At 40.8% G+C, this 60948-nt stretch overlaps 1 protein-coding gene across 3 annotated transcripts; it reads right to left on the reverse strand.

Moving 5' to 3' along the window:
• Positions 1–9840: 9840 nt before the first annotated feature.
• OCRL (OCRL inositol polyphosphate-5-phosphatase) lies at positions 9841–57475 on the reverse strand. 3 transcript variants are annotated; one of them, XM_014792804.2, is made up of 24 exons: positions 57277–57474; positions 56943–57022; positions 51811–51890; positions 49132–49170; positions 41242–41352; positions 40731–40820; positions 39910–40030; positions 39660–39821; positions 38354–38455; positions 37718–37832; positions 36467–36583; positions 36175–36362; positions 34056–34167; positions 32268–32377; positions 30613–30748; positions 26414–26524; positions 25601–25766; positions 25102–25337; positions 18029–18052; positions 15162–15278; positions 14165–14249; positions 13414–13541; positions 12517–12628; positions 9841–12311 (listed from the first exon to the last, which is right to left on the reverse strand). In XM_014792804.2, exons 1-24 carry the CDS (start codon positions 57313–57315, stop codon positions 12187–12189), a joined length of 2706 nt encoding a protein of 901 aa, XP_014648290.2. In that variant the 5' UTR covers positions 57316–57474; the 3' UTR covers positions 9841–12186. The 3 variants fall into 3 exon arrangements, with proteins under 3 accessions (XP_014648290.2, XP_087282873.1, XP_087282874.1); XM_087426747.1 differs by lacking the exon at positions 18029–18052; XM_087426748.1 differs by lacking the exons at positions 9841–12311; positions 12517–12628; positions 13414–13541; positions 14165–14249 and adding an exon at positions 14259–15049 and having other exon boundaries at positions 57277–57475.
• Between the last annotated feature and the right edge of the window lie 3473 nt (positions 57476–60948).

Here is a 60948-nt window from a genome sequence, read left to right on the forward strand (position 1 = left end):
TCGTGATCGTGTGGCTGACTGGGAGCTGCGGCTCACTGCCACTGCCCAGCATCACGAGACAGTATCTACTGCATATTACTAGCCTGGGAAAACATCAAAATTCAAAATTTGAAGTGTGGTTTCTACTGAATGCGTATTGCTTTTGCACCATCGTAATGTTGAAAAATCATAAGTCAAACCATTCTAATAAGTCGAGGACCGTCTGTACCACACACTGGATGGCTTAAACAACAAAAATTTATTCTCTCACATTCCGGAGGCAAGAAGTTCAAGATCAAGATTGGCAGGGCTGGTTTCCTCTGAGGACTGTGAGGGGTCTCTGTTCCAGGCTTCTCCCCTAGCTTCTGGTGGTTTGCTGGCAATCTTAGGCATTCCTTGACTTACAGATGCATCACCCCAATCTCTACCTTCACCTTCACATGGCGATCTCCTGGCGTGTGTGTCTCTGTGTCCAAATTTCCCCTTTTTAAAGGACACCAGGCATATGGGATTAAGGCCCACCCTATTCCAATATGACCTCATCTTACTTAACTAATTACATCTGCAATGACTCTATTTCCAAATAATGTCACATTCACAGGTACTGAGAGTCAAGACTCTAATGTATGAATTTGGCGGGGTATACAATTCAACCCATAACAAACCTTTTGGTTTCCTTTCTTTCTACTTCCTCTCCAATCGTCTGGCCAAAAATCACTCTGTTCCTTCCCATTCACATCTGTGCCTCCCCCTCCTCCAGCTGCCTCATCGCCTCCATCCCTCCTTCTCAGCTGATCCCTCTCCAAAGAATATCTCTCATCAACTTTTAGTGGCAAAATTACCTCCTTACCCTCACTGAAACTTTCTAAATAACTTGAAACATTGAGGGACGGTGAAGGAAGCAAGAGAAGAAAATATTATTTAATTCTGCCTGGTTTTCAGCAAAAGATAGGACTGAAACCTCCACGGCCTTGAGATAATTTCGATCTAGTCCTGAAAAAAATGTTTCTGTTTTTGTTGACTTTTCAGGCCATACGTAACAGATTGTAAGGAGAATAGTTAATCAAATTCCTGAAAATAGAAAGAAATAATCGCAAAACCAGAAAGGTAACTGCAGCTTTAAATCCGAGTTTCACAACTGGGAAGACTTCTCCTCTGCCAGCTACTGGCTACAGCTACAATCAGCAAATGATCCTTGCTCTTAGGAGCCAGGGCTACCGTTACAGGTAGAGGAGTGGCCCATGATTGCCAAATGGCTCCTGCAAGTGTGCTGTGTGAGTAGACGTGGCTTAGAGCGCCATGTCCTGCAGAGCCCCGAGGCCCACAGTCAAGACGGGACCTTGGCCGGCTGAGGAGCCCTGAGTCTGCCTGGTGGTGTGCGGGTCTGGCATGCCAGAAGCTAGAGGAGAGAAGCCTGCAGATGCGAGGGACAGAGCAGGCCTGGGATGGAGTGGGCCTGGCTCCCTGCCTGCGAGGCCCTCTCCAGCCACCTACGTCCCTCAGCAGGACACCGTGTCCGTTCATTCCAACACACAGATGTTCCTTTCTTTTATGAAATGATGTTTTCTTTAATCTGTTTCTGATACAAAAAGTAATGCATACTCATTGTAAAATATTTAGAGAACCAAATATAAAGGTAAAAAAAAAATCATTTGAGTTGGCACCAGAGGGTTGCTTGGGGGGCTTTACCATAATCTCCATCAGCACCCCCAAAGTCACTCCAAATACACATGCAATTTAAGGAAAAACTCTACCCGCCCTGCAAAAGCAGCTTACAGTTTCAAGACAAAGTCCCTGGCCTCCCTTTGAATGGCTTCTAAACCTTCCCTTATAGACATTCCGGAGCCACCACTGCCCACAACACCACCACTGCCCACAACACCACCACCTAGGGGTGACTGCTATTTACAGAATGGAGTATCAACTTCCACGATTTGTATGCCTATGTATTATCTCTCTCTCTCTTTTTTTTTTTGGTGAGGAAGATTGGCCCTGAGCTAACATCTGTTGCCAATCCTCCTCTCCTTGCTTGAGAAAGATGGTCCCTGAGCTAACATCTGCGCCAATCTTCTTCCACCTTGTATGTGGGACACTGCCACAGCATGGCTTCATGAATGGCGTGTAGGTCCGCACCAGGGATCCGAACCCGCAAACCCCGGGTTGCTGAAGCAGACTGTGTGAACTTAACCACTACGACAGCGGGCTGGCCCCATTATCTCTTTTTTTAAATTTATTTTTTGATATATAATTGACATATAACATTATATTAGTTTTAGGTGTACAACATGATTTGATATTTGTATATATTGCAAAATGATCACCACAATAAGTCTAGTTAACATTCATCACCATACATAGTTACATATTTTTTTCTTGTGATGAGAAGTTTTAAGATCTACTCTCTTAGCAACTTCCAAATATACAGTACAGTATTATTAACTAGTTACTGCAGTCACCATGCTGTACATTACATGTCTTATCTTTATGTATTATCTATATATCGGATTTTTTAAATCTGGGAACATTCCGTACATACCTACTTACATCCTACTCTTCCACTCAATGTTACATCTTAGCATTTTCCCACGTCACCATTCCTCAGCAACATTATCTGTACAGGTTGCATAATATTTTATCCATAAAAATCTACAGTGTGTTTACCACCTTCTGGCTCTGAAGGCTATGTGGATTGTTTCCAGTTTTTTGCTCTAATGAATAATTCTGGGATGAACCTCCATCAACTTATGCCTTGTGCTCCTCTAGGAGTATTTCCTAGATGTGGAATTACTACTATGAATGTTTCCAGGCTCTTGATACATATTGCCATATTGCTTCTAGAAAGGTGACACTCATTTACCTTTGACAAGCAGCAGACACGCATGTTTTCCCTCGTCTTTGCCAACATTAGCTACAGATGACACAGATTACAGGGCGCCAGGCCTTAGGCTAGGTGCTGGGGACATCATAGTAAGGAAATTAAAAAAAGAACGTGGTCTCTGCCTGCGCAGAGTTCCTGACCTGGTGGGAGAGAGTGACCTTGATCAGATAATGGATGCATCATTACAAACTGTGATGAGCGCTCTGGAGGAGAGGAAAGCATGTGAGCAGAGCAGAGCAAGGGAGGAGCTGGCTCTGCGGGAAGAGGGAGCAGAGAGCAGTCAAGGACAGCAGTCCCGCGTGGCTGAAGCCAAGAGAATGGGGGTGGCAGGATGTGGGAGGAGGCTGGAGTCAGTGACACTGAGACCTGCTGGGCCCTGTGGGTCCCGGTAAGAATTCCGGGAAGCCACCGAATGCTTTTAAACAGAGGGGTGATGTGATTAGATTTGCCTTTTGAGAATCACTTTTTAAAAAAAAAATTGAAAAATTTTAAATCGTGGTAAAAAACATATAACAAAATTTACCATTGTAACCATTTTTAAGTGCATGGTCCAGTAGTGTGAAGTATATTCACATTGTTGTGCAACACATCCCCCAAATGTTTTCATCTTACAAAACTGAAACTCTACACCCATTGAACAACAACTCCCCATTTCCTCCTTCCCGAAGCCCCTCTCAACCACCCTTCTACTTTCTGTGTCCACGAGTTTGACTATTCTGGGTACCTCATATAAGTGGGATCATACAGTATTTGTCTTTTTGTGACTGGCTTACTTCACTTAGCATAATGTCCTCAAGGTACATTCACATTGCAGCATATGTTAGAATTTTCTTCATTTTTAAGGCTGAATAATATTCCATCATATGGATATACTACATTTTGTTTCTCCATTCATCTATCGATGGATACTTGGGTTGCTTCCACATTTTAGCTATTGTGAATCATGCTGCTATGAACATGGGTGTGCAAACATGTGTTCGAGTCCATGTTTTCAATTTTTTTGGATCTATACTCTGAAGTGGGATTGCTGGATTATGTGGTAGTTTTATTTTTAATGTTTTTAGGAACCTGGAGAATCACTTTTAAAAAGCAAAATCAGCAAGGCTGATTTTGTTGCCTACAAAACAATAGAAAATATTAAACATATACACATTTCAGGGACACCTATTGTATACAGACTTGTGTCTTGAAGTGCTTTGAGGGACAATCTTCATTTATTAACCAAATATCATTGAGCACTTGCTCTCTGCAAGGCATCATGGGGAAACCCAAAATATGCCATGCTTGGTTCCCACTCTCAGGAAGCTTCTAGTCCCAGAGGGGCAACAACACCCTTTGGTGTGTGGTATGTTTAAATAGTGGTACAAAGGGAGATTCTGAGAGTTCAGGGGAGGCAGGAGTCATGGGGAAAGGCTTCCTGGAGGAGGTGACATTTGGGTTTCATAGGGTTTGGACAGGTGGAGGGGTAGGGGCTAGAGGACTCCAGGTAGCAGGCAGAGATTGAGCCAAAGCGGAGAGTGTGCGTGAGTTTACGGAAGAGGAGGGCATGAGAAGGTCAAGAGTGGGAGATTCGGCTGGAGAGGCGGGCGGCAGAGACTAAGGAGAGCTTTAATGCCAGTGTGAAGAATTAGAACTTCTGTGGTAAGTGCAGGTGAGGGGCCCAGAAGGGTTTTGATTAGGGGAGTGACATCAAAGCAGTGCACTGGGAAGATTAGTCTGGCAAGGATGCATGCAGGACTGAAAGGGAGAGCTAAGAATTCCGAGAAGCCACCGGAAATTAGTTAGAAAGGGATTAAAAAGGATACCCCAGGGGCTGGCCCAGTGGCGCAAGTGGTTAAGCGCGTGTGTTCCCCTGCAGCGGCTCGGGATCTGCTGGTTCAGATCCCGGGCGTGCACCGACGCACTGCTTGTCAGGCCATGCTGTGGTGGCGTCCCATATAAAGTGGAGGAAGTTGGGCACAGATGTTAGCCCAGGGCCAGTCTTCCTCAGCAAAAAAGAGGAGGATTGGCAGATGTTAGCTCAGGGCTGATCTCCTCACGAAAAAAAAAAAAAAAGATACCCCAGGCCTGAGGTAATGAGGTTTGAAATCAGCAGCGGGCCGTGGGAAGTGGAAAGGAGGCCGCAGATGGAGGACACTATGAACGACCTGACCTTGGCCCATTTTCCATGGATATCCTATCACACCTTTTCTCCCCTCCTTTCCCCTCCCCTCCCCTCCCCTCCTTCCTTTGTCTCTCCCTCTGTTTCTCTCTCCCTTTCCTTCCTTCCTCCTTCTTTAAAAAAATATCATATGTCTTATCTTATGATGACCAGTCTCACTCATTTTGTTTTCCTTCAGAATCTGGCATAATGGCCTACACTTAGCAGATACCTGATAAATATGTGTTGAATTGCATTTAGTGACTCATCTGAAGTGTGGCAGGGGCCAAAAATAACCAAGGGTTCAAGCCTGGGTGATGGGAGAGAAGAGGATGCCAGGAGAAGCTGATCAGGGTCGAAATCAGGTTGAATTTGAGCTGCTGGCAGGTTATCTAGCTGACTTGAAATCTTGGATGTAGCTAGAGAGAGAGGGGTTTTAAGATGCATCCCCACCTTCACCCCCACTCCAGCTGGGGAGACAGTGGCTGTATTTAAGGGCATAAATTTTGGTCTGGGGTCATATTCTGGTCTGCCACTAGCCAAGTACCAAGTTAGGTAGTCTTCCTGAGCCTCAGCTTCTTTCACCTGTGAAAGTGGGATAAAGTAGTACTTATAAGGTGGTTGTCAAGGCTAAAGGTGAGGCTAAATGCGTTAGTACAGCACCTGGGATAAAAGATAGCGACAGTTATTAGTTATTATTACTATTAGTAAGGTTAGGAGAAGGAGCATGCATCACATCAGTCCCGAGTAAACCCATCCATGGCTTCCTGCTGCATGTCGAATAAAAGGCAGAGTCCTTCCCTTGGCACTGCAGGCCTACTTGATGAGGTCCCTCCCACTTCTCATCCAGCACCCCCACTGTGCGTGGCTGTCCCGAGAACTCAGCAAGCTGCTTTGCTGCCTTAGGGCCTTTGCATTTGCTCTTTCCTTTGCTTGGAATGTTCTTTGCCAGATCTCGCATGGCTGGCTGTTCTTTTTTTTTTTTTTTTGTATATACTGTGTAACCATCATTCAAATCAAGATAAGGGATCTTTTGGCTTCGTGAGATTTAGGTCTCAGCTCAGAAATCACCTCCTCAAAGTAACCTTCCCTGACCAAGTCCCCTTTCGATGCCTGCTGGTATATAACCCCGCTTTATTCTCTCCAGAGCACTTGTCATGATCTCTAGCTGCCTTGTGCACTGTTTATTTCCACATCTACTTACCCCATCCCACCCCACCTTCCTAGTGACAGCACCGTGAGGGCAGTCACTTAATCACGTTGGCATCTATATCCTCAGCACCTTGAACAGAGCCCGGCACACAGCAGGCGCACAATAGATACTTGTTGAATGAATGGCTGATATTGAAGATGCAAGGAGAGGGGTGATAGTTGATGGAAACAAGTCCAGTGAGGGCTGGAGAAGCGCTGAAAGTGCAGTGGAAGAGCTGGCTTTAGCAAGGAGGAGGGCCTCTTATTTGTGAGACAGGTGGGAAAGGGGAGGCAGGAGGTGAAGCTGGAGCATTTTGATAGGCAGGGCAGGGCTTTGAGAGGGCTGCTTCGGCTGACCACTGTGACATTTTCACAAAGTAAAGGTACGGTCACCTGCTGAAAGCTGAAAGGCAACGGAACAGGGGTCTGGGCCGTGAAGCCAGTGCAGGCTTTTGGAATAAATATACTAGCTGCCATTTACTTAGCACTTATGCCCCAAGCACTGTTCGAAGCCCTTTAAACGTATGAGCTGATTTCATTTCACGACTATTATTACTTACATTTTAAAATGTGGAAATTGAGTCCCAAAGAGGTCAGTTAACTTTTGCCCAAGGTCAGACATCTAGGAAGTAGGAGAGCTGGATTTGAACCCAGGCAGTCTGGCCGTTGGAGCCTATGTGAAGAACCACTACAATTTCCTGCCTCCCTGGTCCCCGAGGCGCAGATCTATGAAGGGTCAGCAAGAGATGAAGAAGAGAATCATGGAATGAATGGTATATGGCAGGCCCAGGGGCAGTCAGCCAGTCAGCATGCTGTGCCAGAAAGTCCAGGTATGGGAGCAGAGAAAGTGAATAGGATGTGGTTGAGAGTGACTTAGGATTAGGCACAGCAAAGATGGAGGCTGAGGCATTCTGAAGTGTATGAGAGAGGGTTTCTGGGTAGCGAAAACAGCATGTGCAAAGGCCCTGAGGTGGGAAAGAGCTTAGCTCATTGGGAGGAGTGAAAGGACAGTGTCAGAATACAGTGGCAGGAGGGGGAGAGTTACTGGTAGGCATTCAGTCTAAGGTGGGGCCTAGGCACTGGTATTTTTTAAGTAGCCCAGGTTACTCGGCCAGGGTTGAGAACCCCTGATTTAGACCAGTTTCCAGGTGATGCTGGTTTGGTGACCACCCTTTGAGAAACATGCCCTCGATAATTCTGATGAGTAGCCTGGGTTTAGAACCACTCGTCTAAATTGAAGATGGTGAAAGGGAACAGCACGGAACCACGGCCTCAAAGTGTGATTGAGGGACAGACAAACCCCTCTTCTCCTCCCAGGGAGCCAGGGGATGGGAGCAGCTTCCACAGGACAGAGGCGATGGAGAAGCTAAGAATTCAGGTGAGGAGCAGCAAAAAGTGAAAACGGGGAATTTTTCCACGAAGCAGAGAAAGAAGGGCCAGGAGCAGGCACTCAGGGCAGGGCAGAGCAGCGTAGGGAATGGCAAAGGGAGGCCGCCAGGGGAATGGGCAGAGCGGTGGGTGTGGTTCCTGAGGCTCAACAGCAGCCAGGTGTCACATGCTGGTGATGGAGCTCATTATTCATCCTTTAATTTACACCTCACCCCCACTCCCAAAAAGATTTGCGGCCAAACGCTGAAATACAGAAGTATGGAAGGTGGCACGATGGTGTGTCTGTGCTAGGGGAAGGAGGGCAGTAGAGGAGGCTGAGCACGGGGTCTGATCTTATCTAGCTGATGAGGTTGTTAACATCAAATGAGAGCCAGAGAGTCTTCGCAGTGTGGTAGAGTCAGCGTAACATAGTGGAGAGCTGGGGGGAGCAGGGGATAGGTTAACACCTACACAGCATCCACTACGTGCCAGGTAGGATGCTTGCCACTTCGTTTCTTTCTTATTTAATAATGCAAAGCCTGGTGGGCCATGAGGAAGTTTGGATTTTCTTCTAAATGCACTGGGAAATCAGTGAAGGGTTTTTAAGAGGGAAGTGATGAGACTGATGTAATTAAGTCATATAAGATCAGTACTATGCCCATTCCATTTTATAAGCCAGGAAACTAGAGGTTAGCTAGTCCAGGGTCACACATAACGAGGAAGGGGAAGAACCTAGATTGAAAACCAGAGCTCTCCGAGATAAAAGCAATTATGGCAAAATGTTAACAGTTGGTGAGTACAGGTTAAGGGTATAGGATGTTCATTGTGTCCTTCTTTTCGACTTTTCTGTATGCTTGAAATATTTTGTAATAAAAAGTTGGAAAAAAGGGGCTGGCCCCATGGCGTAGCAGTTTAGTGCACGCACTCCGCTGCTGGCGGCCTGGGTTCGGATCCTGGGCGCGCACCGATGCACTGCTTGTCAGGTCACATTGTGGCGGCGTTCCATATAAAGTGGAGGAAGATGGGCATGGATGTTAGTCCAGGGCCAGTCTTTCTCAGCAAAAGAAGGGGAGGATTGGCATAGATGTTGGCTCAGGGCTGATCTTCCTCACAAAAAAAAAGAAAAAAAGTTGGAAAAAAGAACTAGGTCTAACTCCAAAGCTTAAGCTCTTTTTCTCCCCACTATGCCTAAGTGACCTTAAGTCCCTCATCGTCCCCTCTGAGCCCGACTTTGCCCATCAGAATAATGAGATTGGATCAGTCCATCACTAAGGTTCTCTTCCTAATTTTGTGACGTCACTGCAGCGGTGTGTGGCTTCAGATTATTAGGCTACACCAAGAGCCAGGACTTCAACTTGCCCTTCAGTTAGGAAGGCCCTAACAGTTCTCCTGTGGATGCTGTTGCTAACCTCTGGAAAGGTGGTCACAGGCTGCTCCACCACATTGCCTGCTGCTGTGTCAAAACTGCTGGGTGTCAGTCTCCATCTGCTGGGGGGAATCACTCAGAAGGAAACACTTTCTTCTGCCAAGGCTTCGGGTGGGGCTAGAAAAACTGTTCACGACAACACTGAATCAGCACATTCATGAGGGTCAAGCTCACAGTCAGAGGGAACTGGAAGAAGGCCCTGGCTGAGAAGAAACCTCCAGCTGAGGCCTCTTCAGTCTCAAAGGGCATGGAATCAGAACACGCAAATTCATAATAGAGATCAGCAAGAGAATAAAGGCAGCATGCTCAAATTAGGGGTTTCCTCTTAAAGTGTTAGAGTTTGGATTAGAGCCAAAAAAACCCACTAAATTTATGGAGTCTGTCTCCCCAAAACGTAATATAAGTTTAAAACTGGTTTTCAAAAGTTGCAGGATGAATTATGTGACAACAGTCTCCTTGCAGGGCATGTCTAAACTATTGAGGCTATCTTGGCAAGGACAGCTGGGTTCTCCCAAAATGTGTATGCCGGAGTTGGTCAGATTTCTGTGGCTGGAGCGATCATGGATCTGACCCAATGTGACATTTACGCACATTAAGAATCAGCATCCTTTCTCCTAACAGTGCTATTTTGTTGTCCGAATCCCTAGGGTTAAAATAAGGATCCTTGGCTGGCCTGTGAAAGCACTGTAACTTCTTTATTAGCCTCTGAAAATACGTGGCTGCTTGTCCTCTCCAAAGGCAGATACACTGAGAATTCTTATGCTATTTCCCCGTAAGACAGGAAATGACAGGACAGGCGTAGCTGTGAAGACTGCAGCAGTCAAGTGAGACCCAGTGACATAAGCCTCCCTTCTCACTTCTTCCTCATCAAGATCACACTTTGATTTTTCACACAACATATATTTATTCAGAAAAAAATTTGCAATAAATTATAATAAAAAAGACACGAAATACAGAATCCCACTAGCAGCTTTGCTTAGTGACCAATACATTTTTGGGAAATACAACAAACAATTACAGAATAAGAATCAGAAAACAGTGAGAGGGAGACTAATGCAACGTCACCACATGGGTTTGAACCATTTCTTCCCAAAAACAACAGATGCAAAGTCCTTCCATACCAGTTGGATCTGAACTCCTTACTTCAGAGGAGCTATGAGATAGTACATTAGAGGTACTTAGGAATTCAAGGTTGGGGTGCTGGAGTAGGCACAGTAGGGAAGCAGCTTGCTATGTCTGCTCTATTGTCTCCCCTACCTAGAGATTGTCTGAAACCCTCAACCCTGCGTACATCCCAGGACCAGAGCTACAAAAAATGTTGAGGCAGTAAACCAACTTAGCACATTTGCCTTATGAAGAAAGAGCTAGGATGTACCCAGCTGCATCTTTGATCACCCAGAGGTCCCAGGTTGGCAATATACCAGAAAATGTGCCCAGGACAGGCATTTCCCTCTCTTTGCGTTACAACCTTGCCCCAGCTTCTATAATCTGCCTCTCCGGTGATCACTCGCTAGCCTAGTGGAGATGACAAAAGTGTTCTGCTTGCAGTCTTCCGTTAACTAAGTTCAACACCCAGCCCCCAACCTATCACATATGCAGCTATTTGGCACCAGTAACTTGACTCCTAGTTCTGTAACTCCCAATCAGGAAAGGGTTTAACCAGTATATCACAGGATACGTACCTTTTCTTCCCCCAAAGAACTCAACTTAGGAGATGGGGGAATTGGAGAACCTTCAGTGGTGGTGTTTCCCCTGGCTCTCTCCTTTGATGTGTTAGAAGAGTCAGGAGTCAACGCCAAAGACTGGACACAGAGCCTGTATGTTAGGCTCCTTGGATTTAATGTTAACAGGCAGGAATGAGTCAACTCAGGGTGGTTTTAATGAAAGAAAACCAGGAGGAAGTCAATTGCATCCAGCAGTTCTATAGTCAGTGGCTGGTGGCTGGTTTGCCAACCAACATAGATTAATTAAAAAAAAAAAGGCTGCCCCACAGAGCTTGAGTAAATGAAAAGCTCAAGGGTTGTCTAGGGTGGGAGAGAAAGTTGCTTGGTTGGTCCCACTGTACAGTCTCTTTTACACAGCACTAGATAAGGTGACTGAGAGCCAGGGGAGCTGGATGTAGAGCCCAGAGTCAGCACTGATGAGGGAGGGGGCAACATCTTCCCCCTGGTACTTTTGGAGACTGGAGAAGGGGGTCCTAAAGGTAATCTTCAATACCCTTGCTGGGGAAAGGAGCAGTATCTCTAGAGAGGCTCAATTGAGGTGCAGACTCCCTTTTTGACTGTGGTGCAAGTGTTGATCCAGAGGTGGATTTCACAGTGGGGGACGGGTCCCATAGACACCCAGGATTAGATCTCATGTAAAATTTAAATAGGAACAGAAAGGGATGGTAGGAAGCAGGACTTGTCAAACATGAATATTCTCACTCTTGAAATACTCAAAGTGCTTCCACTCTGATTGTGATTCTCTCACATCAATGGGAGGTCATCTCTAGTAGTCCCTAAAGTTCTGCTACTAAATATGGTCTGAGGCAAGAGAATATGGTTCCACCCAGTGCAGATCCATGAAAAGGCCAATGTTACAGAGACATACAGGTGCATTGTAGTAGAAATGCACAAATGCATGTAACAACCACATGTATATGGTTAACTCACTACTGGGGACACCCAAGGAGTCACTAGCCTCACCCAGACTTCCTTTGACATGATAGTACTAGTGGAGTGGAGTGCAAAGGGGTGATATGGGGAGGGGGTGGGGCAAAAGTGCTTTAGACAAAGGACTACGGACAAGTGTGAGCTACAGCAAGTAGTGCTTGTAGGCCTAGAACGGGAACAACTCAGAATGTAGGCCTAGGATTCTAAGGACAATAATGACAGCTGGGCAGGAGGGCAACAAACACATCCCCAGGTAAAGGAGTATAAATACAGATCTCTTTGCCTTATAAAGAGAACACAAAAACACCAAAATATGGTAACTTTGGCTTGGCAATATAAGTCTAAAAGTATTCTGCAGTGTAGGATATTGTAGGGGAGGGATTAGGAAACTCTTTTCCTTTTGCACTAGAAACAACTTTTTCATGCCAACAGCCTAGAAAGTCTGCAATAGACCCTTTCTGTGGCATGACTTCCAAATCATTCTGAAATACTTGGTGCCCGAGATCTTCTGTCTCTAGAATCTCGGAGAGTAGTAAAAGGAAAAGTCTTATTAGTCTTCATCACTTCCAAGCAGAAAACCCAGAAGGAACTGGATAGCACGCTGGCGGTCACTTTGAGTCTGTCTTGCCATAAGGTTGGGTGGAGGCCTTAGGAGAAGACTAGTGAAGAGAGTAGCTAGAGGGCGAGAGAAAGAAAAGGGGAAAACCCTTTGTCAGACATAACCTAAGCAAAGCCTCAGGGATGGGGGCTGGGGACCAGGAAACGAGAGCAGTGGGAGGGGAGTGACTGGCAGATGCCTGGGCATGAAGGAAGGAATACACTGTACACAGACTGTCCCGGCCAACACCCCTGTGCAGCCATTCTTATGAAGTAGTCTTACCGATCATGTTGGTGCTGACGTTGTTGTAGTCAGAGAATTTTAAGAGTTCTCGAAGGAATGCCATCAAGTAACGGAAAACATTTCTATGGCATCTTGGAAGCTGGGAAATCACCTGTTTTAAGAAAAGGGGGCGGACAGTGAGAAGAGGTGGAAGAAGGGAGTAAGAAGAGCTTACAGCTGCCAAAAAGGAGTTTATAATCCAAGGACAGGTCTTGTAAGGACAGGACACCATTCATCTATCACAACCTTCCTTTATTTACTCATGACCAACACATTACCTGTCAAAAGATAACTTCCAAGTCAGAATGGTCATGCTGTTTGGCCCCTGTCCACTCAATAACCAGGCCACGTGGTTATCAAACATTCACATGCACACTCTGCCTCACAAGCAGGTCTTTTCCCATCTCCCCACACAGGTAGCCATGGCATCTGCCAAGCTGAATGGTTTTCTCTGCAATGTTATTTAGCAGGGAGGGGAGCTCCTCCCAATATTCACTAGTCTGATTCAGAGGTATTCTCAGCTATTGCACATCAAAATCATTTCAAGATTAAAAAAAAACATCAAGAAGACAAAAAGAAGAAAGGCTCACAAGTGTCACCCACCCTTCCAGGTCATGCCAGCTAGAATCCCGTGTATGATCAGCTTCACCAATCTTACCCCAGAGTAGAGCTATCCACTCTACTCAATAGGCCAACTGGAAAGGGGTGGCAAATACAATAGGAAATAACACAACCTAAAATTTAAGGGTCCCAACTCTCAATGCTGGTGTCCTGCCATGAATAATAGATCCAGACCCATCCTACCACATAGCTGTCTTCCCATCTGGCTTTGTAAAACTGGTGATTTCTCTATGGGGGAAGCTGCCCCAAACACATCTTCAGAGCAATAAAACTCACCTGCCGGCAGATCTGGGGATCCTGAGCCGAGTCAAGGCATCGCTGATAAAGCTCATAACAGATGACGGGCTCTGGCAGGGCTTCCAGGAAAATGAGCAGGGCTTCAGCCACAGAGTGATTACTGCCAGCTGGATTGACTTAAGTCAAGGGAAAGGGGCTCCAGAAAAAAGACTACACCGAGACCCAGTTGCTCCCTTCCTCAAGCTCCCTCAGGGACAATTTCCTTCTTCTTATTCAGGGCACACTGATCCTAATTGGGGTTTGACATTTTATTGGTCCAGGTACGCTGCAGGTGAGTTTTTATAGAACTGATCAAAGACTCTTGGGAGGTTTGGCCCAACTTGAGAGTCAGGGGAATATAGCCTGCAGAATGACAGTTCACGCTGGATCAGTTCTTGAAACTAGTCATCAATGTTTCCCATCCTCCTCCCTGTTCCAGTGACAGTACACGTGGTGGCTGGAGTGATTAAAGGCCTGAAGCAGAACACTCCAGTGCTGTGGGTCCTATGTTCCGTGCCTATTAAAAGTTGCTGTTACCTACTCCTTGATTCCTTTTAGTAAGAGTCTGATGCAGAGAGAGGTCAAAAGTTCCTGAAAGGAATTGAGAAACAACTGTATCGTCAATGATTACCTTATAATAAAACACAGTTGTGAAGAAAATAAAGATGAAAACACAAAATTCAAATGTAGGTAGGAAGAAGAGTTTGGCAAGTACTCATCCAGCTTCCTAAGCTTTTGTTGAAAAGGATACGGATTGTCTCGGGAATGCTGGTATCCAGACAATCAATGATCTGCTGTAACTCCTCCTGCATTCCAGGGGTTTGGAACAGATCCTCCTACCAAAGAGGTCACAATGAATGGAACAAGGCAAGATAATCAGCCCTAAGGTTCTGAAGACCACCCAAGAATGAGGAGAGCAGCAGGAAGCAAAGGGAAGGGTGGTATGCATATGTATTCATGATTAGGAATGGAGGTGTGACAATGGCACCTTTTCCCTTTATCATCTCTATAATCCATGTGAAATTTTATTTCAAACCAGAAAATTACCTTCAAAGGTTTTAGCCTATACCTGATATGGCAGGGGACCGGATGGCTAGATCGGGATACCAGGTGTTCCCACTTCTAGACTCTTGACAAGAAGAAGGCAGAGTGCAAACAGTAGAACTGCATTCAAATACTGATTCTATGGAATGCTACGGCAGGAGTAAATGATATGTCCATACCAAACCCTGCTTTCAAGTTCTATTATTCTTCAGTAGATAAGACAGCATTATCCTTCAATTTAGTCCCAAGAAATTTCTCTTTTTGGGGGGAATCAGTGGGGGGTGGCTAGTATTTTAGATAGGATTTAAAAGAAAAATGAGGACCAAATTAAAGAAATGGGCTTGAAGTTTGCTTTGGACTTTAAAATCTGCAATGCCTAGGTGACAGCTAAAGCAGGCATTATAGACTCAGGTCCACAGCAGTCCAGGGGAAAGCGTGTGTAGCCAGGAGACAGGCGTGCTCAGTTCAGGCCCCAGCTCCGCCACTATGCTTATGCCGTCGTCTTAGGTAAATCACTTAGCTGGCATGCTTCAGCTCTCACGTCTGTAAATAGGGATACCTCCATCTGCCCAGGCGATCTGACAGTGCTGCTCTGTGGAGGGAGCTTGGGAGAGTTAAAAGCACTATACTGACACGAGGTATTATCATTTCCCACTGGACTCACATACCTTTCAAAGCTGCAGGGCAGGCCCACTCTCACCTACCTGGTGACAGGCGTATTTGAATAAGTGATCCACCAGAAGCCAGATCTCCTTGGGGACCTTAAGGGGTCTCTCACTGGCACCTTCATCCAAGGGAACCATCTGCAGAAGGGATTTCTCCTAATAGATGAAAAGGGATGAGAATCAAAGGCATCTCAATAAAAACTTCTGTGTGTAATTTAATCTTCAAATCTTGCTTATGTGGGTATAATTTGATCTTCATTTCATGATTTTTCCTTCTTTTCTCACTGGGGACAGCCCTGGTCAGAGGGCACTCAATACTGATTCCCACAGTTAAAGGATCTCCTTTTCTAGATGCTTCACTTAACCGTTAAGCATTTCACTTGGGTTTATTATGTTTATCACATGGATGCATCGGATGTTGTAAATCCTTTCAAGGGTGACACTGAGAACCAGTGCTCCAGCAATACAGTCACGGTAGAGTCCACACACCACCGGAAACTTGTGGACCATTAAATTACAATTGTTAATACAGTACTTTGAGAGAGCAGCATCTACTTCGGTTTTTGTTGACTTGAACTTATTCTTCCTTCAGGTCTCACCACAAACACTATACTTTTCATTGTTGATTTAAATGAGGTTCTCTGGTCCTCAGGAATTAGACAATTCTCCACATTAGACATACATACGTGAATATTTCAAGCTTGATAGAAGATCTAATCTTAAGGCACTAAAACTCATAAGCCTTAAGATCCCAAAATAATAAACTGAATACAGCATACCAAGAACTGGAAATACTATGAAACTGTCCAGGGTCTGAGTCCAGAAATTATTCTTTGTATTAACAGCTCAGCAAAGATTTCTCAGGGCTTTGATGCCTTTCACCTATCTTTCTACTTTCTGTTAGATTCTCCTGAAAGAATCTAAGAGAAAAACCCAGAAGTGACATAAATTAGATCAACAATTAATCTGAATTTGAAAATGGCTGGGGAATAAACTCAATTATCTTATGTTTATATAGTCAACTATAAATTAAATTATGTCAAAAAGATGTCTGAAATAGGTTAAAAGGCATCTGAAGGCAGCCTTCAGAAAAATCGTAGTGGAGAAAACGGTGACTAATTTTTTGCATCTTTCCCCCTCCTCCACCTCCAGCTAAAGGTCATATATTATGTACGTTCAACTTTAGGAAATTCTGTAAATTCCATCCACAACCCCCAGCCATGTCATGCTAAGGGAAAGAAAAGAAGCATTTCACTACTACTTTCAGAGACTGTGTACACTAGAGCAGAGCTGATGGCTCTTCTTAACATGTTCTTCAATAAGCATCGGTGACCTTTAAAGCCGCTGTGCCTTTCTAAGGGAATGAGGAAGAGAGGGGAGCATGACAGTTAGTTACCATTTAAAATCTATTTTCTTCACATTAATTTTGCTTCCTTCCTTTCTTTCCCTGGGCTTCTATCACTTGATATTCATGTTCCCTATAGCTGGCAGAACTTCTGTCAATGGCTCCACCACTAACTTCTTTCCGGTTGCAAGTATTAAATCCAGGCATCCACATGATATCTGAGGCAAAACAACGTCCACAATGCACTCTGCTCACTTTCTGCACCAAATGCAACACATGGACAGCTTCTTTAGCAGATGCCTCCAAACTTACATGTATAAATTATTCAGCACTGATTCATGGACTTTTTAAAAAATCTGACATCCAGTTGGCACTTTTCCTGTACTAAGGCATTAAGGCAACACAAGGCACTGTCCAAGATGAAAAGGCAGAACACAGCCTGCTATTACCAGGGAAGGGCAGGGAAGCAGAGTTGTCACAATCCTTAGTGGTTTAAAAAGGTTAATAAAATGTCAGTAGGTTATACACATCATCCACTATCCACTTTCAAATTCATGTGTGATAATATGAAATGTCATACTTACGCCTGTGAAGTCTAGAGAAAGATCATGCACAAGAAACAATACTTTTTAAAAAGTCTACAAATTATCCTGAACTCTAATTTTCAAAGAGAAACCAGGCTCACTTTGTCTAAAAACTAAAGCACAAAAACAGTATGTCATCCCCACCATCAAAACACATTAAACTCCATCAAATGAGGAGGGCACGTTAGATACCGTGTGGAAGTGCTTTAAGAATGCTTTTCAAGCCCATGTTTCTCTACTTGATAGCCCTGTGTGGAGCCAGGCACTCGCCAGCTTGAAGATGGAGAGGCAGCAAAGCACTGTAGGAGTGCTTCACTAGGTTCCTTCAATAGGCATTCAGACACCTGGGTGCTAGTCCCCTCCGCCTCACACCCTTAATGTCAGGAGCACTATGACTTTAGCGAGTGTTGCAACCTTCCTGGGCCTTGGCTGTGTCGTTGATTAGAATGGAGAAAACACCTTACACTGTCTGAAGGCAGAGAGCTGGACAGATGATCCCTTGTGATCTTGTTCAGCTCTATGATTCCATTCTATGCTCTATTTCTTGACCATATCTGTGTATTCTTTCAGTAATTAATCATTATTATCACTAAACCCAAATCACTCTTACTGCAACAGAAATCCACTTCTGGTTTTTACTATCATTGGAAATGGAAGACAGTTAAGTGGTACCCTCCTCTACCTCATGAGCTTTCAGATACATCAAGACAGCTCTTTAGTTACTTCTCATTTCAAAAGTATAAGTCTGGAACCTTGAGTACTATTGCTTTTATCTACTGGGTCTCAATGACTTGACCAGTGCAGTAAATATCTTTCCTGTACTTCAGACACACTTAAGACAGCTGGTGGGAATTTGGGGGATTCTCATGGAGTTAAAGGTCTCTGATATGGGAAAGCCCAAGGGACAAATTCCAGGGACCACAGTTAAGTGTTAATCAAGCACAGGGAAACGCACAACCACCAGTGGATTGCATTACCTTTTCTAGGAAGCTGTCTTCTTCCTGAGAGCAGAGCAGGAAAAGAAGGTCATTGACAGACAGAAAATGATTAGAATTAATTTACAGAATTAGAAACAGATCAGTATTATTAGAACTCACTAGCTTACTACATACATATGCTTTAAACAGCTTTAAATTCTTCAGATAAATCATGATTATTGAAAAAGGAACACATTCTCATATGCAAAGTTCTCTATTATGCATACCAAATTTTTGCACAGTTTATTGAGACTATCACTTAAGAAATACACATGTGCAGTCTTAAACTTTTGTTTTCTTTGGCAGCTGCCAGCTGACCCGGCCACACGCCCACTGATGTCTTCTTTTCACGTGCTGCTTGGAGGCAGGCCCTGCTGCTGCACTGTGCGGCTTCTCACCTCACCCTAACTGCACATCGGTGGAAGGATTTGGTTGTGAGCCAATGGCCATTCGGAAGGAGATGGTAAGCTTGCCTCCCCTCCACTGCCATTCCTCTCACTCTAGCTAGCCTCCTAAGCATTACCCCACACTCCTCTCCATCTCCACACACCCACTCCCCTTCTCAAAGGTCCCCAGAGTCCCCAATTTGGAGGTCCTTCTGAAATGTAAATTAATGTCATTTCAGACCTTTGTGGACCAGAATATCCATCATTCTCCCCTACTGTGTTTTCCTATAGGGTCTAAGAGAAATAAGAGAAGCAGGGAAGAAAGTACTTTTTTTTTTTTAAGTTTTTCCCCCAGTTTTATTGAGAAATAACTGACATACATCACTGTATAAGTTTAAGGTGTAGAGCATGATGGTTTAATTTACATATGTGGTGAAATGATAAGAAGGTACATTTTTAATCATCTCTGTCTTTTGTGCTATTATTACAATCCAATAACAACAACAATAACTACAGCACCACTAAGAGAGCACCTGCCATGAGTGGGAACTGTGCAAAGTGCTCATATACGATGTCAGTTGGTCTGGACACATGTGCAAAGTAGATATTATTCCTATTTTAAAGATGAGGAAACTGAGGCTCTGAGAGGTTAAATTATTTGCCCAACATCATGCTATTAGGTAGTAAGGGGCAGAATCAGGATTAGAACTCATGTCTGACTCCACAGTCATTACCACTATGCTTCCTTAGACAACTCAAAAAGGCCAATCTGACTGCTTCCCGGACAGAGAGGCAGGGAAAAGCTGTGAGAACGTACCACTCAATAGCAAGCTAAAGACAGTGAGAAACTCCAGTTATAAGGCACCATGGTTAGTGGAAAGAGCACAGGCGCTGGTGTTACACAGTTCTGGGTACAAATCTTCGTTCTGCCTGATATTAATTTTGTACAGGCCTCGGGCAAGTTGCTAAACTTTGTAAAGCCTCAGTTTCTTCATCTCTAAAACAGGGATAATAATATTTACCTCATAGGGACAGGGAAGCAGCCTAAAACCCGAGGTGGTGGGGCAGTGGTGGTGCAGTATGCCAGCAGAAGGCCTGGGTCTCTCAAAGCTCCTCACACCTCCCCAAAAATTCCCAACTGGAATCCTCCCAATCCCGCCATGGGCCACCAAGAACCTGAGTACAAATCACACATCTCAGGTCTGAGAGAAAAAGGCAAAATCTCCATCTTCCTGTCAGAGACGTGCTGGGGGCTGAGGGAGTGAGGGAGTACGTGTTTCCTGACACTCCAAGTGGTAACACTGAATGCATTTCCCCCGAACAACTGTTATATATGCTGGGTAGGTTTTTTAGTATTATTAGATACATTATGAATTAAATATGCTTTTGTGGGTTTACCTAAACTTTTACATACCACATATAAAATGAAATAAAAATAACCAGAGTAATAGTGCCTCATAAAGTATACAGTATTTACAGTATTGTAATTACCATGCTTTTTAATGTGAAAGTTAATTCAGAGTGCCAAACATGTAATTTAACACCATTTTGGAGCACAAGTTTTTCTAAAATTTAGGACTATTTATTAACAAATAGAGAATCCGCCTGTCTGAGAGACTTCTCTGTTTTCCCTCCCATGAATACATGCCACATGATACGATGAGCAAAACTAGGCAGAGTTTTTACATACTAAACCTGTCAAACCAGGCCCTCAAAGAAGTTTTCTTTGAGCAGTGACCATCTACCAGTGCAAGGCATGGTACAAAATGCCTTTGCGGGGGCGGGGATGAGAAATGAGACTACATAGAGGAGAAAGACAGGGTCCCTGGCTTGAGTTTGCAACTGAGTTGGGGTAAGGAGTCCCAGAATTTATGGCCTGACATTGTTATAACTCACAAATATGAGTTCTCAATAAATTGTTAAAACAACAATCAAACAAACAAAACAGGGGTTCAAAGGAAGGAAAGATGACCTTCAGCTGGGGCTCTCAGAGGACTTTTCACAAAGATGATGAGACCTAACTAGCTCTTAAAAGATTCACAGCATTTTAAAGGGTAGAAATGGAGAGGGGACATTATAGGTGGAAGGGGCAGAAATAAACAAAGGTGCAGGAAGGTAAATCACAAGGTAAGATTAGGGAAAAGTTAGTCATCTGATTTGTGGGGAGCATGGAGGGATGTTGACAAAAGAGCGGGAAATAAATCTGAAAAGCTATGTTGAAGTCAGACTTTGAAGGACCTTGAATGATAGGTAAAGCAATCTGGATTGCATTCAGCAGGCATGAGGGAACCACTGACTACCTTTAAGCAAGGAAGTGATAGGCCCCAAAGCTATATTACAGAAAGATCAGTCTCACAGCCCTGAAGAAGAAAAATGGAAGAGTAGGGAGATAGAGGCAAAGGGAATCGTTAAAAGGCTATCAAGGTAGGTCGAGAGAGTAAACACCTTAACTAATAATGGGAAAATAATATTTTTAAAAAATGAATCGATACAAGAGAAAACTGTGAAAGAAGATTCAAAAGGACTTTGATTAGAGGCCAGTGGAGGGGCAGCAGATTTACATTGAGAGTTTACTTCTCTGGCTAGGGCATAAAGTAGATCTAAATTGCATTTATTTCAACATTAGGCTCAACTCTGAGAATAGAGACACCACTTAGCTCTCATTAATAAACAGCATACTCCTAAGGTAGTCCTAAGTTTGCTGCTAGTCACTTAGTGCAACTGACCTGCCCACTCTCTGCAAAAGGCTACACATCGATCACATTAAAAAAGGGCACCTAGTTCAGGATTCCCCAAGTGGGGCAACACTGGCACACTACAAATGCATTGCAAATCACTCTTCACCCCAATATTCACCCTTAGGGGAATTTTCCCAGTGGTAAACGCAGCTAAAATAACGTAAAAGAGTCATTTAGAAGCAGATTCAAATTTAAAAATAAAAAGCGGAAAGCTGACCGGCTACTGAAGTTCCAGAAAAAATTAGTTCATGTGAAATATAAAGAGAAGAAACACAAATACCATACATCTAACAGGATAAGAAATGGGTGGTTAGATCAGTAAGACAAAGTAAGTACCCAGCAGAGAGAGCACTGAGGATGAATTAGTCACCAAGTTGTTATTCTTGTTATTTCAGATTTTTGATAATGCTTCTAATAGACATGTCCCCAAGCAAACAGTTTGCCCACTCATCCCTCAACTTTTTTCATCTCTGTATTTACAAGCCAAACCAGATCTGGCGAGTTCAAGCCTGGTCTCCTCTCCATTAGTCCAGTCTACAAGTAACACCAGAATGTTCCTCCAAATGTGTCACTTTACAACGACATACTACTCATCAAAGCCTTCTGATGGTTCTAGATGCCCTCCAGCATAAACCCATCCATTGAGTTTGAGACTCGCTATCCCCTGCCCTCACCCTACCTAAGCAGCTTTACACACTCTTATCCTTAATCTTCACTCTTCCAAGGGAAATCTTATAATTTTTCATACACAGTCTTTTCACTTTCACCTTCTAACCTTTATTCATAATGTCCCTTACGCCTGGAAGAGATTGCTCACCCAATATATTAATACATGTTTCTTAAATACTTGGACTTGATTCAAAATACTTCTATGGTGAAACCCAAGTCACTTTTCTAGTCCACTTTATTCTTATGTGGTGAACTTATTTCTAGTCATGTTAATGTTACATGTATCAAATATTCATTAAGGCCAAAATAGGCTGATTCTGAGACTTATTTTTCCGGAGATAAGCTGGTCAATCAATAAGCTTTTATGGCATATAAGGGCTTGAGTAAACAGAACAGGACTCTATTGTTAATACACATTACAAGCTCCATAACTCTTATGAATTTTCTAAACGACCTTCCAAAATATTGACTTACCAAACACACTTGACATTAGCCAGTAAAGGCAGTTAATGTTTAGATTATCTCTAACCAAACTCCCTATTAACCTTGGTTTAGAATTTAGCTATATGGGCAGGAAGAATGAAAAGGACTTATGCGGTTACTTCATTCGGCATTTGGTGGGAAGAGGGTGTGGCACAAGAATCTTTCTGAAACAGGACATGGAGAGTCAATGCAGGCACTGAACTCATTTCTGTTTTCATCAAAATTTTAGAGTAAATAATACAATAGAAGACAACAAGTACCATTATTAATAGCATCGTCTCATGGGATTTGAAATATCATCTTGGGTCTTGGAACAAACATGAACAAACCTAAGAAAGCATTTCAGAAGGTCAAAATCAAGTCAAAACAGAGTGGGAAGGTATTACGAATGGGGTACAAGCTAATCTTCGATTTCTCCTTTGCTGCCCCACACTAATATGGATAATTTCCTCAACAATGAGACACAGGAATTAAATAACACTGAAATGCAAAAGGCTGTGAAAAGAATCAGAATCCTAAAACCTACAAAATAAAAGCTTTAAAAGAATAAATGATGACCACACACATACAATTTAATAAGAACTCAGCAATTTTTTAATGTAAAAATGATTAGGGTTCTGTTTTTTTAAACGTTGAATCATTTGTACACAAAAAGAAGGAAAACGGCTTCCTACAGAGCCATTAACTCCATTAAATATTTTGGCTACTTCATATTTATGGTCAAACGTGGTTGAATTATCTGACAATATTTTAAATAAAATAAAAATTTTTTATGCTGGTTGAGCTTCCTTTCAGTCACTTGAACACAGGACAATTAGGGTAAAAGGTATTATCATACCTCTACCAACTCTGGCCAAAAATAAAGCTAGGTTCCAGGTTATAGGAAATAAGGTGGGAAGAGGGAGTATGAAAGGATCAGTTTAAAAAATTACTGAGAGAAAACAATCAGACAAATTTAGGAAATGGACAGCTGTCTTGGACTCTTAAAAAGTCACCATCATTAAAGGAAAAAAAGGGAGAACTGTTTTACTCTAAAAGAGACTGCAGAGACCTCACCAAATGTACTGCATGAATCCAGATCAGATTTTGGCTTTAAAAAAGCTATAAAAGAAATTCTTAGGACAACTGGAGAAATCTGAATATGGACTGGCTAGTTTTCTTAGGTGTAAGAATGATACTGTATTTATATATAGAAGTTGTCCTTTTTCTTAAGAGAAGCAGGCTGAAGTGTTCACTGGTGAAGTGACATCACCATTTAATTTCAAATGGTACAGCAAAAAAATGTATAGTCTATATATGTATGTAAGGTATGTGTGTATTCATTGTACTGTTCTTTCAATTTTTCTGCACATTTGCCATTTTAATAATAAAAAAATTGGGAAAAAGAAAACTGGGAAATAGTTGTTGGTATAGAGGGAAGGGGGCAGGGAAAAAAGGGAAACAATTTTGTTTAGAATATATTCTAAAAGGTAAAATACTAAATTTGAAAGACAGGAATATGATGGTAGAATAAAAAACAAGAATCATGAAAAACAACAGAATGTCAGGATACGAATTTCTGAAGAAAATGGTTCTCTCTCAGAGGTAATATATTTAGTCATGAGGGCTCTAGGGAAACAAGCATAATTCCAAGAAAGAACGCTGGGACTGGACTGAGTGTTTTAATCTGCCATCTGAGTCATACCTAAAACAATTCTATGGCAACAGAACAGATCATACTCAGACAAGCCAGCAGCCTGCCTGCTGGTCTAGCCCTCCCTGCTAGATGATACAATCACTGCTCTGGCAGGCTGAAAGGATCAATGTGAATACCAATGGCAATGATAACATATGGCTGTCATGTCACCTAATTTTCTTTGGTAAAAGACCAAGAATATCCTTTTATAGCCCAAAAAGGTCTACACATAAATCCAACAATATTTTCATTTAGAAGAAAAGTTCTTAATAGGATGAACTTGTTCCTAAATCAATTCATGTTACTGAAGATAATAAGCATTTCTTCCATAAGAACACTGATATTATAGCTTGGGGTCAAGGAAGGGAAATCCTACTCCTTTCCTTTCTTTAGTGAGTCACATTAAACATATGACAACCTTCAATGCACACTATAATCATCTGGCATGCTGACAAAATGCATATTCCTAGGTCCCACACCCTGAGATTCTGATTCTGTTGCCAGCGTTGAGCCGGGGGAGGGACCTGTAATTGTGTAAGGACCCTTGGGGGTTCTGAGGCAGGGTCACTTACAGGTATCTGGGCTGCAACAAGCAGCCAAGTTTGACTTCGATTAGATACGTTAATACAGTGAGGAGTACTAGACTAGGAGTCAGAAAATCTGGGCGACAGATTTGATACTAACTTATTCCACTTTGGACCAGTTATCGTCTCTGTGCCTCAATTTTCTCATATGTTTCATGAAGAGAATACAGCCTCCCCCACTTACTATACCTCACATACATGCTAATTTACGCCAAAGTAACTTGACAGTATGAAGAGCATAACAAATAAGCACTATATCTTTGAGAAGGGAGCCTTCAATCTAATTTGGTGAACTTAGTATTATCTATTATATTCCTGACAAGAGCCAATTGCAGACTACCCTCTCCTCTTTCCTTTTAGGCTTAATCTAATGAAAGTAGTCTAGAGTAAAGTGACATTCTTATTCTTATTTATCACTTGACAGTCCCCCACACCCCCACCCTCTGCCAAAACAGAAAGCACAGAGACAATGAGGACATCACTTAAATACTGTGAAAAGTATACCTAAAGGAGGTTCACGTCTTAGGATGTTTCTTACCAAGTCTATGAGTTTGGTAACAGGAACTTCTCGGATTGGTCTTTTCATTCGGCACAAAGCCTCTAAGGATGTACCAAAACAACTTGGGAGGTAATTTCCACTGATGGTCAAGAAGTAATCTTTGCCACGATCCAGGTGAAGGACAAGAATATCTTCAATCTTATCTTCCCCTGAGTTCAGGATGGTCACAGAGTCTTTGCTGACATACACATCAAGGGAAATGTCTACTGTCTCATCTGAAATGTAAGAGAGGACACATGGTAACAGAAACTTCTAGTGGAAAAGCAAAAAGGGGATGAGAACCAACAGAAGAAGTGTCCTCTAAAAAATCATCAAGTGATGAAGAAAAGATTGGACAAACAAAAGAGGTACCCCAATATAATGACAGTGAAGGTAAGAGACGTGTGGTTAGAAAACAGGAAGTTAAACAAAGGGAGGGGATGAGAGTCATAAGGAGATGGTACATCGCAAGCAAGACAATGGTAAAGGGAAAACTCACTTGGCTCCAAGTAGCCCTCAAAAGGTTCAGCCCGAAGCCATGGCTTGCAGTACTGGCTGTCATTAAGTTTAGGGATGAAAGAAAAATGGCAGGGAACCTGTCCATTGTTGCTGATCTGGAACTTCTCCTTTTGTAGTTGCCGAAACTTCACATTCTCAAACACAAACTGGGGAATAACAGACAGACACAAACATGCATCACTAGTAGGGGAAGTCAGTTGGATTATTCCATAGAGAATATGAATAAAGAATAAGGTAATTATTAACCAGGTGTGCAACTGCCGTATGCATTCACCAACTGAGCCAGCTGTACACCATCCTCTCTCAAATATTATTATACTCACACCGACAGAGGAGGACTTAGGCAGCTCTTGCTACTTCTCTAGGCTACTCTGATTGTTCCTGGGATCCTAAGTGGATAACCCAACTTTGGGTCAGGGTGTTCATCCCATGACCAAGACCTGGTTCCTGTGATACGAATTAACCAGCAACTCTGAAATATTAAATTAGAGCAGCTAACATCTGAGGGCTCACTTTGTGTCAGGCATTGTTTTAAGAGCTTTGCATGTATTAACTCGTGTAACTCTTGCAGCCACTCCTTTATCCAGAAAAGGAAACTGTGGCTGAGAGGGTAAGGCACTTGCCTGTGGTCATCCATCTACTAAATGGCAGTGCTAGAACTGGAATGGAGGCAGTTTGACTTAAGCATAGATGGTCTTCACCACTTTGCTATGTTGCCTTCTCTAAGTAACATGATTTCGCCTGGGTTAACCACGATGGGCAGTAAATGGGGCAGCCATGTATTTTTGCTCACCTCCCTCCTGCTGAGTTCTAAGGAAGGAAGGAAGTCATTTTCCATCCTGTCCATGATGCGTACACTATCTTCAAACACTTTTCGATACCTCCGTTCATCCACAACCTTCACCTGAAAGAAAATGAACCCTCTTTTCAGTCTTACATGCTCTTAGCTCATCTTCCTTTGAGATTACCTAACAATTTAAAACTGGTCATTACAGCAATCATTTAAAATAAACTGTGGTGCAAATAACATCCTCATACACTTTCTGATATCTCACTCCATCCACAACCTTTACCTGAAAGAAAAGAGATCCTTGTTTCAGTCTTATGTGCTCTCAACTTATATATCTCTAAGAGGCTAACAATTTTTAAAAGGTCACTAAAACAAACATAAATTACACTAAGCATTACAGAATCACACCCTTTAAGGTAAAGGTAAGGTTAATTGGATAACTTCCTGAAAAAGTTAAACCTCTGTGCTAAGAAGCCTGGCAATAATAAATATTTGGGAAGAATATTTTCTCATTCCATTGATAAGTTATTTGGTGGTGGAGAAAATGTGACGATTGTGGTAAAAATGATTTCCTGTGCTGCACAAAATGACAGTGTCAAAACATACCTATTACTATTTCTAATAATGATCAGAAAGTGTTGAAACAGCAGAAAAATGATTAAAGCAAGCTCAGGTTATATGATAAAGGTACGTTAGTAAATGGAACCTATGGCCATTTTAGAAAATGGCTGACCCAAAATGCCCTGGATTAGAGCAAGTGTGACAACAGAGAGACAAATCATCTTGACCAATAGATCAAAAATCTCCCACCTGACACAGCATTTTCAGCTTCCTAATATAGCTGTGTTTTGTTAAAATTTCATACATATTGATGCCAAAAATGAACACAATTAACATAGCATTTTAACTTATTGAGATCCCAGTTTCTTTTTAGAATAGAGAACTTCACAAATTCAATGTCAAAAAAAAAGAAAAAGATTGAGGCACGCGTAGAGGTTGTAATGCAAATGTGGACAATAAGAACATTGAGGCCGAGCCAAATATCTCAAAGACTGGGAAGGTTTTTACATATCTGAACCATAACGATGAGAGAACTGAGGAGCAAGCAATCACTAGTGTCACCAGGGTTCATACTATAGTGTTAGGTTAAGAGGAATTTTATACTTTTTCACTACTTTTACAAAACTTTACAACTTTTTATTTCAAAAAGTATTTTACATATGTCATCTTATTTTCACAACAACCTGTGAGGCTACCAAAGCCAAGGATGATTCTTCTCCTGATAGTTGAGAATATTGAGATACAAAAAGATCAACTAAGTTGCTCACTGCCACAGTTAATACCAGAGGTGATATCTGGACCTCTAGTGTAAGACCCTTTCTGAAATATGAGGTAAGCAACAGGATCAACTCGGATAGGTCTTAAAAATGCAGATGCCTTGGCCTACTGATCACAACTCCAGGGATGGGGTCCATGCATCTGCGTTTTTTAAAGCTCTCTAGGCAATTCTTATGTCCACCAAAATGTGAGAACCAATGCAACAGATCCCATTACCAAAAGCAGGGGTGGGAACCCTATCTCAGCTTAACCTCAGCTAGCCCACAGCAAGTCTTCTGAAGTTAACTGGCCACTGAGCATTTGGCCCCTTTGTTAAAAGTCATTGATGCCAATGGTGGTAAAAAAAAAAATAATGTGGTTTTTAAGGCCTCTAATCATAGCATGTCCAAGAGTCCAAAATATGGGGTGGTTACTCAATAAAATCAAAGCTTTTCTCACTGGGATATCATGATCATAGCCCTTAATGGCACAACAAGGACAATGAAGGGGAAAAACACCATAGAATGTCACCACCTGATACACCCATTTTAGAAAAGGAAATTTATTGACAAAATTAGGAATTAAGAAAAAATACAATGAGCTAGATCTTTATGTAATAACATGGATAGCCCTCCAAGACACACTATTGAATTAAAAAAAGAGCAGTTGCAGACCAAATCATATAGTATGAGACCATTTATGATATCTACACACCAACATACAAAACAATACTATATTATGTATGGGTAAACAGAAAAGCATATGCAGAGGTCTAAAACTGTGCTATCCAATATAACAGCCAGTAGCCACATATGGACATTTAAATTACTTCAAATTAAACAAAATTGAAAATTCAGTTCTCTCAGTTGCACTAGCCACACTTCAAGTGATCAACAGCTGCCTGCAGCTAGTAGGTACTGTACTGGACAGGATAGATCTAGAACATTCCCATCATCACAGAAAGACTTATTAGACAGCACTGGTCCAGAAAGATATAAATTACTAAGGATAGTTGGTCTGGCTGGGGAGTGGGGGTTTAGGCAAAGGTGGGAGTGGAGAATAGAACAGGGATTGAAGAACTTCAGCTTTATCTGTAAATTTTGTTTAAATTTTTTTATTTTAAAGAGAAAGAACTTTTGAATTCCTGTGTAATTCTAAAGTATTAAAAACTAGAAAGGGAGACCTTTATTGAAGATACACAAAAATAAACAGGAATCATGGAAAAATTTTAAATATCTTGCTGGGAGCTCTGGATTAATATGTATGGAGTATTACAAATATTCCAAGATTCTGAAAAGAAATACAAACAAACACTGAAACACAGCTGATTAAACCAAAAAGGTTAGTGTCTGTCTGCGGAAAGACATGTTTTTAAAAATGGTTTAAGAAAACTCAAATGAAGAAAACAGGGCAGCCCACAAGTACACAACTAGAAATTAGGTAGCCTAAAAGTAGTAGCTGAGGGTATATCTAGTCAGTAAGGTCTTTGGAACTATAGAGGCATTGTGGGGTAGTGGAAAGAGCATCTATAGGCCTGGGAGTTAGACTTAAGATTTGAATTTCAGCTCTCCTTCTAGCTGAATGCTCATAAAGAAGTTATTTAAACTCGTTGGTTCTCCATTTGTTCATCTGTTAAATGAGAAATATTTAACTCAAAGCATTGCTGTGAGGAGTAAATGAGATGTGTGTAAATTGCCTAGCACAGTCTCTGGCACATACTAGCTACTATCTGAGGAATATTTACTATTATTATTATTTTAAAATACCAAGATGGACAAAAGTCAAGTCACGATTGCCTCAATAAAATTTAGAATCTTTTCTAAGACCAAGAAGTAATTTTGTACATAAAGGAAAAGCCCCAAAGTCATTCCCCTTTAAGACAGGAGTAGGATAAGACATGTTGGTGATAACCTATCTCAGAAACCCAAAAAATCGACATATATAGAGGAAAGAAATCTACCCTGCTATGCTCTTCCCATATCTTACCTCATTAATCTTAAGGAGGTACCATTGTTATCCCCATTTTACAGAGGAGGAAAGTGAGGCATAGGGATGTTACATAAATTTTCCATGGACACACATAAAGCGGTTGAACTGGGATGCAAATCTAAGTAGTCTAGCTATAAAGCCGATCCTATCAAGCACTGCACTATATAGATTCTGACAGATTATGTAACCGCAGGTCTGGAAAATCTACAAGAAATAACCTGAATGTACTAGCTTTAATAAATTAAACCAATGAGATCCCAAGATATAACCTACGCACTAATAACACACAGCTAGAACATACAATGTGAAAACAAAAACTTTACTTACAACAGAGACAAAAAAAAATAAATAATTGGCCACTAATCCAGCCCAGGATACATAAAAGTTAAAGAAAAATTTAAAACCTGTGCTCCTGGACAGGAAAACTTCACTATAGTAGGGCTGATAATATATCTCTTAAGATAATACACAAAGTTGGTGAGTTGGTTGTATCCTGACCAGTCTGTGCCTTTGCTCCTGCTGTCCCCACCCCTCCATCTGGAACCTCTCTCCCGGTGCTTCCCCTCCTTACTATCTAGCTGATGAAAAGCTACTCATCCTTTAAAACCTAGCTTTGAACTCTTCTTTATGTATAACGACTTTAGGAGGCTAAGGTTACTACTCAGCCATTATGCAGCAGGAGAAACATCTGTGTCACTAACTGGCTTGGAGCATTAAGAGCCATATGGACAGCATTTAGGAGGGTCGAGGGCACTAACTTCTCAACGCTGCAAATGATTATTTGGTTATGGAAACATTTATGGCTCACTGAATTACTGATCTGCTCTGAGTCTAAATAATGCTCTAAGAATAGATACTTAACACACAAACAAATGAATGAACAAACAAGTATTTACCCCAATATGGAAGAGGGAGCTAACAGGCTTGTGGTCACTGGTTTTCAGTTCCATGTGACTCCGGTAATGAAGTTGATTAACATTTGTTCCTCTCCAAAGAATTCGGTCACACCAGGCTGGAACCCGACATTTCCCACTGTAAATAAAGAAAGGAATTATAAAGAGAACATACCACACAAGAATGTAATACCTACCACACTAGTTCAGACCTGGGTTAGGCCCTCTTGTTATATGCTTCTTCTCTAATGACTCCAACTATTATCTTCCCTACTATATTGCAAACTCGGTGAAGTGACTGTTTGTTTTGCCACTGAATTCCCAGTCCCTAGCACAGTATCTGGTGCAAAGTAGGTGTTCAATGAATAGTTATCTAATGAAGGAATAGATTGTGCTTCTAAGATTAGGATTACATTTTCAACAATGTTCCCCCGGTGGTATAATATAATACCTTCTTAAAATATCCTCAGGTCAGGATTATATCCAGAACCCTTCCCCTTCCTTTGCTTATGAACTGCAATGACACTTTACAACAGATAGACAATAAAATCTAAAAAATCCAATCTTCTATTTCTAGAATGGGCTTAGTCTCTGGAGATGAGTAATAGCAGAGATTTCTCCTTTAAACCTGGACTTTTATGTACAAGTCTAGCTTCTTCTAATATGGATGAACTAACATCTAAGTATTCAAGTTTGAACATATAAGAGCCCATAGAATACCAAGGGTAGAGAAAAAGCCTATTCATCATTCTATTAAAATAAGCAATACCCTGTACACCTGATCCAGAAGGTGACACAAATAAGTTCTTATCAGTAGCTCTTCAGTTGACTCCCCAGTCAGGTGAGTGGAAGAAACAAGGCAAAGTATACAAGATCTGTCAGGTGTCACTTTTCACTTGCTGACTAGCTCCCTCAGAGCACAGGGATACAGACTCCTCCCCATCCCACCATAGTGCTCTCTGAGTCTAAAGAAGCTGAATATGCCCAGGGATTCTTTCTCTTTTAGGCTTCTGGGCTCAGCCAGCTAGGAAACCACGGGAAACAAAGAAATAAATAGTATGTAGAAGACAAATACATATCAGGAACGTACTGAGAGGGGCACTATACTGGGGGATATTAGGAAATCAGAGGGCCCCCTAGACAGTGGTTCTCAGCTTTCTCTGGCAGTTGCAGAGGTCGGGCCCAGACATCAGTATTTTCAAAAGTCCCCCAAGTGATTCTAATGTGTATTCAGGATTGAGACCCACTCTGCTGGAAGAACCTTTCATGGCTCTTTATTTTCAGCTTTGGGTGTCCTCAGTTAAATTGTTGAGAAACAGTTTGGAAAAAAACAGAACAGGGCAATAGGTAAGGAAAAGGAAATAGGGGTGAGATCAGGAAGGTAAAAATCTACGCAAGTTTGCTGAGGTGACAGAAATGAGGCACTGCAGGCAGCCCACAAAACTTCAACAGTCCTGACACAGAAGTAAACTTTCTTAAGATAAGCTCACTTTTGAGTACACATGAATTAAAAACTCTTCTGTAATCGCACCGAGCCATTAAGTTTTTATATCTGCTTTTGCCATGACCTAAAAAATTCCTAGCCCTTCACCAATATGGAGAAATAGAAATAAGTTCAGGCCTTAACCTAGTCCATGAGGAGGTTCTTATTATTTTACCTGGAATCCCATCGGTCTGTTTTAGAGTCATACTTATAAGTGGGGGTAAACTTGATTTCCCCTTCAATGAAGTCAGCAAAAGCTTTTTTCTGTGTGCGCTGAATATTTAGCTAGAGATAGAAAGAAGCACTACATAAGCAGGGTAACACCATCTTAATATAAGTAATAATCAGGTTGATCAGCCATTACTAAGTATCTAGTTCCACAGCCTTTGCAAATGTCCAAGTACGTACATAAAATTTCTATACCTTATGAATTAAATCTTGCCATTTCTATAGCATCTAAACTCACCCACAGATAGGCTTCTCATTATGAGTGCATCGTTAATTTTTTATTGCTAATAGTGGTCGGGTAAAATGGAAAAATGAAATCTGAATAATCATAAGTTCCCTGAAGTTGGACAGGAACCATTTAGCACAATTTTAATTTAAAAAAAACGCACACAAATGTTGAATGGCTAATTCCAAAAGCCAAATTCAGTCAATAGTTACAGATCGTTTTGAAAGTTATCCTCACTCTAATATTTTACCAGAATTACACAAGACTCAGAATTTATTCCAACTATACCCCCTTTGGAGGCAAGATAGAGGAAGAAATGCAAAGAAATTAGCCAGCCAATCTCAATGTGAAGGAAGGCACAGCCAAGAAAGGCTCACTGCAAAGACCATTCTACTGCAAAACACCTGAATTTTGACTATGTCTGAAGGTCAAAAAGGTTCCCGTAAAGATTTAAAGACACCCAAATCAGTTGAAACATTTTCTTCCCTCAATAAGAAGCATTCACTTTTGGTAGTCAGTATCCATAAACTGAAGTAAGAATTTAAGTCAGTCATTTGCCAGGTTCAGAGGCAAATTTATGGAAAACTAGGTTCCTGAACATCAAGTTTTATATAAATGTTACCGAATCAATGCTTTTCCCACAGGTTGTTTTTTTTGTGTGCGAGGAAGATCAGCCCTGAGCTAACATCCGTGCTAATCCTCCTCTTTTTGCTGAGGAAGACTGGCTCTGAGCTAACATCTATTGCCAATCCTCCCTTTTTTTTTTCCCCCAAAGCCCCAGTAGATAGCTGTACGTCATAGTTGCACATCCTTCTGGTTGCTGTATGTGGGACGCCGCGTCAGTGTGGCCGGACAAGCAGTGCATCGGTGCGCGCCCGGGATCCGAACCTGGGCCGCCAGTAGCGGAGCAGGCGCATTTAACCGCTAAGCCACGGGGCCGGCCCCTTCCCACAGGTTTTAACATCTATAAACCCGCTTGCCCCAACTTCTCAATCAGTTCCCATCAGATCCCAACTTGCGCTATTTATCCCAGATAAACTTCTCTTCTGTGCTTCCCAATCCCCTCACAGGGCCTCCCTCTTTTACCTCCAAGCTGTTGCTAAGCCTGCCAAGTAATCATAGAGCAGCTTTCCCTGTTTCATCTGCCAAACCACATCAACATAGCTGAAGGCTCACTTCCTCCAGGAAGTGTTCTCCAATTAACCCCACCCATTCTCCAACTCATTTATACAAATCTCTGAAATCTCTTCTTGATACAGACTTAATGAATAAATGTTATATTTACTTTTATCACTAACATTATCTCCCCTCCTCCCATCCAAGTACTTAATATAAGTGCTACAAACCTTGTGTGTATTCATTGCATCACTAGTCACACTGTTTTCGCAAGACAATGAGACCTTTCCATCTATTTCTAGAGTAAGACACACCTCCCATGCATCTATCTCATAAACCTAACAATTTTATCAGCCATCTAGGAAAGTATCTATAAAATGAAAATTTACTTACCTGGTCAAATTTCAAGAGTCTCTGAAGGTCATTCTTGTTAATAAGACTCTTCACTTCATTGGCATCAGGCATGCAAAGTCTATAGTTCAAATCTCCCAACCAGATGACAACACTGAGGATCAGGAAATATATGAACAAAAGTAGCAATTAGAAGGAAAAAAAAAAATCAGTGAAGAATGGAGAGAAGCAAAATGGATAGATGGTTGATAAGGATTCATTTATCACTATCTGACAAGGGGTAACTATCCTTTGGGGGCAAGTATTATCAACACTTGAGAGGGAATAGGGATTACAAAATAGGTGGGAGGAAAGGCACTCCACATAGGAAGAACACAGATGGGGAAACATAGTATATGTATGGGATTCAGAAGCCAAGGAGTTAACAGCCAGAGAGAAGCATGGAGTTTATTTGCTGGACTAGCTTCAAAATTTTGCCTGGCTGCTTGCCAGGTCTCTAGGGGAAGAGAATCTGAACGTTTTCTGCCTCTCTGAGCCCTGACGTTCTGCAGGCTCTCCACTAAGGTCTGCGTGGTCTGAATGACAGCTCTCCCAAGCAGGGCCCACCAGTAAACGTATGTCTACGGCTCTCGGCTATAGCCAATCTGTCTAGCCCTGCCCCAGATCTGCAGTCCAAGTCCCAGGCAGAAAGGAGACTGGCATGCCACGGGCTCCTCAGGCTCCCTATCACAGCAACAGGCCCCTAGGTGTGCTGAGAGCCCCACAGGGGAAACCTTGAAATCACCACACCAAAATGGATTCTCCTGTGAGCTATCTCAAGTCGCAAATGGGTCTCTTTGCCAATCTTAAATGCAACAGGAAATTTCTGGAATCCTAGGGAAATAAATTTAAGGAATTTCAGGGCAACTTTATGACCATTAATGTCAAGGCCTTGATTTTACTACCATGAAACAGAATTCCATATGATCTTAATTGTTGAGACAATATGGAAACAGGCCAATATCACTACCCTTCCCTACTCTTTCCTCAGTTACCCTACTCTGTACTGATTCTACTACCCCTAAATTATCTTTTGTTTTCCTACTAATTCCCATTTCAAACCACTTATTCCAAATCACATCACCCTCTCAGAATTTTAATTACCAGTATTAATTTCTTTATAACTAATCATTTTCTACCACCCAATCCATCCCTCAATTGATTTCTGCTTCATATCCTTATGTCCCATTCTTTACTAACCTTTCTCTTTATATTATCCTGCTGATCCATTAGTGTCTTTAAATCTCCACCACCCCTATTCTTAATAATTCATAGACATTAAAATAAGGTGACTATACATAAATATACTGGCTTAGAAAGAGATCCACAATAAATAGAATAATATAGTCCTATATAACGAGTATGTGTGTGCTTGTATGTGCATGGAGAAAAGTCTAGAACGACACTATTCAAAAGAAATGTAATGCATATCACAGATGTAATTTTAAATTTTCTAGTAGCTGCCTTTAAAAAGTAAAAGAAACAAGTTAAAATAACAATAAATTTCATTTAACTCATCATATCCAAATTATTATCATTTCAACATGTAATCAATATTAAAAAATTGAGATATTTTACAATTTTTCCCCACTAAGTAGTCTCTGAAATCCAGGTGTATAGTTTATGCTTACAGCACATCTCAATTTGGACTAGCTACTTTCAAGTGTCCAATAGCCACCTATGGCTACTGGCTGTCACAGTGGACAGCACAACTCTAGAAGAATACACACCAAATTGTTAACGATGGTTTCCTTTGGAGATGGGGCTGGCTGGGGAGAGTAGAGGATAAGAAATGAGAGATTTTTACTTTTAATTTTATCTTTTATTACAATTACAATGAACATTTCTATTTTATAGTAAAAAACAATAAAAACTGACTCCAAATGACAGACCCCAGCTAGTGTTACTCTTAGATGCCCACTAATAGAGCTAACCTTTCCAATGATGGCAAACCTGATTTCTCTGCCTCAGTGAATCTGCTATTCCTCAAAAACTCGCTCTTCTTCGTGACCCCAACCCCTAAATGATAATCCCTCACTCTTCACAGCTCTACAGTCTCTCATCACGTTTAATCTCTTCTCAGCCCCCCTACTCAAAGGCTAAAGGAGACTTAACCACTCACTCATGTTTCATGATGTTCAGCTGTGGGAGGGTCTGATTTGGGACCACGAAACTCATTCGTGCACAGATGTCCTTATAATCTTGATTCCTTCTCTCAAAGTCCTCCACATGGGCAGCCAGGTGGGAATTGACAATGCAAAAGGTAGTGTTGTGAAATACAAATCTCACAGCTACCCCACCTTTGTTTCCCTGTTAGCAAGAGTAATTATTCACAGTTAGTACGAAGACACAACTAGCAATTGAACTTCACGCCGACATAAATAATAATCAGGCTCATTTCCAAAGTAACTCACCATTTTCCCCATGATTCCAGTTCCAACTGTTTCTGTAGCAACATCACGGATATATCGACACTGATCCTTTCTGGCAAATATCAGGAGCATCATCCCAACAAGGCGGACTAGTTGAACCTATGAGTTCCAGGGAGTTAGAAAAGGTTCATGTTACTACTCTTTGTCACATATCTAACGTCCCACAACTGATTTTCCACCAATAAGACATAACAATGTCCAAATCTGAATCCAAATCCTCTAATTTCCCAGTGGACTCCATAAAGAGGAAACAAAATTTCTCTGGGGAAGCTTTAATCTGGCTCTGACCAGTAAGACTTAAAAGTCTTTAGGGACAACAAGCACACTCAGCTCTAGATCCATTATGTTAATCACTTTTTAGCCTACCAGGAGTAGGCAGCATTAAAAACTCAATTAATAAATATAAAGCCTCTATCCCAGCTTGTTCCTTTTGACTCTCCTTCCTAGTTTCTTATTTCCAATTTCCTAAGAAATTAAAATTTATAAAATAGCAATCCTTTTTACTTTTATTATTTTAAGGTCTGTGAACTAGAGCTAGAAACATTTCTGAAAAACACATTAGTCAGGGACCTATATGAGAGGAATAACATCTTCAGGAGTTTTATTACTTATATCAACTGCTAGAAAATGTGGACAAAAACTACTCAGACAGATGACTCCTTTTAAAGGGCTTAGTATGGTAGCCCTGTAATTAAAATAACTCTTCTGGTAGCCTCTACTATGTGCCTTCTAAAGACCAACAAATTGGCCCACCTTGCTAAAGTCAACTTTCCTCGTGACTTACAACCAAGTTTAGAACTCATTTCAATTCCACAACACTTCTGTTCTTGCTCTGATTCCAAAGCATACCCTATGCATCCACATGCTGCAAATTGCTTTTCTGTTTGAACATCCAGTTCTGACCATTTCAGTGAACAATTTTAATCTTAAACTCTTACTGCACAAATCAGTTACTTTATATGTAATTATTTTGAGTTAATTATTGTTATGAGAACAAGAAAATTCTTTTTTTCTCTTAAAAGCTACCTGAGCAAAGAAAATATAGGATTGGAAAGCTTAGGGAAATTTTTTTCTAGGAAACAGGTATATAGGATTAGTTTGCCCTATTCCAGTATTACACATGGGGAAGAATTCAATTAAACTGTTCTTTTGGAACAAGTTACAGATAACAGAAAAACTCCTAGCGAGTTCTATTTAGTTTTATACTAAAAAAGATAAATAATTGCAGCTTACTTTCTTATACTTGGCTTTGACATGCAAAGCCCTCTCCACAGCCATGGACCACTCTTGTTCCTTCACAGATTCAAAGTAGAAAAAGGCTTCTGTGCTCAAGTCCAGCTCTTGGAATCTGAGAAAACAAGAGGATGTGAGATCTGTACATATCCCATAATTATCTCTGACTACCTCTTGTCCCATTTTCTGAGACATTAGTTGAAAAAAGGAATGGGAGAGAGAGAAATTTTATAGAACTGCTCTGTTGACCCAGGTGATCAGTAAAGACAAGTAGCTTTCTTTTTGCAAGACTCTCCACAAACATATGCACAGGCTATGTAAAACATAAAAAACCTCCACAAGGGATAACAGTAGAGTTTTGCTTAGATATAGAAATAGTCACTGTTAGAACTGACCTCAAGTCTCAGTTTCTAGGAAGAATATAGTTTTCTATGGGTTTCGAGAGGACTAGATGCTTCCTTACACCATTTTAGATAGCGTTCCTTTCTGATCGCACAAGTTTGACCTATAAGTTAACTCTCATATATAGTCTACAGTAGGTTTTACCAAATAGTTTAAAGAAAAAAGGAGGGCAAAGTGTCATGTAAACTAACACCAAATACAGAGCCAAAAGGAAATTGCAGACGTGTTCTTTACCCAATACAGTAGACATCAGGAGGGTTCGGATCACAGTTCAGCCAAGGTTCTAACCCACTATCTGGAGACTGGCCGTTCACGTTCCAAGTTCCAACAAAAAATCTAATACATAATACCAAAAAATAATTTGAAAACAAAGGTCAAGTATGAACCAACAGAAGTTCTCTCATCACTTCTATACAAGGGTATGTTCAAAATAAGCCAACATAATTTCTCAAAATGTTTTGCCACACACATAAGAAAAAGCTTTCACGTAGAACACAAAGGCAGTGGGCTTATTCTCTCTAAATTTTACACTAGGTGAACCTACACAAAAGAACCAAGTCTCTATTTAAAAAACACCACATTTCCTTTCAGTCAGACTCCATCTAAACTCAGACTTGAAGGGAGAGCTTGTGGATGGGAAAGAGGTAAGTGCATCTAATACGGATAACTGCTCCACAGGGAGCGGTAGTTGAATCCAAAAACTCACTTCCCAAAGGATTACAAGGACATCTGTGTAGGAAATTCTGTTGAGGCAGATATAGTACCAAGGGGGAAAGCAGAAGGGAAAACTCATGACTGTCTTAACTGTTTACATACAAATATAAGCATCACGGAGAATATGAGGAACTGGAGGTTTTAGCATTGGAATATAGTTATGATTGAATTAGAATAAATGAGGCATAATGGGATAGCAGATGGGAGTGGAATCTTGGACTATAAGGGTACATGCTGTTCACAAATAAAGAAAAGCGTTGCTGCTTTGCACATTGGGATACACGCCATGCCACAGCACCCACCACACAGTCTGGGTCCAGAAAAGAAGAGATCAACAAGTAAAGGTGAAATGAAAAATATAATATAGAGGAAAGAATCCAAGACAGATCTCCCAATCAAGAGGACTGAGTGAAACTTTCTTTAGTTAACCTACCAAAGTAAGTTAACATCTAGAAAAGTAATGGTGGCCTTTAATTTTCCAATACTGGCAGGAAAAACTTCAGCAGGCCATATAGATAGACACACTTGTTTATGCAATGTGCCGGGGATATTTCTCTAGTACATGTAAGCTTGACCTGGTTCTCTAAGAGTGGACAGAAACATTAGTAGACGTGGTATCATCAGTAGTTAGAAAATCCAAGGGAAATTACAACATTTGCATTGTTTTGGATATGTATGTTATAGACCAGCATAGAGACAAGGGCTTGAATCAGTTGACCGTTCCTTTTTATTATGCTTTGATTTTTAATTAAGCTAATTAAACAAACACCTTACATATCAAAAGGCCATTTTCTGCTATACCTCAGTAGGTAGAAGAGAGACTAACCTGAAAGTCTGAATGTTGACATACTCTTTCTCTCGCTTTGCCAGGATATGTTTGATGAGACCCTCGCGCTGTCCAGATTGGGTATTTGGTACAAAGAGCTTCCGCATGGTGTTGGTCACTTTGGGCTGTTCCTTGTTAGAAGCTTCTTTGTCACGTGGAAGCCTAGCAAATAAATGAGAAATTCAAAAGTGAAATTGCCTAAAATAGGAAAGTCTCCTACATGGGAAATATGTTTTGACATACGACTTACATTCTATTCACTGAAGGGGGCGGGGGTGGGGGTTCCCGATGAATCCCCATAGGCTGATTTTGTGAATTTATTTTCTTGTCCAAATTCATAGATGAAAAATTATCCTCAAATCCAAGAAGCCCTGAAGGACACAGAACCAAGAGTCAGAGGGAGAAAAAGGTAACATCCAACTTATCCAGGATATATAGGGCTTCACTTCAATCAGCAGTTTTGATTTGATTACTATTTGCTCAGTGGCATCATCAAACAGAAAGTTTGATCATAAGGGTAGTGATAACTCAGATTGGGGAAAGAAGCACATATGTCCCTGAAAGACTGACATATTAACTAGAACAATTTTAATTTACGTTAATTTGGAACCTGAATAATAAGAGCTAACATTTACTGAAGACTTAGCACAATGCCTGGTTGATAGTAAGGGATTATATCATTATCTCAGTTAATTGTCACAAAGACTCGTGAAATCAGTACTAATAAAAATGTTCCCATGTTATAGAAAAAGAAACAAAAGCTCAGAGCTGTTGAGTAACTTGACCAAGGTCATATAACTAGTAAGTAGTAAAACTGGGATTCAAACCCAGGCAGTCTGGCCCTGGAGCCTGCACTTTTTACCACTCTGCTAAGCTGGCTCCTGAAGAGCTGACATGCCACAGAAAGGATCAGGAATGAACATCAGTCAGTTGGCATGGACTTGATAAAGCCACTCCATAGAAGAAGGTGTCTGACATTCACATTAATCCACATTATCTTATCCATCCAGATAAAATCTATTGACTAGGCAGTGATCATAGCAACCAGGGAAAAAAGAATCTTTTCAGTACCTGAAAATACAGAAGGTTTGTCCTTAGTGTCTAATTTCTGGTACCAGCTGGATGAGTCCTTTTGCTCTGGAACAAGAAGTTGTGACTGAGCTGGAGAGATAAGGGTCATGGTCAGAAACTGGGGAGCCCTCCATTGAGTGGAATTTACCATAACCAAAAGCCATTCACTCAGCACTCAAACGCAGGGGCCAGCAGCATTCTTGAATGTAAAGGAAGAGACTAAGAAAATGAAGGCAGCTCTGGGATCATTTAGGGGCAGGAGGAGGATTACAGTTTACAGTAAGCTGTCCATACCATGACACTGAAGATTCTGGAAACTGGCTCAGTGTCCTTAAAGCTGAAGAGACTTGTTCCCTAACCTATCCCTAGGTTCATTTCTGAAGGAAAAAAAAATCAGCTATCAAGGCTCAACGGGTAAGGTACTTTGCTAATGGCTGCTTGCCTCTGTATGAGCATGTCAGAATTGCACTCTCATTCAAATAATAGAAAGAAAACTGGAGTCTTGAGTTACCTTCCTGAGCAGCAAGGACCTCTGAGAGGAACTTCAAACAGTGTTCCTCATCAGGGATTTCAAAGTGGCGCTCTCTGGTCCACTCCCCCTGAACTCGAATTTTGCAGCCACCTAAAAAGAATTGAAATCCATACACATATAGCTGTGGAATACAATGTTTTCTTGGGATCATATTCTCACCTGATCAGTTTAACAGGAGAAGGTCCAGATTACAAATATTCCAGACCTCTAACGTAGGAAGCATGTCTACAAGATCAAGGGATTCGGTGTGGTAGTGGAAGGGGCGATGCAGACAGGGCAATCTAAGGGGCTGATGAACTGTGTGAAGGAGCATCCCAATACAGTGATATGATACATACTAAAGAAGTCAGAGTTTCCTATGTTCTGATATATCTCTCAGATATCAATGCATGGTACTCCAAATTCTAGCAAAAGATCAATCCCCCAACCACCCTCCTCCTATCTCCTAGCTGGAAATTCCTACCATTTCAAATCCAGATCATATAGTAAGAGTATCTGAAGCATGAAAGGAATAAAGGAAATAGGATGGCTTGTTCCTAGGTTCACATTGTACCTATGCAATTGAATTTACAAACTAATTAGAAAAGAAAAGAATAGTGGGATTGGTTTGAATTATTCTGAAAAGAAGCTTCTATACCTCATCACCTCAAGTGAAAAATGTATGTCTTGAATAAACTTACAAAAGCAATATAATAACCTATGTTCAGGAGTGGTCTGGTTCAAGTACAGCCAATTGGAAAACAGTATAATTAGAAGCAAAGTTATCTAAGACTTTAGTTTCTTTCATATATAACATAGTCTTCCTTTTTCTGATGCCTTATAGTTATCATCTGTATCAACTGTCTGGATATGGTGATCTAGGAAACCTACGTACTTGTTTATATTCTTATTTTAACTGATTTATTACATATATTGCTTTCTCACGCCCCTGGAAACCATAAGCTCCCTGAGAGCAAGAGGCAGGCTGCATATACAGGTTATCCAACACAACACTCTCGATGGTTTCCCAGGGTTGTCTGGGACTGAGGGGCCTGTCAGGATTCAGGACTTTCAAAGCTAAGACTAGGCAAGTCCCAAGCAAAGTGGGATGGTTGGTCACTTTACTGGTGACAATGATGTCAGACTTCCCAGACAGAAGGCATTTAATAAATGACTGGTGAACCAGACTCTTTCACACTTGTAAATAACAGAGGTGAGAAAATGAAATGAGAATCCTAGTTTCCTCTTCTTCCACTTCTGAAACTTTAACGCTCTTTTTTCCTTTGCATTTCCTTAAGTTTCTATCTTCATAGATTCAGTGATCAGAAGAAAGACAAAAATCGAGAAAAAATGAAAAAGAAGGCACCCAAGTGGACTGGAGATAAGAAAATTAATGAGGGTGCCACTGTAAGGAGGAGGAAAAAAAGAGGGGTATGAATAAAGACTGACAAGAGCAGCCTTGAAGATACAGGGAAAAACTCCTTCAGGGCACAAGCAGTCCTCCCTTTCTCAGATAATTTATATTAAAAGCAGAAAAAAAATAAAAAAGGGCAGTTTCTATCTGATAGAAACTTAGAACAAGAACACATATTCTCTCTTTCCCACAATCCTTGAAAGATACATTTTAGCAAATATAAAACAGAGACTGACCCATTTAACTAGAGCAGAAGATTCCAGAAACTGCTTACAAAATAACACTAGATGTTCTCTCACCATGTTGCATGGGAAAGAGGACAAATTATTCTATGACCCAACCTTCTACTGTTCTCCCTTCCAAAACCCTCTGGCCTCTTTGTGATCAGTAAACACTCCTATATCCTCATCTTTTCCTGTAAACATTCCCTGCATCTCTCAGTAATTCTCAACTATGGGTGCATTAGAATCACCAAAGGCATTTTTAAAAACACTGACACTTGGGCCCCACCCCAGGCCAATAAAACAGAATCTCTGGAAGTGAAGCCCAGGCACTGGTAGTTTTTAAAATACTCCCCAAGTGATTCTAATGTGCATCTAGATTGAAAATCAGTCACCTGCAAACTGACTGATCCCTGAGAGTAGCACTCCCCCTGCAGCCCTCTGAAGTGGAGGCTGTTTATAATCTCTCATGCCCTATTAATTTAAGATTGGTCTTATTTGTCCTAATGCCATCTCCAGACCATTCCCTCTACTCCTCCCTCAGGAAAAATCCTGTCTCCTTTGTGGGTCACCCATTGGGCTATACCAACTTCTTCCCTTCCCTTCTCCATGAGATCATCTACCATCCTCTCAGAAACTTCTGAATCCCGGATTCAATACCTGACTCATAAGACTTCCTCTCCACTCAAACCTTCCTCTCCACTCAAACCTACCTTAATTTTGGGTCCCTTCAAAATTAGCACAGGAAACCCAGGCAACACCTTCAACTTCCTCATCCAATGACCTTGCCCCTCCATCTCAGCCACCTACTCCCTCAGTCCCTATTGGGACTTCCTCAGTTACACCCAAACATTTCATCACAGAAACAATATCACCTCATAAATCCCCCATTCAAATCTCCCACTCAGACCTATTACTCCTTCCAGCTTACTTACTCATATTGGAACCTCCGGCCCCTTGATTCCTCCATTTTCTCAATATCCATTCACTCCCTCCTGCTTTCACTTCCCTTTTTATCAAACAGATGCCATCAATACACTCTGTTGAAAAAGCCCAGAACTGCCTTAACCACTCTATTCTTCCACAGCACCTACCTTGCTAACTTCCAACCCTCAAAAATCTAACTAACTGCCTTCTCTGTACTTATATCTGAGCAACCAGAGGGAGTAAAAAAACACACATACACACCCATCATTATAAACTGATTGCTAACCTCAACCTCAACTGGGCCCTCTATGATAGGAAGCAATCTAAGTTTCTATAGTCAGCTAGTCTCCTACTACTATCTGCAACAACTATTTCACATCTTCTCATTTATCCTCAAACTTTGAATCCCCCTCTTCTCAAACCCTCTCATTCCAAGCACATTGCTTCACCTCATACTTCAGAGGAAATGGAAGCCATCACATGGAAACCTACCTGTATTTATACTCATCCTTTCCCTTCTGACACAAGAAAGACAAGTACTCCTATTACAGGCCACCTTCTCTTTGAATTACAACTCCTCTCATTCTCTTAGGAATCTCACACTCACAATCATTCCCTAGATACCTCCTCCCAATATCTTTAACCTCTCCCTTGCATAGGCTCCTTCCCATCAGTATTACATTTAATCATGTTTTAAATCATCCCCACAAAAAACCTCCAGGACCCCCTATTTCCCTCCGACTCCAGTCCATCTCTATATTCCCCTCTGCAGTCAAGTTTCTTTAAAAAACACACAGTTGCTACTTGCTCATCTCCCATTTCTCTCTTTAATCCACTCCAATATGACTCCGGTTTTCACCACTCCTCTGATATTGCTTTGTTAAGGTCACCAATAACCTCCATATTGCTAAATCCAATGGATACTCTTCAGTCATCTTATTAGACCTATCAGCAGAAATCAACAGTTGGCCACTCCCTGAAATAATCTCTTCCAAAGGATTCTATGACACCATACTCATCTAGCTTGTCTCTCTCTCTTTGGTCACTAACTTTTAGTGCCCTTCAAGGTTATCTCCTCTATCTAATCTTTAAAGACTAGAGTTCCTTAGAGTTCAACCCTAAACCTTTTTCTAACTCTATATCAGCATTGTCCAACAGGACTTTCTGTGATGATGGGCGTGTTCTATAACTGTGCTGTCCAATATGGTAACCAATGACCACGTGTGTAATGAGCACTTGAAATGTGACTAGTACAACTGAGGAACTGAATTTCTAATTAATTTAAAGAGGCACACGTAACTAGTGGCTATTGTATCTGACAGCAGAGCTCTATATGCAATCACATCATCTCTCATGGTTTCAAACAACATCCATGTGCTAGTGACCCAGACCTTTCTTCTGAGCTTTAGATGCATACATTCAACTGCCAATTTATCATCTACACTCAAATGTCTCAAAGAAATCTCAAACTAAACATAGCTAAAATTGAATTCATAATCCCCCAAAGGAAACTCACTCCTCCTGCAATGTTCTTATTTCTGCAAATAGTACCATCATCCACAGTCATGTCAGAAACCTGGGATTCATCCTTGACATTTCTCTTCCTCTCACCCTCTACACCCAAACCAAGCTCTGTTGATTTAACCTCCAAAAACATTTATCAAATCTGTCCACGTCTCTCCATTTCTACTGCCACCATACTCTCCAGCTTAAACTACTGAAATAGCCTCTTAACTGGCTTCCACGCAAATGATGACACCCCAGCATAAAATCTTTCATATTCTTCCCATTTTTTAAACCTAAAAATCCAGATTCCTTAGCATAGCTTACAAGATCCTACTAGATCTGGCCCTAGCCCATTCTAGCTTGGTGCCTAAGCCTTGTTCCAGGCACCCTGGCCTCCTTTCATTTCAAAGAAAATGCCAAGCTACTTCCCAAGTTGGGGCCTTTACATGTGTGGTTCCCTTTACCTGGAACACTCATCTCTCCCCCATTTTCACCTGTCTCTTCCTTAACCCCTCTTGTCTCAATTTAAACGTCACTTCTTCAAAGAGGCCTTCCCTCACCACCCTGCCTAATTTAGTCAGTTCTCTTAAAAAAAAAAAAAAAACCTTTGTATCTCCCCTTGATAGCATTTATCAAAACTGCAAGCATGTAAGTATCTATACCTTATCAGTTTAAAGTCCGTTTCCCGAACTAAGTTTCAAGAAGTACCATGACTACGCTGCTTTCTGCTATATCCCTAGAGCCTAGCACAGAGCCTGGCACATAAAAGGTATTCATATTTTTATAGAATGAATTGATGGATCACAGGCATCTATGTGACACTAGTAGGAAACAGCACAGAAGCAAGCACCAAAGCAGGAGCAGCAACTCTATCTAGGTTGTTCTCTACTGATTCTGCAGCACTTAGAACAGTGCCTGGCAAATAGAAGGCACTCGACAAATATGTGCTGAATAATGAATAAATCAGCAAGGGTTTAATATTAGGAAATTAGTATAACATAGTCCATCAATAGGTCAAATAACGAAGAACAATATAACCATCTCTATAAATACTGAAAAAACATTTGATAAAATTCAACATACATTCACGATTTTAAAAACCACACAAACTTGAAATAAATGCAGTTTCTTAATATGGTTTTTTAAAAACCGTGTCAAATCAATAGGAAATAATGTCCTCAACAGTGAAGCACCACTTGAGGCATTCTCACTAAAATCAGAAGCTAACCAAGGATCATCATCATTATTTAACATTGGTCTCAAAATTCTTGTTGCGGTAATAAGACATGAAGCAAAACTAATAGTTACAGCTACTAGAAAGGAGACAAAATTATTATTTGCAGATGACTAGGTTGTCTATCAAAACCAAAAAACACAAAATAAATAGCCAAAAAAATTAAAAATAAATTTCTGTGAAGTGGCTGGATAAAAGATAAATATCTAAAACTCAATAGTTGCTCTGTATACTAGTAATAAGCAATTAGAAGAGAAAAAAATGTTCCACTGACAATAGCAGCAAACAAATAAAATCCACCATAAAATACTTAACTTACAAATAAATGATACATATGAAGAAACTACAAAATGTTACTGAGAGATATCAAGAGAACCTGAATAAGTAGAGAGATATACCATGTTCCTTGACAGTGACTTAATTTTATAAAGGAGTTAATTTAATAAAATTTAGCACATATCTATGGTGAAATACTAGTCAATAAAAATCATGTTTTTAAATAATTTTAAATGACATGGAAAAAGGTCACAATACAATGTGAAATGAAAATGCAGGATAAAAACTACATACAAGGGGGGCTGGCCCAGTGGCGCAGCGGTTAAATGTGTGCGCTCTGCTTCGGCAGCCCGGGGTTCGCAGGTTTGGATCCTAGGTGTGCACTGATGCACCACTTGTCAAGCCATGCTGTGGTGGCGTCCCGTATAAAGTAGAGGAAGATGGGCACAGATGTTAGCCCAGGGCCAATCTTCCTCGGCAAAAAAGAGAAGGATTGGCATTGGATGTTAGCTCAGGGCTAATCTTCCTCACACACACACACACAAAAACAAAAACGACATACAAGGATTCCAATTATGTAAAAACACAAATAAAAGACTGGAAGGAGATACATAAAAATGTTAACTGCAGTGGTGATCTATAGACTGCAGGAGCACAATTTTAATTTGATACTTGAAACTTCTGAATTTTCCAAATTGTATATAATGAAGATATATTACCTCTATAATCAGAAAAGAAGTATTTAAAAACGTTTAATACCAACATCCAGACAATGGGAAAAGACATATTTACACTAAAATCAGGCCTGCCTAACAAACCCAGGAACTTCTCCTGCAACATACTGTGCACTCTAAAGGTTTATGTATGAAGCCCCAGGATCAAGATAAAATCTAGTTTCAGTGCAAATATTATTAAATGGGCAGAAATAACAAAGGATTTTATTCAAGTGGTTACTGAACTATTCCCCCTCTATGATCTAGTAACTTGAACTCTGGACAGAGCAACACATGGCTAATTTCTATGTAGGAGAGGCCAAGAAAACTAATGCCATAAATTAGGTGTTTATAAAAGAGAAGGCATAGCTCAGCTTAACCTTTCAGCTTTGGATCAAATACCTATTTCCACACCAAGAACAGAACACTTGGGTATCTTATTTCAGCAGCAATGTCAGTCACTGCTGAACTGCCTTTGCTCAAAGTTTGCTTTTTCAGTGTTGTTTTTGCCTTCTTTCTAAGCACAATAAGACATAGATATTAAGTTATTTGCTCTCTTGGATAACTGCAGTAGAAGTCAGCAGCTGGGTTTACTTAGCTTTTCAGGATCAGCCCTTAAGACTTCCAAAATCCATGACCAAAGAAGAGAATAAAACCCAAACCAGAAGAAGCCCACCTAAACTGTTCAATACAAATTAACGGTGCTAAGAACAGGGATTGTGTCTAAACAAAATTGTGCATAACTCATAGCCCCAAGCTTAAGGGCCAAGCCCCACTTATCCAAGGACTCAACCAAGAGATAAAGTAACCATTTTGATTAGATTCATGTGGTCACATACTCTTTTTCCACAGCAACTACAGAATAGTCACAGTAGCATTCAAGTGCCCGTTTTCTCCTCCCCATAACAAGTACAATTAGATGATAAACAAAGAACAGCTTGCACAGGAAGTCCATGATCATTTGCTTCAAACAGATAAAAATGAAAGAACAGAAACGGTAAGAAAGAAGACCATGTTCCCTCCAATAAAGGGATGCCTTGAGGGGATGAGGCTTAAATAAAAGACCAAATTTTTTTAAGAAAGAAAGGTATGCCTGGTACAAGCAAGGTACCCCTGGTACAAGAGGGACTCTGTAGCCTCCACAAAAATATAACAAATAAAGGAAAACATTATGATTTAACATGCAAAAATAAAAAGCAGGTGGGGAAAAAAAGCTTAAAACATAACAGCAGTTAAAAAAAAAACACTCATAAACCTCATGTGCTTTAAATATTTTCTGGCCCTTCCTACAATTACCAATTCCACAACAATGAATTAACTGACAGCAACAATATTGGTAGCTCAAAGAAGCTCAGCATTAGAAAAGCAGATATTTTCAACTTTTTAAAGATTCTTGCCAGCCACCTGGTTTTTCTTATGCTTAGCCTAAATGTTTTTGGGAAGCAAAGCTAATTTGTATGGCTGCCTTAAGAAAATGGAGAATACAGGATAAGATGGTAAGATAAAAGATATGTCAAAAAAGGTGTCTTAAACATACTTGTGGGTATTCAAGTAAATATTTGTTGAATGAAAATCAACTCCATTCAGAAAGATACTCACTGTTTGAAGCTATATCAATCAAAAGAGTTTCTTCCGCTTCTGAAGGAAAAGAAGAAAGAACAGGATCAAGAAAGAGAAAACTATTCATTACAACCAAAAGAAGTACACGCCTAACTAAATCACTGCTTCTCTCAATCACCACTCCTAGGTCTTAGAACACACTTAAAAAATCTTTTGCTTTTTTGTTTAGCATTTTTAACAAAGGATTTTAATAACACTAGGTTCTAAAGATTATGAGCAATTCAACTAAAAGAAAAATGATCTGAACAAGTAACTGAATGGAACACCTCAAAGCAAATCAAGGAATGACAAATTAATAGTATGGAATATAACAACATGGTAATTCAAGTTTTGAAGGTGAGTTTAATTCCCCTCAACTATAACATACTGATTTAATATAATCTAATCATGTGATTTAGATAATTCTTATAAAAAGCCAAGGAAGTGACCCCAAAGACCCAGAGGTGAATTCCTTTCTCAACACAGATCTAGTCTCTGAAAATTTCCCAGTAATCTTATTATCTCGGCTCCTGCCCCTTATAGGAGCAGAGAATACCTCAAGTTCTTTACCTTCGGGTTACAACTAATACCTGTGGGTCCAAGGCCTACCACACCCAATAAGGAAGTATAAAACATATAAAATGGAGCAAAGCACAGTCTTTGAGTTCAGAGTTCTCTTTCCCTCAATAGCTCTCCTGGACTTCCTTTCTTACCTCTAGTGTCTAGACTCAACCTATTTCTTCCTCTCTGACTTCCCTGGATTTGGCCAACAGCACCTGCCAGACTCTCCTGGCTAGTTGAACTCTGGGTACTGACTCCTTGGGATTAGCCTGGATCTACCTTGGCCAGAAGTATTCTCAGCCTTTTCTAGCTCCCTTACAAGCCTGGATTGTATATTTGGCTCCATTATTCAGGAACAACAGAAGCAACTGGTAAGGAACTACATTGTCTAATATTAGAGAACAGTCTCACTACTCTTACTAGCATGATGAAGCAAGGAACAGGGCATCAGACAAAGGTATTATATGTTCACCACTGTTCTTCAGTAACTTTAATTCTTTAAACCTGAGTATTTATAGACTTTTCAATATAGATGCACAGGGTGGGAAACAAAATGGAGGTGAAAACTCAAGCAGGTAACTGTTCCTTTTGTTATAGGGAACTACTGTGTGTGCATGCACATATTTTCCTAGATTCCAATCTAACAATCTGCCATCTATTTCTTATTAAAAATAATACTAAGAGAAACAGGGTAAATGTGACTCTAGAAGTAGTACACAATGGTATAGAGTTAACAGAAAACTAATCTAAAGTCATGTTCTTTGGCTTTTCTCCTCCTTAAAGGGCTGGGAATGTAACAAAGGGTGCTATAACATGAAAAGTGAGCTGACCACAGCAACTTACTATGGCATGCAGGAGCCTTGGCCAATATGTCTCTCTCACACAAGGCAGGCTAAATGGCTATGACTTCATTCTATACAATGTGGATACTATTCATTGTGGATATTTTTAATTCTTAATACATGCAGTCTTAAAAAGCCATACCTACTTAGTATTTCTATTTATAGGAATAAATCCTAAGGAAATAAGAGATGTGCAATAAGATTTCTGTACAGAGATGTTCACCACATTACTATTTATATTAGCGAAAAATAACCCAAATGTCAAACATAGGAGAATAATTACACCACGGGCCATTCATAAAATGGAATAGTATATAGCTATTAACAGCATGGAAAAGCACTCATAATATGATGGCATGTGGAACAAAACACTACATACAGTATGAGTCCCACTCACCCTAAAAGTTACATGTGTAGGAAAAAGGAAGATGTTAGGTGTTTATCTCTGAAGGATGGGAATTTACTTATTTTCTTTATACTTTTCTGTTTTTTCTAAACTTTTTATACATACATATAAATACATATATAACTTTTGTGATCAAAAAAGTTCAATGTAGTTTAAGAAAGAAATCCATGCAAGGTAGGATTCAAGTTTTTCAAGAAGCTACAGCTGATACAGAATGCATCTGTCTGATGAAGCCAGTGGACCCACTGGAAACATAAGGCATTTGTTCTCTAGTAATCAATTTCCTTTCTAGAGCAACGTGAGACGACAGAAGCAATACCTCCTACACAAACCTCCCAATTTTTGAGTTTCATTGTGGCAGATGAAACAACAGATATTCTGTTCTCAGTCTCCAAATTTGAGGGCAGGAAGCCAAATATTTCCTCCCCGGAGTTGATTTTCTTATGATTCACCAATGTCAACGTTTGAGAATCAGCACAATGGAATATAAGGTATTACAATTTGGCAAGGCATGTTGCCAAACGTTTTAATTTCAAATAGTGTGGGGAGAAAGTGCTGAATGTGTGTGAATCCAAGCGACCTTGATACTCTACAATGAGCAGTGTGTCAGTTAAATACAAGAATGTCATTTAAATCCACATATAAGTCTGTGAAAAAATATAAATATATTTCAATATAATGTTTCAGCACTCTTAGACAAAGCATTTATCACCTTCTCAATGGTAGGTTAGTAATGTTATATTTTTATGCAAAGAGTAATACATTTCATTTTATGTGCAGTGACAAATTTAAAATATGTATGGTATTACACAACGCAATAATGACCATGGAAAAACATTATAAAACTAGCTAAGCAATTAAAGCTAGTACCTTGAACACATCTAAAGTGGCTATTTATAGGAATGATATCTTGAACATGCTGTTCCTTCTCGTGCAACTGGATTATTAACCTAGGAAACAGAAGAATGCATCAACGAATAGCTACTGAAAAACCCAAACATTTAACAAAATACATTGCTATATTGTTTTACACAAATCTAGTCTGTATTTATTAGACTTGTTGAATCTCGATCCTTGGATCTGAGCCTCATGAGAGGTAGACATTGCTCTAGGTCTAAAAGGATATTAGGGGCCGGGCCCACAGCTTGGCGGTTAAGTGCACATGCTCTGCTACTGGCGGCCTGGGTTCGGATCCCGGGCATGCACCGACGCACCGCTTCTCCGGCCATGCTGAGGCCGTGTCCCACATACAGCAACTAGAAGGATGTGCAACTACGACATACAACTATCTACTGGGGCTTTGGGGAAAAAAAAAAGGAGGATTGGCAATAGATGTTAGCTCAGAGCGGGTCTTCCTCAGCAAAAAGAGGAGGATTAGCATGGATGTTAGCTCAGGGTTGATCTTCCTCACACACAAAAAAAGGATATTAGTTGTGATCAGTATCTGAATACCCACACTGTTCTATAGCATAAAGAACATATAATAGTCTATGACATAAAAACAGCTTACAATCTTAAGAGCATGAATTAACAGTGCATACATACACCTTCAGAGCATGCATACCAGAGCGAAGAACTAATAGCTAGTTGTGAAGTCCACGAGGGCAGGGACTATGGCTGTCTTTTTACCACAGGATTTTTAGCACCTAGCACAGTGCCTGGCATATAGCAGTCCCTCAAGTTTGTTGAATAAATGAATTAGAAATTTCATAAATTAGCTTTCCCATTATATTTCCCTGGCGGCTTTTAACAAAGAATGGTCCTATCTCTTCAAACAAGTATACAAGTCATGGAGGAGTAAGGGGAGGTTCCCAGCCAGCTGCATTGGTCAAAACAACCCCAGTGACCAACAAAGTAGCAGATATCACCAGATTGCCTTTATAGCCCTTGTGCTTTTACTCTGGTTTCCAACTTCATGCTGTTATTATTAGGTAAACATGACTGAAGAACTTGGCCCCTCAGTACGAAATGTGAGGCTTCTAAATTCCTATGTACTCCTGAAATATTAATTTTCATTTACTTCTTATCCTTAGTGGCCAGGAATCAAGATATAACCTACAGGTAAATAGCCTTTCTGAACATCTCCTAGCTTCCCCCAAATCAAGCACTCTTCAGGTGGTTCTTTTTGCCAGGAACACTCTTTTTTACTTCCTGAGACCCAACTCAAATATCACCTCCTCTGTGAAGCTTCCCCCAACACCCCAAGCAGAACCAGTGGGCCTCATCCTCTTTGCTTGCCCCTCTAATAGAGTACTTACACACTCCATTATAGTTATATTTATTTCCCTCACAGATTTGAGCTCCTTGAAATCAAGGACCCTATAATATTCAGTTTTGTCTCCTGCCTAACAGCTGCTCAAAATACAGGTTGAATAAACAAACTAGGTTAATCAAGCTATAAACAGAGACAAATTTCTAAATACAACAGTTCAACTTCTGACATTAAAAATGTCATTGTTTTGAAGCATTTGATTTCTATTTTGTTGTCTTTTGGGTGGTTTATTGTTTTAGCTTTTTGAATTTTTTTTCAAATGTGTTAACTTTGAAGGAGATAACCTGGGGAAAGGAATTGCTTAGACAGAACTAAGTGAAATAAGAGTATTAATGCTGTCTTTCTGCTCTGATCCTGCTTGCCTAATCTGCTGGGTTTATATTTTAAGGTGACTAGAGGAATATGGGGCAGACCCCTTCATCCTGCAAAGTTCCTTAATCGAGCAGTCTTATAAACGCAGATGGAGACCAGAAACTAGATAAAAGGCTGATAAAGCAAGGGTCAAGGAGGAAGAATTTACTTTGAAGAAAGTGAACACAAAACCAGTATAATCTCAAAGTAATGTAGACTAACAATGGTGCTAACCATTAGTAGTAAAGCTTCAAATGGATTGTATTGTTAAAAACCATTACAAAACAGACAACATGGATGGACCTTGAGGGCATTATGCTAAGTGGGGTAAGTCAGAGAAAAACAAATATTGTATGATCTCACTTATATGTGGAATATAAAAACAAACAAACAACCAAACTTATAGATACAGATTGGTGGTTGTCAGAGGTGAGGGATGGGGGTGGGCAAAATGGGTGAAGGAGGTCACAAGGTACAAACTTCCAGTTATAAGATAAATAAGTCATGCGGATGTAATGTACAACATGACTATAGTTAATAATACTGTATTGTATACTTGAAAGTTGCTAAGCGAGTAAATCTTAAAAGTTCTCATCATGAGAAAAAAAATGCAACTACATGTGGTGATAGATATTAAACAGACTTACTGTGGTGATCATTTTGCAATCTATGCAAATATTGAATCACTATGCTGTACATCTTAAACTAATATTATATGTCAATTATATCTCAGTAAAAAAAAGAAATGCACCCTTCCCCCCAAAAAAACCATCACAAAACAAAGATAAAATGTGAATTTAAGTCAATTCTACAAGTATTTATTGAATATCTACTATGTCTTAGTCACTAAATAAACTGTAGCAAGAGAGTAGGGCTAACACTAAGTATGCAAATTCTACCTAAATGTAATCATCCCTTTCAGAACAGAAAGATGAAAAATAATAGGTATATGGCAAAACAATGGAAATCAGAATTTGGTAGCTGTCAAACAGAAACGAGTGACAAATTGTGAACGCAGACTCAGCATTATCCTTAGGAAATACTTTGATTTGTTCAAGGAAGGTTAAAGATGAAACAATAGGTTGCATCATAATCCATTTTTCTTGAAAAAAATGAATGTTAGTGTTTGATTCCCTGTTTCCAAAAAACCAATTTTTAAATGTAACGGTGGTCTCTCAAGTAAATTTCTCCTATGGTCGATAGCAGGAACCACAGAAGTAAAGATTAAAATAGGCTTCAAGTTCTAGGATAAAAAGGCCAAAAGTAGGGCCCGACCCGTGGCTTAGCAGTTAAGTGCACGCATTCCACTGCTGGCGGCCCGGGTTCGGATCCCAGGAGCACACCTATGCACCACTTGTCAGGCCACGCTGTGGTGGCGTCCCATACACAGTGGAGGATTGGGATGGATGTTAGCTCAGGGCTGATCTTCCTCACAAAAAAAAAAAAGGCCCAAAGTAAAAATGTTCTGGACACTCAAGTCAGAGAAGGCACCCAAGAGACAAGAATTTCAGGATTATAGATGGTACGACAGTATTAGGTGACTCCGATGATTTCAAAAGAAACTTCTCAGACAATGTAATCCTGAGATACGTTACATGGGTTCAAATCTCAGCTACGCTACTTCCTAACTGTGAACAAGTGACAACCTCTCTGTGCCTCAATGTCTATATCTAGAAAAGGAAGTTGACGATGATATTACTATTTCACAATAACCCTCACATGAGGGTTAAATGAACTAACTCATGAAAAGTGGTGAGAAGAATACCTGGCACATATCAAGACATTAAGTGTTAGATGTTGCTGTACTCCCATAACTTACAAAGAGTTGGAACAAAAGAATTTGATTTCTCTGTGAGGAGGACACAAATAGTCAGGAGAGCTACCACCCTTTAAAAGTTCTAGTACAAGAGTCCAGATAGAATGAGGTATTTATCTCAAGGCCAATTGCTCACTCCCTTATTAGCTAAATAGAGTTCCAAATATACTGAGCAAAGGGACCAGATCCCAAGCTATGGTCATATCAACAATGTAGCTATTTTATTTAATCCTCATAATTTTGATTTTAACAGAAGAGGAAACTGAGGCACAAAAGTTTACTGATTTGCCCAAGGGTCCCATCTCTCTATCCCATTCTAGCCTTTGGAAGCCGCAGCGGTGTTCCGCTTTTCAATTCACTTTTCTGTTAAATTCACTTACATTAAATGGGTCTTTCAAGGTTTGATGAAATCTGGGAAACATAATATGAGTTTCCCACATCAACAGAACTGACCAAGCAGGACCTAGGGAAGAGCGACTTCACAGAATCAGTTGACATCCAGTTAGAGGCACCAAGAGTCTTAGAAAAGGGCAGGATAGGCCAGTGGGAATTTCTTCTGTGTAAATTAGACAGCATAGACACAGACTCAGTCTGGACAAACTAAAAGCGGGAACCGAGAAAAATTGTTTTTAGGCAGAATCCAATGTTGGAAGATGACAGGATTTAAGTGATCAACAATTTTTAAACTCTGATGTCAAGAAACCAGTGAACAACCAAAGGAGGTGGCTTGGGCACACAAGGATAGGGGCCTATGATATATAGTGGTCACCATGGATACTTTTAAGATGAGGCATTAGTTGCAAGGGAGTGAGATCAGTAACTATAGTGATAGCTTATCAAAATAATCTTTTGATCCATCAGCCAACAGTATTTACTGAGGTCCTATGTGCATGCAAGGCAGAGTGGAAGTTAACACACACTGATAAAATGGCAAATGTCATTTATATTTCTACATATTTCATTACTTTTTCTAACAGCCAAGTCAATAAGTGAGTAGTTACTAGCCTACACTAAACCATTACTGAATTAATGAATATGCCTTCAAGCAAGTGGAATAAAGGGGTTGGGAGAGTGGAGGAACCAGTTGAATGGGGTTAAGAAAAGGCACTAACATAAGGTTAATGAAGCGTTTCCATAGCACTTTTACTTTTTGTAAACCACTTTCACATTTATTATTCTCCCAGTTAAAACTCCAAAGGCTATAAGGTAAGGCAGTTAGTTAATGTTTTCATTTAACTGATGAGGACACTAAGGCCCAGAAAGCTTTATTGACTTGCCCAAGGTTACACAACATGTGTCAGTTGCAGGGGCAGGAACAAAGAACCCAGGCTTCCTGCTTCCCCGTCCATTGAGTCTTTCCACTGAGCAACACTGCCAGGAGAAATCTAGCAGCTTGGAAGTTGGGGACAAAGACCCGTGGTTAAACCACTTGCACTTCACACCTTGGCCTGAACCTGTTGCCCGCGCGGCCTCAGTGGTAGGAGGGCGGGTGGCTTGTCGCGGTTTGCGGTTGCGAGGTAATGGCAGGCTCCCCTCCTCTGTGGGAATCAGGTGGTTACTTACTCATATTGCCCGTTCCTCTGGGCTAGGGTGAGAGCGCAGGGCTCCCGGAGAGGACCCTTCATCTCCATACCCTCGACAGTATGCGGACGCTAGTCAAGGGTCTCTTCTAGAAGCTCAGCCAGGGAGGGGTGGCGCGGTGTGGGGTGCAGGGAGGCTTTCGCCCCGCTGCCCGCCCCGGTCCCGAGGCACTGCCTCCCACGCCCGCCTCCCTCCCCCGCTCGGCTCGGCCTCTGGGCCTGACCGCCCCCGATCCCTGCGCCGCGTTCCGCAATCTCTCCGACCCCCACCCCCCCACCCTGCGTGGCCTCCCCTCCCCCTTCTCTCGGGCGGATACGGCAAGGGGCTGGGCTCCGACCGGGAGCGGGGGCTCCATCCGGGCGGCCTCCGGGCTCAGCCGGACTGCGGACTGCGGCCGGATCCGACGACTCTGCGTCCCCCGTCCTCACAGCCACCCGCCTCGGCTGCGCGTCGTTTGAGGAACGGCTCCGCGCCGGGAGCCGGGAGCCGGGAGCCGGGAGCCGAGAGCCTGACCCGAGAGAGAGCGGCGCCTCGCGCCCCCGCCAGTTTTCCAGGCCGCCGCGGAGTCCGCCCCCTGCGGCCAACTTGCGGAACTGCAGCGAGAGACCAGACGGAACGGTGGCGTCTCAACCATGTCCAGCAAGGAATATGTTTCAAATGCTGCCTGTGACACCAAAATTCTTCTGGGGACTTTGAAGATTGCCACAGAAACAACACACAGTCATACCTATGAGGGAACTCAAAGGTGTTGGGCCAATAAGACCCACATAATCCATTCAAAAAATCCTTATTATGGTTATAATGCACCGTGCTGGTTATCCTACCTCTCAGATGTTCTCCCCTTCCTCTTCCTTTCACCCGCTAAATCAGAAAATTCCCCAAATCTCAGACCTTTACTCTTCTTTTGCGCCCGCTCTAGGTCACCTTTCTTCCTCTCTCCTAATTTCTCTGTATCCAATCAGTCAAAAAACCTTGTTAATATTTTCTTTGGAATTAATTTTTGGTTCCTTGTTTTCTCTCCATTGACACCGCCATCATTTTGTTAGCCTTTGTGATATCCCCTTTGACCATTTTACATAAGAATATGTACATAAGTTTGGCAGTGGAACTTAAGCACATGATTTATGACATAAGTCATAAGAATAGTCTTCCCAGAGTAACACTTCAATTGTGTTTTTCATTTGCTCAAGAATCTACAATGGATTAGCTATCAAGACTGATTTTAAACCTATAGTAATTAAGACAGTGTGGTATGGAGCTAGGCAGACCAATGGAATAGAATACAGAGCCCCAAAACAGACCCACACATATATGGAAAGTTGATATGCAACATATGCAACATTTCAGATCAGTGGGGAAAGAGTGGATTATCCACTAAATGGTGCTGGGACTCTTGATAATCCATATGGAAAATTATAAAATTAGATCCCTACCTCACACCATAGAGGAAAAATTCAATTCCAGGTGGATTCAAGATCCAAATGTAACAAGCAAAACTTGACAACTTTTAGAAGTAAATAGAATATCTTTATGAACTTGGAATAGGGAATGAAAATGAATAGACAGCACAAAAATAAAGGAATCGATTGATACATTTAACTATATTAAAATTCAAGACAACATAAACAAGTTAAAATACAAACCATAGACTAGTAGAAGATATTCTCAAGGCATATAACTGACAAACATAGCCTGAGGTTCTACACTTCTTGCCATCATCACTTTTCTGACATCCTCTCCCACCACTCTCTCCAACTCATGCTGCGTAGTCACACTGCTCTTTGCTATTCCTAGGACTTGCCGAACACATTCTTGCCTCAGGGACTTTGAACATGCTGTTCATTCTGCCTGCACTCTCACCTCCTTCAGCTCTTCGCTCAAATGTCAGTTTCTCAGTCAGGCCTTCCTAGACAAATTTATTTAAAATTGAAGTTTGACAATCTCCTTTCCCACTCCCATGCACACATGCTCCCTATCCCTCTTCCCTGTTTATTTTTCTCCAGAGGATTTATCTCTATCATTGTTCTATTTTATTTATCAATTTTGTTTATTGTTTACTTTTCCCCACTAGAATGTAAGTTCCATGAGGGCAGGGATTTTTGTCTGTTTTGTTCATTGCTGCATTCCCAGTGCCTAGAACTGTTCCTGAAACAAAGTAGATGCTATAAAAATATTGATTAAATGAATGAATTAGTATCCAGAACGTGCAAAAACCCCTATAAATCAATGAGAAAAAAAAAGAAAGAAACCTAGGAGAAAAATTGACAAAATATATAAGTAAGTAATTCATAGTCAAGGAAACCTAAATGGCCAGTAAAGACATGAAAGGATGCTTCACTTCATTACTATTCAGGGAAATTGAAAATTAAAACCACGAGATACCATTTTGCAACCATCGGTTTGGTTAAAAATTTGAAAATTCAGACAACACCAGGTGTTGTTGAGGATGTAGAACAGATAGACCTCTGATCACCGCTAGAAGGAGTGTAAGTTGGTAGAACTACTATGAAGAGCAATTTGACATTGTATAATAAAGTTCTATAGGTAATACCCTTCAGAAATTCCATTTCTAACTACAGACTGGGCAAAATTCTAACCGTTGTGCACAAGGAGTCATGTAAAAGAATGTTCATTGCAGCATTATTTGTAATCTCAAAAAAATGGAAGCAAATTAAATGTCCATCAGCAGGTGAATGGTTGAATAAATCATGGTATTCATGAAGTTGAATACTATTTTAAAATTAAAATGAATAACACAAGCTATATGTATTAACAGAGTTAAATCTCAAAAATATAATGTTAAGCATAAAGAGAAAATTGCAAAACATGTACGGTATGCCATTTATATAAAGTCTGAAAATATTATCTGTTGCTTATGGCTACATAGATATACATAATAGTAATAGTATATAAATCATGAAAGGGCATGATCATCACCAAATTCAAGGAGAGGATTGAGACTGGAGAGAGGAATACAGGGAATATCAACTGTATCTGTAATATTTATTTCTTTAAAAACAATCTGAAAATTGATGTTGCAAGATTTGATAGAACTGGGTGGTGGGTACATATATGGGTTATGTTATTCCATGTACTTTCCTGCATTTTAAATTGTTTGTAATCAATGAAAGTGAAAAACAAAGAAATAATATGTAGAGGAGGGTTAGCTGTGTCAAATGCTGAAAACAGGACAAGGAAAATGAGGATTGAGAGACTTTCTTTGGATGTGTCAAGGAGTTCACTGGAGACTGCTAAATAAGTGGTTTCAATAACTGGTGAGGGTAGAAACAAGATGACAGGGAATTGAGAAGGGACTGTATCCTGAGGAAATGGAGACAAGAGACCACGTATTGAAGAAGTTTGGAAGCAAAAAGGAGTGAAATACAATTTTAACTAAATTAGTTAGAAGGGTTAAAGAGAAATTCTTGACAAAACTTGAAGTTACTCTAAAGCAACGGGAAGGAGCTAGCAAAGAGGGGGACATTTAAGGTACTAGAAGAGGGAAGCAGAAAGGTTGCAAGAAAAATCCCTCAGTAATTGGGAAGGACAAGGATCCAAGGTGCAGATGGAGGAATCAACCTTAGAGAAGAGGAGAGGTAGTTCTTCGTCCAAGTCTGCAGTATCCCCAGCACCTGAAACAGTGCCTGGCATATAGTGGGGTACTCAAATATTTGTTGTAAAGAGTAAGAGGTTGTGAAGACATGGAAATGTATTGAGGTGAGGACACTAAAAACTGTGGAGAAACTCTCACAGGGTAGTTGATGATTTTCTCAAAAAAAATTAATAAGTGTATGTAATAACAATAATAATAATCCTGGTGGCTAACTGAATATTCATGTGACACTCTCCTCATGGCTTTACATACATACTTTCATTTAATCCTGACGAAATTCCTGTAAAGTAGTAATATTATTATTTACACTTTAAAGATGAGAAAACTGAGACTCAGAGAGGTTTAGCAACTTTTGCCCATTAGCTAGTAAATGGC

Source organism: Ceratotherium simum, chromosome X (assembly GCF_057802395.1).
Source record: "Ceratotherium simum simum isolate JZ-2026a chromosome X, ASM5780239v1, whole genome shotgun sequence".
NCBI classification, from domain to species: Eukaryota; Metazoa; Chordata; class Mammalia; order Perissodactyla; family Rhinocerotidae; genus Ceratotherium; species Ceratotherium simum.

Bases quoted from the DNA above. Each gene is read 5' to 3' on its own strand.
- OCRL (XM_014792804.2), bottom strand. From the start codon at position 57,315: ATGGAGCCCCCGCTCCCGGTCGGAGCCCAGCCCCTTGCC. The intron at 40,821-41,241 runs GTAACTCAAGAC...TTATCTCTCCAG, and splicing joins GGTCCTTGCTGCTCAGGAAG to CTCAGTCACAACTTCTTGTT. The intron at 14,250-15,161 runs GTAGGTGAGAGT...CCTCTTTGGTAG, and splicing joins TCAAATACGCCTGTCACCAG to GAGGATCTGTTCCAAACCCC.